Here is a 72,089-nt window from a genome sequence, read left to right as displayed (position 1 = left end):
GTGATAAAATGCATTTAAAAAGAGGTGCCATGGCTTTCAAGTGGACTTGGTTTCCTTTTAATGACTTGAGGAATGTGATAATGCTATAATGTCAATTGAATAATGACTGCAGAATTATGCATACCTCTTCTATGGACATTTGAAGCATGATTCATATTCCATCTTTGTCAAGCAAAGCTAGAATATGACCGATGAATAGGTTTTTGACTTTTGAGTAGACTAATGGCAAAAAATGTTGCCCCGATGTTCCTGCAGTGATTCAGTGTTGGTATCTATAAATGCTACCACCAATACCATGTTGATCAGCACTGCAACATTAGCACCATGGAGAAGTCAAAGCATTATACCGAAGACCGTAGGAAACGTGTTGTTGATTTACACAAGTCTGGTTCCTCTTTAGGAGTCATATCAAAGACTCTAATCATGCCTCGTGCTTCTGTGCAAACCATATTACGCAAGCATAACACTCTCGGCACAGTGCAGACTCTACCAAGATCAGGGAGAAAGCGAAAACTCAACCAGACAGCAGTACACAGGCTTGTCCGTACAGTTCAGCTTAACCCATGGATGACAAAAAAGAGATTTGCCAGGATCTTGAGGTTTCAGGAAGCCAGGTATTCCTCTCTACCATAAAGCGAGTCCTCCATGATCATGGACTGAGAGGCTGCAGGCCGGGGAAGAAGCCTTAAATCCAGGACCAACACCGTACAGCCAGACTGAAGTATGAGAATGAACACCTAGGCAGTGGCAGCATCATGTTGTGGGGATGCTTTGCAGCAAGTGGTACTGGCTCACTCCTGAAGATTGATGGCACCATGAAGAAAGAGGACTACCTGAAAATTCTTCAGCTAAACCTGAAAAGGTCTGCTAAAAACCTCAATCTTAGTCAAAATTGGGTTCCAACATGACAATTAACCCGAAACACTAGAGTCCAGACCTGAACCCTATTGAGAACCTATGGACAGAACTCAAAAAGCATGTTCGGTCAAGGAAACCAAGGAATGTGACTCAAGTCAATGTCATCTGCCAAGAGGAGTGGTAAAAAATCCCATTAGAGGTCTGCAAGAAGGTAGTGTCGAATTGTCCACGTAGACTGATAGATGTGAAGACGAATGGAGGCAGTGCTACCAAGTATTAGGGCTGGTGTATGTAAACTTTTGACCCTCCAATAAAGTGGAAATATATCTATTATGAACCATATATATGTCTCCAAGTGTTTTTATTTGAAGTATATGCCAGATATATTTAGAAAAGACCACACTTGTCTGCATCCATGAAATCATATGTTGGCAGGAATGAGTGAAAGTGTAAAAAATTGAGGATCACTGTTTGTCTACTAGGTGTATGTAAACTTTTGGCCCCAACTGTATGTTGGAAAAGTAAAATAAAAGATAATCAATAAATGAAAACTTCTCTTTTTCATCAGGCAAAAATTTTTTTTTTGCACACAGTGAAAAAAAACAGAATATTTAATATGATAAAAAAAAGAAAATAAATCATTCATGAAATTTCAATAATCTAAAGTACCTAAAATATTGCCATTACCAAAATGAATGATTATCTAATAATAATTCAAAAGTGTGGTGCTTTATGTGAAGAAAAGGAGCAATATACAATAAATTTTGAGCAAACTATAAAGAGAAAATAAATCACATAAAATCATTGGTAAATGTGCATATATTTCCATGTGCATTGATGACAAATGTTCAACAAAAATACAGTCAACATGGCAGGAAATAAATGAATAAAAAATATCCAACAAATATCAAGTTTGCTAATTTCAAACTCACCCCGGCAAGTCTAAACTTGATGTGGATCCCTGCAGCAGCATCCAGCAAACTGGCCTCCTTTGGATTGATGCAGCGCAGCATCATCGCTGGGTTACCACGGCAACGGAAGTTGATGAGGTCTCGGTAGTAGCGGTACACCTGCACGTCCTGTCAAGGGGACAGAATGGGTAGTGATGATGAATGGGTTGCTTTGGAAGGGTGAGATATTTATCACTTTTCTTTTATTTGGGTGACAAGATATGAATCTCTACGTGGTGTGAACAAGGATGACATTTTCCCATATAATTCATATCATATATTATCTGTGCAGTCATATACTCACAGATGATATCCCTTCAAACATTTACTCCAACCATGCAAAAACAATGTCACATAGCAATCAATTAATTGGTGTAATACTTAGCAAATTGCATCATTTTCTGCAGAACAGAGAGCAAAATCATTTCAACTGTTAAAAAAACATATAAAAATATATGTGCTGAACAAAAAACTATTTATTGCTGTAATCCCATTTTTTTTTTAATTCATAAAATGGTACAAATTATTAAAAGTATTCATTTTGTTTTTCCTTTAATTGTTCTCATTTTTGTTGGTTTGATTGAATCTGTAAATCAATTTAGATTGATGTTACATTTTGAACATCGCTTTCTTTAGAGATATGCTCTAACCAGTCAATACCTCAGTCATCTACTCATGTGACTCATGTACATAACCTGCTGTGCACAGTAAACTTACAATATGCCTCCTCCATGCTTGTTGAATGATAGCTGCTGCCTCATTGGGCACCAATGGCTCTGTCCTCTTCGTCTTCTTGACCGGCACCGACTTCCTCGACCTCCTCGACTGTGCTTTGACTGATGGGGGTGGTGCCCCCGGTGTGTGGGTCTCACCCCTGACCACTCCCGTCTCTGGTGACAGGACGATGGATACCGACTTGCCAACAGATGAGGCACTCTTCAGAGGTGTGACGGCAGCCATGATGTCTGGAACGCCTCGCAGCTGACGTCTGGTGTGGACCTTGTGCCACCAGCTCTGGATGAAGTGGGCACAGAAGTCTTCAAATCTGAAGCAAAAATAGAGAATATAGGGAAAAAGATATTGAATGGACACACTCTTTTCAATCTTAAGCCAACCAGTAGAATTACAGTACCTAAGAACTATGTGCCAATAAATCTACCAACTGACCAATAGCAAGTTCACAAAGAAGGTGTATTTGCCGTCGTTAAGGTTGGACATAGAAGTATAAATTTCACTAATTCAAAAATTTTGATTTGTTCTTGAGAAAGATGGGTAAAGTCCATTAAAATTGGGGGGGGGGTGTCACTAGATAGTTTAACAAACAAGGTTCTCACCACATACCACTTCCTAGTTCCCCAAAAATGAACCAATTTTGTTTGTAATTTCCTGTTTTCTAACCCTGTTTATTCTTTAGAATCATAATCAGAACTCCTACATGCTATTGAAAAAAATCTTAATCAGTCTTTGTAGTACAGACCTAGTTGATGTCACGATACAGCTGATATTTGTTGTAATAACAGCGTTCAGACTTAAAGGACTTGTGCTGTATCAAGAAGAAACTAAAGCAATGCTAGGAGTTTGTATCCTTTCCTCATATGACAATTAAAAAGTTAACTGATTGTTCAAAATGTATGATATGAATAAAGCTGCAACTACTCTTACCCATAAAGTAATTTTAATCTATTACTTATTAACCCTATATCTCCCGGGGTATTTTGATTCTTGCCATTCCTGCCCCCCCCCCCTCCTTAAGTTCTCAGCCGCAGATTACATGATCACAACGAAAATTTGCATGATGGTGCATATGAATTAATTATGCTAATTTATTCATGAAATCATACTTTTTGCTCTGATTCACTAAAATAAAGCTCCTAGAATGCTATTTTTTGTGAAAATATTATTTATAGCATTCCTAAAAATTGTGAATGAAATAAATTCTGGTACCAAGACCAATTTCTTATGTATTTCATTGTTTTTTTAAATTACTTATGTATTTCTTTCTTTTACTTTTTGTTTTTTATTGTTTTTTTGATGGAAATCGTTCATTCTGATCATAAGCAAGGCAAAATGAATGAAGTTTAATCAATAAAAGTAGCAATAATGATACATTTATGAATTTTGGCTAAATACACAATTTACATTGGATTTGTACATGAAATCACGTTTATGAGCAATTTTTGGTCTGACATGCACTTACATAATGTTGCGTAATGTCGTAACCGCATACCCAAATTTGGTCTCAAAATTTGTGCGAGACTTGAAAGCAAAAAGTCAGTGAGCGGTGAGGTCAAAAAATTTTGCGCAGCAGATACATGTATATCGTGAAAATTGTCGAAGGGGGCCATTATGCCCCCCCCCCCCCCGGAGAATTAGGGTTAACTTGCGTGGCAAATAATGCGTGATATACTTACGTGATACACTCCTCCCCTCTCTCCTCTGCTCTCCGACAACAGTTCTGATGATATTCCTGCAACCTTGACTCTCGTACCCTTGACTCCTGCTCTTTAGACTAAAAGGAATATCAATGTTCAAGAATTTTTTAATTAAAGATCTCACTCTTATATAAGGCTTTTCCAAATATCTTTTGGAATCTGTAACACAAAATTATCTTGTCAAGTTTCATGAATCATGTCCTTTACAGTCTTGTGTAATATATATCATTCTTTTTACTTATTCTGATAAAAACAAATTGATTTCATATCATTTATGAGTGAAATAGTGTCAATGATTTCCATCAGAGGAAACAATAAAATATATTAAGTAAAAAATAAATACATAAGTAATTTAAAAAATACAAATACAAAACATAAGGAAAAAAATCAAGGCCATATTTTTTATATACATTTGATTAGAATCTTAATAAAAAAAGAGTGTCCATACCAAAAATTGGCAATTTTGGAGCTACATTTTCAGATTAGCAGCAAAATTATGATTTATACATGAATTAGAATAATTGATTAGTATAATTTTTAATAAGTTTGGTAGAATGAACTATCCGATTTTTTAGATTACATCATGGTTGAGGTGCATGCCAATTTTTGTCACAATTGCTTGATCAACACAAATAACCAACGTTAGATAGGGTTAAAGCCTTAATAAAGGTCTAGACCAAGCAGAAGTTTTTACATTTTTGAGAGTTCTATAGTGCTGTAGCTTTTTGGATGCTCAGAAAAGCCTTTATAATAAATTAACTATATAAAATTTTATGAATCAGCTACAAGTCATGCATAAGCTTATAGTATGACTATGTAAATAACTTATGAAATGGCCCCAATGTCTAAGTACAAAGCATAACATTGAAATTAGACCATCTGGTAGTTAACAAGGAAAGTTGATAATGATCATTACCTGGTTGACAGCAGCAACTGAATGTTGATAGGAGGAAGCCCTTGAGGCAACAAACCTGCTGTAAACACTTGATACAGGTCTGTTTTGCTCAACGCTGGCCTGAGCATTTAGGACATCAAATAAACGACACCTACAAGATTTAGACAGAATGGTAAGAATGATACAGTAGCTGAAATGAAGATCTACTTTAGTGGCAAAATTAGTATTTTAAACATTGGCGTTATTGAGATATTGTTAATGTGAAGGTGATTTGTATTGTGTGACAACTAGCAATACATGTTTGCAATGAAGTAGTACAAAATTAGTTTCACAAAACATGATTTAATATGTACACAAATGGGAAAGTTGCAAATGATTGGAGTGTATAGAAAGTATGTCATGACATGGATGGTTACAGAACAAGAAATAAGAATAATTAATGAATTCAGGAAAGAGCTTTTCACCAGTGATCATAAAAAGTTATAGTGCAAATAAAGTAATAAAGCAGTATGAAAGGTTTGAAAAGCTGTGCATGCAGTACACAAATTTGTTCATCTTGCTTCTATTAAAGGGAGACAAGCATCGACTAAATTTATTCAGGCATCTAAAGTTTAGAAACCAATTTGGATTATATTCAAACCATCTGGAAAGGGGTGCTAAAATCTATTAGGTGATTTCCAGAATAGCGCTAGTGTTGGTTTCATATATGTTCAGAGCAAGAATAAGGCTGCAGGGCTGGGCTACAATACCGAGGAATAAAAATAAAAGTGTGAATCATGTTGCAGACAGTTTAGTATCAATGACAACATGTGACTCATTTCAATTTGGATACTGTGGCTGCCGAACTGTTTTTTTTTTATCTTTCTTCCTTTTCTTTATAAAATCCCAATACTCCCAACATTTGTAACAAGGCATTAAATTTAGTTCACCAGTCATATTATTTTGTGCATTTTTTTAGGAATAGAGAGTGTCACATGTCTGCCAGCTTGTAGGGTAAATCGGCTTTCAACACTGTAGTTGAAATCACCCTTAATAAAGATGGCTCTGGAAAGAATGGGTGAATTCAAGTCCAGTGTTGGCCTTGGTGTTGGTGTTGAAATTTGGATTGCTTCCCTCAGCTCCAAAACTTATTCAAGTTTGTAAAACCAATCCAGATCACATCACTGACATCTCAACAACTAGTGAGTGACTTTTCAGGACCACTTTCATGTCATGTTTGGTGTCATAATCATGTAAAAATTGACATAACACCAACACCAAAAGGTCAACACTGAACATGAAATCACCTAATGAGTGCTACCTGATGCAAAACCCTCTCCACATCCTCTGAAGTTCAATGGTTGCTGCACTCCGCCTGTCCCCGTCCTCTGCATCACCCCTATCATTGAGGATGAGGGCCCTCCGGACAGACTTGGGGGCGGCGGCCAGGTGACGGTCGGCCGGTGGCGGCGGGTCATCTGGGCGCGACCCGGGTTTAGTCATGGAGTGGTGTGAAAGGGGCAGGGATTGCGGTGAGGTGCAGGAATGGATTAGGATAATGAGACAAAAGACAAGAAAAGAAAGATGACAAGACGATAGCTCAATGCAAGAACGTTAAGAAAGTAGTGAGAGCAAGAAAGTTTTGGAAAAAAAAGTTTTATTACAGAAACAAGATAACATTAATATTAATTGCATGAGTGGAAGTGGTGTTGTTTAGGAAGGGAACACAACTGATGCAAGCTATATTTTTATGCACAATAGAAGTGAATATTTTCACAGCACAAACAGACACACAAATGCTGCACAGCACGACATACATGTAAACAAGAAACCTATTTACTTTTTACCCAAGGCATTGATGATAATGAACAAAGTCAAAGATATATGGCAACTACATGTATCAAAGCATTCTCATCTCCCATTATCTTATCTTTCATCAGTAAAAAAAAACTTAACTGTGAGATTTAGATTCGAATCACTCTGAATATTGTTTTTTTTTTTTATTTGGTGTTTTATTGCAGATGAAATAAGAACATTTCCATTTTTTCTTAAATAACATCATCTAAATTCATAAGGATGCAAGTACATGTAAATGTAAAAATCATATGAAGACACAATAAAGCTTAATTAATGCACAAGCTTCAAGTGGAGAACCATTAAAGGCATATCAAAAGTGAAATTTATATTCTGTTCAAAGTCAAGAGGAAACCTTGTTTTATAATTCCTACCTTTAAACTTCACCAGTCTCAATAATTTTGTTGCTTCTTTGCAGGACAACATCATGGCATAAAATCATCAAACTGCAATAGGACAGAAATGACACAAAATTTGAGTTTGAACAGGCCATTGTTTTCCCTCTTCCTCTGGACCCTCAAAAAAGAGGAAAAAGTTAGACCTCTGTCCCATTCGTTCTTGGTATCGATCAGCCATTTTGTTTTCAATTTTGACAGGAGAACGAACGAGACAGAACTTTTCCTTTTTTTGAGGGTCCAGTTTTTGCCTCTGATGTCGGTCGACTCGGGATTCTGTGTCCTGATAGACCTTCATTCATATAATCGAGGTACATGTACCGGTAAGTGCATAATTCATATGCTCCCCTTTTATTTTGAGTGCTATTGCGACCCCTTTCTACCCCATTTTGGAGAGCATATGGCTGCCTCATATTACACGGACAAGTCCTAGGCTCCCTGGGTTACCACCATACCATACCGGTAATGACAATGTTCTTTCAAATTTATAAGCCCAATACTATAGTAATACTAAATTATTGGGCTATAATGCCATAGTATACTAGTCTTCTGAACATTCTCCATGTCACGAGTGGGGTGCATATGGAACTTTTTAGTCTTGCCGTAATAAAAGGAAAGACAAAAAAAGCTTGTAATTTTTGCCCCTACCCATGCCATGATACCATACCACTCTTCCGACTGCCCGTGCCCCATACTGCCCGTGCCCCATCACCAATTCAATTGTCCTTCAGAAATGAGCCTGATTTTGCCCCCCAACTCTCGGGGAGTTTTCCAGATTCCGTAAAGAACGCACTGAGCGAATCGGCGTCCGTTGTCAAGTCCGTAACCACGGCAGTAAACACTTGCAAAAGTACATATAACAACATCAATTCGAAGACAAAATAAACAATATAACTACAATATATCATACAGAATTATCCACACAGTAATTGCTATAAATACAATGATTCGTCAATAAATAAATATATTTACCAGGGTCCAGCTAGCTCCAGAGAGACACAAGAAATCTACCTTCTCTTCGGACCTTCAACTTCATTGTGAGTCGCCCTCTATCGATCGTCAACATATAGATTTGAGTTACTAGTATACAGCGCTATAATTTTTTTCTTTTTCTTTTGTTTTCCGCGTTGTTTTCCCTCTTCTAATTCTCCTCTTTTGTTTTGATTTGTACAAATCATCGGGGGGTTGTCAATCCTATTCCCGGCGCTTTCCCCATAATTCAAGGGGTCGATACCTATGCATATTTACCCGACACCCCCACGTTCTCTGGCCCCTTCCCCCTTACAAAAAAAAAAATCCACGCTGCATGGGCGGCGGGGCCGGGGGGTGTAGGCATAGGCGGCGGAAGCGGGGGGGACGTGTCCCCCCTAAATTTGAGGAGGGGGGGGGACGGTCCCCCCCCCCTAAATTTGTTGTTGATGACCTTTTTTTTTTTTTTTGCTTGTCAATTTATTTTCCTACGTCCCCCCTAAAATCTTTGGGTTGAGAACCCCTTTTTTTTGCTTGTCAAAAATTTTTTGGTTGTCCCCTCCTAAAATTTTTGGCTTCCGCCGCCAATGGGTGTAGGACAAGTATTTTATATTGAAATTGCAAAATTGTTGACTTTTCAGAGAAAAAAATATCCCATGCAGGGGATACACTGTATCCCCTGCATGGGATATTTTTTTCTCTGAAAAGTGTCAGGTACAATGTGTGGCCCACTCAGTTATTTTGTCTAAATAGGGGCCTAAACTCATCCTCTAGTTTGTGAATGCATGGGGATTCGAAAATCACAATTCTTATTCTTCATCAAGACTGATAAACTTGAGTAGTAGTGGGAATATATCCACATCCAAGGGGGAAAACCTGTTTGGCATCAATCAATAGATGCTAAATATTTTTCAGCGTACAAAAAAACACGAATGTCGACGAGGACCCCACTTAGCGATTGAGCTTTCTTTGGTTGTCCTAATCAACCCTACATGTATGGGCCTATAAATCCATTTTTGCAATAATGAGACTTGGCGAAAGGCTTAATCAATCAATCAAGCAAGCAAGCAATCATCAATCAATCATCAATCAATCAATCAATCAAAATAATAATCAAGCTAGCAAGCAAGCAAGCAATCAATCAATCATCAATCAATCAATCAAATCGATTAATCATTCAATCAGTAAACTTAAGCAATCTATCTATCTATCAGTCGATCAATCTATCAATCAATCTTGCATTCGGGGGAGGCCTACATTCTTTCATTTTCTTTAACCCTGCTTGTTGTTTTGCAGGTAGAGTTGGCCTTTTTGACAATTTGTTTTGATTATTTTCGCACCCTATGAAATATCATCATTATAGTATCAATTCATGCACTGGCACTGCAAATGTGATTGAAACATGCGACATCAATTATTAAACAGACATTAAAAAAACTGCAAAACTCTCTATTGACGAAAAGACTTAAGGAGTACAAATCCGAAACTGCAACCTACAGAAATAAGGAAACAAATTTTGAATTGCGTTTATGCACAAACTGTGTGTCGAATTGATTCTTAAGATCTTATAACTAATTTGATAAAAAATATTCTGCTAATGATGGCCCGAATTGTTAGGTTATAATTTATCAAGTAAGCACCTGTTCCCCCCCCCCCCTCGGCGGATGTGTTCCCCTCATTCATTAAACATCCCAGTCGGTTATCTGAGTCTTCTCCTATACATTTTTGATCCCTCGCAATCAATGAGCGCTCTCTTTTTATATTTTGAAATATAATTTAATAAGCCCTTTCCGTCCTTTTGATTGTTTCCTTAAGAAATGACGATCCTTTAACTTCTGGTCTATCAAGTTGTTTCAAGTACCAACTCATATAGAGTTGCATAATGATTATTAAAAAACTGATTTTTTTTTACTGTTTAAAATTAAACTCTTGTGATAGACTAATTTAACATAATGTTCAGATGACTGTTATGGATAAATATATTTCAGCAAATAAATGATATCATATCACACATTACCTTTCACTTTCTTGCATTTCCTCTTTATTTTGTTTCTCTTGGTCCTATTTTTTTTGGGGGGTTGGGGGCTGCAAGTGTCCCTTAAGTTTTACACACAAGTGGTCACTTATAGGCCTACTAACAATAGCAGGAAATGTCAATTCTCGTTATAGACATAAGTCAGCTAAAACCAGCTACCGGTACTCTAAATTTTGTTGGTGCTGATCGAGTTTCGGAGTGAGGAGCATATGTCAGGGAAATTGTCAGGCCTTTTTTTATTTATTTATTTTTATGTGTGTGAAATCAAGGATTGTCAAATAATTTTGAAACACCGCCCTCTTCCATTTCAGAAAAATACAGTTTTGCTGAAGTGTGTACGTGTTTACGTGTTCGCTCTGTATCTGCTGCTGGGGCATCCAGTGTATCGGCGTAGTAGGCCTAGTCATCCCCTGGAGTTCCGGCGAGAAACTGCCTACGTGTCTGCTGTGCGTGAAAACTCAGCCAAGCAGGAGCAGATCAATTTTCAATTTCCATTTGGTTTGCCACCGGAAGAATCATCATGGCGGCTCTTCACTGGCTGGATCTCCTTGAAAAGGAATTCGACAAGGCATTTGTAGACCTGGATTTGGTGTTAGGAGAAATAGATCCCGAGCAGTGTGATCTGACTTACGAAGGAAGGGCCAAAATGACGGCACTCAGCTCGGCATTTGCTCAGCTGTGCCACAAAGCACAGACAATATTTCAAAATAATGCTAAATTGGAGGTACGGTAGATCTATGTGCAAAAAATGTATTACTATGAGTGTAAATCTTACATTGTGTACTGAGTGAGATTGCATGTGTCTATTTCATGTTTCATGTAACAGAAACTTGAGAAAGAATTAGAATGATTGTTGACTGAGATGTACATGTAAACAGGTAATTGATATTATTTTTAATTTTAATCGGGATTATTTTTAATTTTAGTTGGATTATCATAATACTATTGATGATCCAACTAAAATTGAAAATAATCCTGGGCTCCGTAACACAAAGATTAGCGATCAATTGCTAAATGAACTGACCAATCAAGATCAATGTTGCACGCGCATTTGTCGCAAAATACTGACTAGGAACCAATCAGAAGTGTTCTTTCATATTTGCGTTTCATCACAAACCTTTGTGTTACGGAGCCCTGATTTATTTAAATCCTAAATTGTGTAAAAAGTGAATTTCTTTTGCTCAAGATAAAATAATTTAAGTGAATTGGGAGTGGGATCGAACTGTCAATTTTAGTTGGATTATCATAATACTTTATGATGATCCTACTAAAATTGAAAATAATCCTGATTAATTTGTTTTCAGGACGTTCCTTTATTTTGATGTCTAATTTTTCTAAAAAAAAACAAAAACTTGGTCACATCATTAACCCAAGAAAGTTCTATTTAGATTTGGTCTTTGGGTCTTAAATTGACAAGTACACTCTGTCTTAATGAGTTATTCTAGTCTTTGGCATTTTCTAAGTTATTTTAGCTTTCCAAGTTTCCAGGTTTCTGAAAGATGGCAGCAACATTGTCATTCCCTAAATTGTAACACTAACTAAAATAACTAGTGAATTTCTCTTGCTCAAGATAAAATAACAGTGAATTGGGAGTGGGATCGAACTGTTAATTGTATTCTTCTATTTTTTCTGAAATATTTCAGGCACATATTTTGAATATGAGAGCAGACCTGTGTGACTCCAAAGCAAGCAAAGTGATAATGGAGAAGGAATTACACAATCAACTTCTTCAACTCCATGCAGTGCAGCTCCAGCTTCATTCCAACCTTGGACAGAATGTTGACTCGGAGGCGATCAAGAAGAAATTGGTATGTACTTTGGGAAGCTCAGGAAATTTGAATGGGTGGTCAATGGCAACATTTAAAGGACAAGTCCACCCAAACAAAAAGATGATTTGAATAGAAAGAGGAAACTCAAACAAGAATAACACTGAAAATTTCATCAATATCAGATTATGAAAGTTATGACATTTTAAAGTTTTGCTAAATTTCACCAAACAGTTACATTATATGCACATCTTTGTCAGTATGCAAGTGAGAGGACTGATGACATCACCCACTCACTATTTCTTTTGTATTTTATTATATGAAATATGAAATATTTGAATTTTCTCCTCATTGTCATGTGAGCAAAGATTCATTCCTCCCTCTAAATGTATTTGGAATTTGATTGTTTTAACATTTTGTGGTTCAAACAAGATGGTAATAATTGTCAGATCCGTAAAAAATGAAATATTGTATAATTCAAACAATAAAAAAGAAAAGAAATAGTGAGTGAGTGACATCATCAACTCTCTCATTTGCATACCACTGAGTTGAGTATAGAACTTTTCTGGGAAAAATAAGCGATGCTTTAAAGTGTCATAACTTTCTTATTTTCCATCCAATTTTAATGAAGTTTTCAGCACTATTCTTGTTTGATTTTTCTCTATTTAGTATTCATGGATGGACTTGACCTTTCAATAACAATAGGAATTTTTGAGGAATTAAAAAAAAGTATGTTCCAGGAAAGTTTGTCACTTATTTTTTTTTGGGGGGGGAAAAAGGTTAAGAGTACCAAAAAAGGACATGTTGACGGGGATTGATAATTTGATTGAATATTGTAAACAAATTTGATATTCATTTCTTTTGTTCCTTCAATGATTAATTGGTTCATTCATTGGTCATTTGATGGTTCATTTATTCATTCAGTGCCCTCCTTTGTGGGTGGAGGTGGGGGGGGGGTGGTGGTTAGAGTCCCCCGACTCCCCTGCTTAATAGGGTGTTGTTTGTGGTTTGTGCTCAGACCTGACTTGCGTTTCTGTGACTCAACAATGGACTTTAAGTTGTGCATAGATGTAGTGCTACAAAATAATGGTACCTGCATGTGTGAATTATTTGTAATTCAATGGGTATGTGCAACCGAGTAAAAAAATAGGGTAATTACACAAACTTCCTACGGAGGTAATAAGGTGTAAATGTAGAATTTCCTGTCTCTGTAATGGATTAAACTCTGATCATTTCTTTAATAGTACAGTGTAAGAGCTTTATTTCACATAAACTTTGAAGGTGTTACTTTGAACAGTCAACTATTGTTTCGACTGTATTACATGTATATAGTACATAAATTAAATCCTGTATGCTGATTGTATCAAATAGCATCATGCGACCAAATATTTTGTACTTTGGGATGATGTTGAAAATGAATCATCAATTTCATATTTTTGGTGGCCCGTAAAGCAAATTTAGTGGTTCTAAAACAAAAGAAAACAACAGAATTTATCAAAAATTTGGTAGCCCAACCGGGCCACCAAGTGTTGCATTTTATAGAATTTTTGTGGCCGACTCTCAATTTTGGTTGCCTCGGGTCAAGGGACCACTGCTTATGTCAAGCCCTTCCTAAAAGTTTGGAGGAGCCTGTAACAAAGTGAATTGTCAGCGAATTTCACTTAACAAGAGCAGGGCATGAGTAATAAGTTACACAAGTGATGTGTTATAAAACAAATCACAGTTCTATCGAACAAAAATATATGTATCAATTGGTTCAACTTGATTGCCCATTATCTACATTATGCTTGTGCAGTGTACTAATCTTTAAAGAATTATATGTAGAATTATAGAATTATTTTTTTTTAGGATGCTTTGACCATCCACCCAATTTGTTTTCTAGTAAAAAAAATTCCCCTAAAGGGATACAAAACTTGAATAATAAAAAGAGTCTGCATTCAATAATTCAGACTTCGTCATTAGCTCTGTTGCAAGGGGTTCAGATGTATGATCTTTTAAACCCAAGACAAGTTAGTAATTACTGCTAGAAGTGACTCCCAAGTTCTCACTGTAGTGGCCTTTGTAAACAGGTTTTGATAATTTTGAGGCTGTTTTCACTACGTTCCTAAAACTACTTTACTGGAAACCGATTCAGGAAACCACTTTGGAAGATCACTTTGCTAGCGTTCTCACTTGATCACACGAAAGTGGTTTTCAAAATCACTTCACGTAAAGCGCTCTTGTTGCTATTGAAACGCTCTCAGTGGGGTGACATGTTTCGTGAGAAATTCGAAACTGCAGCATACGTGTTCTACATGTACATCTGTCGTGTGGAGTAGCGCGCTCAAAATGTGCGAAGATCGCTTCCCGGAGAATGGTTGTGTCCTCACTTACGCTAAAACCAGTTTAACGAGGCAAAGCGATCTTGAAAACTACATCGCGAGGTGGTTTTCCAAACTGGTTTGGAAGATTGTTTTCAAGACCGCTTTGACCATTCTCACTACGAGTTAAACTAGTTTCCAGTAAACTAGTTTTAGGAATGTAGTGAGAACAGTCTCTTTGTTTCCTTGTCTGTTCAGGAAGGTGAGATGGAGACCTTCAAGGCAGACTCCTTCAAGCAGGTCAGATTAGAAGCCGAGCTCGATGTCATGAGGAAGGAGAACGCCGAGCTCCGTCAGCATATCCTTGGTCTCCAGGGGGAGGTGTATGGAGCCAGGCTGGCAGCCAAGTACCTGGATAAGGAGCTAGCTGGCAGGTGAGTGCATGTACATCTTTCATTGCATATTTGTATTATTAAAAACCATTGACAACGAAATGCTTTAAGTCCCATCTTGGCATTGTCCAATGGATCTATACACAATCTGCCATTGTCATTACATGTAGTTTTCTTTATTTAAAAAGATTCTTTGTTTAACTTTGATTTTGTACTCTTTATCGTGCAATATTTACTTGTGATTTTTCAAGATTATTTTTCAGTAAAAACAAAAATTACAAAAAAGCTTTTTGTCTACTGTGTAATACTATTTAGTGAATTGTTGGTCTTTGAGTGTTTGGCGTTCATTAACGTTTTGTTTTCATTGTCTTAACACCCTATATTTGCCGTTGAATACTTAATATATTTTTTTAAATTTTATGTTCATTATTATTTTTTTGGGGGGGGGGTAGGGGTGGAGGAACCAATTATTCATTTGGTTTTCAAAGACAAGGCGTACCAAGATAAATTTTGTACTGAAAGAAAAATTGTAATTTTGTACATTTGTATTGTCATTATTGAAGTTTTAGTTGTGTCTTGTAATGTCAAAAGAGCTATTATGGTCCCCATCCCAGTTCATTCTTGTTGGGGTTTCTTTTGAATCTGGTGGTCTTGGTTTTTTGTGGAGCTACATTGTACATGTATTGTCTCTCCATAATTCAACATCACTATTGTATGTATTTTTCCAAGAAACATACATTTGTCTCTTTGAAATACATACATGTACATGTCTGTTTGAAATAGTGGCACCAAAGTTAACCTAACTGTAATGTATCAAGAGATTTCTACTTTATGTACCTACATGTACTGTAGATGTGCATGTATCTTGGGTACATATTTATGCTTCTTATGATTTGTTCACAATTTTTGCTCTATTTCTTAAAAGGTGAATGAAAAGTACCTATTTATTTGCGGTTCGAACAGAAAATATAATTTTGGGATGATTGCAAGCCTTTGTTTTGGAGTAAAGGCCAAATTAGTTTCAAATGGTAGATTGGCTAAAGGCCAGAAGAAGCAGGGATTTCAAATGGTAGCCAATTGAAAGAGGAGGCGCGATAGCTCATTCGGCAGAGCGGGGGATTCGTATTCCGGTGACCCGGGTTCGATTCCCACTTGGTGCGCTTGTGCCCTTTGGTAAGGCATTAATCCTCAGTACCAGGTCCTTCGGAGAGGACCTTTAATAAGCCGTCGGTCCTCTGGTTGCTTGCTTACATCATTCATGCTTTCCTAACAATCAGGTAAAAAAAAAAATCACCACCAAATCACCAAAGATTGCAATGACGACATTAGGACTACACTGTAGATTAAATTTACATGTACCTTTAATCTATTCTAGTCACGGATTTGAACATACTGTACATGTACGTATTCATACAATTAATTAGAACATTAGACAGTATATTCCTTGTCTCAATATCAGCTTTAAATTATTCTGTTCTGTTCCAAAATCTGGAGGCCGTTTCATAAAGCCTTATGCATGTTAAGAGTGACTTTAAGAACGACTGGTGAACCTTTCTTGTGCGCTCAACCATCGCCAATGAACAATTTGGTGTACATGTAAACCATATACCACAAGAGAGGATCACCAGTTGTTCTTAAAGTCGCTCTTAATAGCAAACAGCTTTTGAAACAACCACCAGGTCTCAGACCAATTGTAAGGTGTGCAGTGGCCTTTGCACATACATGTATGTGCCTCCTACAATTACTACCAAAATTAACCCTTTTTCTCATTTTATACAAACATGTGCATCATCATGCAGACTGTCAACATTTTTAATAATTAATTTTTGAAAAGGAAAACTGAAAGATAATATACTTCCTATCAATTAATATTTTCGGGCTTGCTTTGAATCAGTGGATTCATGGCAAGTTTGAAATGTCACCAGACAATGTCAATTGACATTGTGTTCTAGAGCTCTGCAAAATGAAGCAGACATTCCGATCTGCTACATGTAAATGAGATCCATGTTTTTATAGTTAAGAAGAAACAAGGGCGGAAATCTCTCGCCAAAGGTAGGGGGACGAGGGGCTGGAAAATTTGGCAAGCAAAAAAAAAAAAGGTTATCACTAAAAAAGTACATGTAAGTACTAAGTACTACATGTATTTTGGGTAGTGGTGACATGTCCCCCTGAGATTTCCACTCATGAGGAGAAGGGCAGGTCCAAGCTATTGTCCCCTCTTAAGCCAAAATTTAATCTTTGCATAAGGCCCTAAATCTTGTATGTCATTTTTATAAAGCTTATACTCTGAAGATTTTTTGCCCTATATTTTTTCTTCTGAAAACGTAAAGTTAATGAATGCCAAGGTCACGATTCCAAGTGTTACATATAAGAGTAATTTTAGAAGAATTGTAAAAGCAATTACATTCATCTACATGTATTAGTTATTTCCCTTTAAGGATAGCCAAGAATTGTAAAGAACATTCCAGGATGTCTTTTTATTATGCAGGCCTTGCCTATTTTTAAAGGCCAAGGAGTTTTATTGTTGAATAAGGAAAAGCCAAACAATAGAATTGTATTGGTAGTGGAAATGAATAGGCTTAGGTATTTTGTTTACACTGTTGATTTCAATGAGGTCATTCAAGAGTGTTCTGGATTTTGACTGCTCCTGAAAGGAGAAAGTTCTTTTGGAAGACAATTCTAGAAGCTTGTAGATTAGTCGAAATTTGAGAATGATCTAGAACACTTGTAATTAGTATAAAGCTGCAGATTTTTCAAGATGATCATCACATCATATTAGATCACACCATCACATCATATGAGAGCAGGAGATCACATCACATCATATGAGATCACTTCACCAGATCAGAGCAGTTTATGCATCAATGAACTGTTTGCAGTTATTTTGAGAGAGAAATTATCAGTTCTCATCGAGATCATCAACATCATCAACCTGTTCAATGAACACGCTTCAACCCATGGATTGCTGAAATTGACTGTTAATCATCATCAACATCGTCTTCACGGACATTTCAACTCGTTGCAGTGACTCTTATTATTCATCGGACTTCAACCTCAGTTTCATCATCGCCATCATTGTGAATTTTCGCCAGTCAACTGGGATTTTTATCATTTGGATTAATACTTGGATATAGCATCATCACTTCGGGATTTTACATCGGACACTTCAAGAGATTTATGTAAGATCATTATTTGTTTTATTTATGTATAATTATTTCCTGTAATAAAAAAAAGAGAAACTTTAAAAATCAATTTACTTGTTATTTGTTGCAGTATCGTAACACAAGAAATCATTAATTAGCGTGACGTACGGGACATCACATTTTTTGATCTGCAGAATATAATATATTTGAAAATGCTTCTGTGGGGACTTGTAGTGCTAAGTTAATACAAACATTTGAGAAAAAAAACATTTTGAAAATTAATTAATTTGTTAATTATCTGATGTCCAACAGGCAGTATCCCGTACGTCACAATTTAGCATATGTTTTTTAGATTCTAATTAAGGAAAAGATGAACAATTTTCTTCACACTTTGGAGAGTTCTAATTTATATTACTACACTGTATACATCCAAAAATTAAAGTGAATTAACCGAAGTAATTACTGTACATGTTTGATTATATCAGCTAATTAAGCTTTGTGACGTACCAGACAAATGTGTGACGTACGGGACACACCATACTTTATACGTAGGATTTCTATGTAATTCTAATTAGGGTTATTTTTCAATTAGGAGCAGAGATAAAGTAAATTGAGATGAATAATATCATTTCAGTGGTTGAATATTGGTAAGGCTGATAATAAAGTTACGATTTGTAATAAATAACAAGGGTGCATATATTAACATATTAATAACATGTGTTATTAATTGAATATATCATAATAATAAGGTCATAAAGTTTTTTTGTGTTTTGTTTAATCATAAACTACATGTACAATATCAATCATAATAATCCATGTAAAACTTACTTAATTTAGTTAACATCTACATGTAGTTAATTATAAGTTTTGATGAAATTTCACTTTCCCTGTTCATTTAACACATGAAATTATTTGCAAGACATGTTTCATAATATCTATAAGGTCATACATGTATAAAAGTGTTTACTATGATTTGTTTCAGTGTATGCTATTAAAGAAATATATATCAATCATGACAATCCATGTAAAACTTAACTTACTTTGGTTTATGTCAAGTTAATTATGAATTTTGATGAAATTGCACTTTCCCCATTCGTTTTACACATGGACAAATGTGCTGTACGTCACATGTCCTGGATGTTTATATTTTGAGCTATTACATGTACATAATAACAGCAATGAGTTCTTTCATTTCATTCATGGCTAATGAAACTTGATTAGATACAAGATGAAAACATGATAATGAGAGATTTCCAGCTTATTCCAATGCACAGAGTTTAAATGACAAACTTTTTTTTATAAAAAATCAGCTTTTTTCTGGTCCCGTACGTCACAGCGCATATTAGTAAAAAATGTTACATCGTTAATGGAATTGTAGATCACTAATTTTTTTACTGAATAAAGAGGGCACAACTGGCATTCCAAAACCTGTAAAAGATTCTCTGTTGTGCATTTATTTTCTATGTTGCACAACTTTAAAGTCTCTAAATGTTCCGTACGTCACAAGTCAAATAGCTTGGACCTGCCCAGAAACATCTACCGGTATGTCAGCACAAAAAAACCCAAAAGGGATATCAAACATTAGTTATTACCTGTACTAAAATGCCATGTGACACAGCGATTTGGGCTATTTTGAGCCATGAAATCCTAGATCAGATTTTTGGGTTGCACCTTTTCATTTTTGGACTGATTTCAATAAAAATTGTATCAAAATGCCCAGGAGATGACACTTCATCAAATAAAACCTGGTGCCCTATGGGAATTTGAAGCCTCACCCTTGTTTATTTTACCAAGATAGCCCGTAACTCTACAGTGTACATGTTTACATAAGGTGGTTTCAAACCGGCTCGATCACAAGAATCCCCGTTAAATTACAAGAACTTTTTTAGGCTGAAAAATACCCATTAATTATTCCTGCATTCACACCGCCCTGAAACATACATGTACATGTACCCTTCGGGATAAGTTCCTGAAGTTACGAGCATGCGCATAGTATGGTCTGATAAGCAGGCAAGGCGCAAGATTCAAAATCACTAGCCCAGCAGCCACCCACGGCGCTGCACCCAATGACACGCTGGGCTAAAAGTTCCCGTAATTTGCTTTCACATCGCCAAAATACCTGTGACCTTGGAAAAATCCCCGCGAAAGTTCTCGTAATTTTGCCAAGTACCTACTATTTAGCATGTATTTTCTTTCGGGGAGATTACGCGTAGTTTGCTTTCACATTACCAAAATACCTGGGGTGGTATTCTGAAAACGTTCTTATCTTTGTTCTTATCTTTTATCTTATCTCACTGAGATAAGAAGACGCTAAAATCATTGCAAATCGGTATTCTGAAAATCTTCTTAACGCGTTCTTATCTCTGTAAGGACTGCCCCCTTCTTATCTCCAAAACGCCCATTTTTAAGATTTTACCAATCAAAATGCGCTTTATATTGGCAGTTTAACCAATAGAAGCGTTCCTTATGTGAAGAGAATATGGGCGCTGCGCGTTCACCGTTTCTGGCGCATTGCGCGAAATAGGCATTTTATACGCAATGACTGATTTTATTATTTCGAGACGTCCACGTGCACAAAATAAAGAAAGAAAAAGTAAATAAAGCAGGTACGAATAAAGAATAAAATATGAAGAAAGAAAGTAAGAAGATAGAAAGGGGTCAGAATGAAGCAGAAAAAAAGATGAAAGGAACAAAGCAGAAAATAATGAAAAAATAAAGAGTAAACGAAAGAAAGAAATAAAAAAGGACTTAAAATAAAAAAAGAAAAATAGAATGAATAAAAGAAGGAAAAGGAAGAAAGAAATAAAACAATTATCAATGATAAAGTGAAGGAACAAAAATGGAAAAAAAAGAAAGAAACTAAAAGGAACACACACAAAAAAAGAAAAAGGTCAAACTAAAAAGATAAAAAAGTAACAAGGAACCGAAAAAGAAGAAAAGTCTAAAAAACGAATAAAAGAAAGTTAGAAAGAAAAAAAGGAGAAAAAGGTAATAAAAATGTACAAAGTGAAGGAAGAGAAAAAAAGGAAAATGAAACAAAGAAATAAAATTGAGAGAGAAAAAATGAAAGGAAAATTAACGCAAACATGAAGGACTACAAAAAGATAAAGGAAAGAAAGGTAAATTCAAAGAAAGAAAGAAAGAAAGAAAAAGAAAAAAAACAAAAAGGGAAAATAAAGAGTTAAGAGAAGAAAGACAGAGAGAAGAAACAAATTAAAGAAAAAATGTAAATAAAGAACGAACGAAAAAAGAATAAGCGACGAAATAAAGAAAAAAAAAGAAAGTAAAAAAAACACAAAAATTTCAGAAAGCAGAAATAAAATAAATTAAGAAAGAAAAATTTAGAATTATTAAAAGGAAGGAAGCATCAGGGGGGGGAAATAAAATGAATGAATAAAAAAGGAAAAGCATATATAAAAACTAAAGAATGGAAGAAAAATAAAAAGATAACAAAAAAGTGAAGGAAGAAAGAAACAAAAAGGAAAAGCATATATAAAAACGAAAGAATGGACGAAAAAATAAGGAAGAAAAATAAAAAGATGACAAAAAGGTGAAGGAATAAAGAAAGAAAAGGAAGAGAAAAAGGGGGAAAATCAGAAAAAGACTAAGTAGGTATAAAGAAATAAGAAAGGGATAAAACGAAAAGGGAAAATAAAAATGAAAGAAAGATGAAGTATAAATGAAACAAAGCAAAAGAAAAAAAAGAAACTAAAAGATTTAAACAGAACAAAAGAAAAGATATAAATGAAGAATGAAAGAAAAGAAGAAAGACATACAGATAGAAAGACAGATAGAAAAGAAGAAAGACAGACAGATAGAAAGGAAGAAAAAAAAAGAAATAAGGGATAGAAAAAAGAGACGGGCAAAATAAAGGGTGAATGAAAGAAATGGTGGGAGTAATACTTGTGGGTATACTTATTACTACTAGTGGCCATCGATTTTGAGCAAGAAAAAGCGTGGACATCGTGAGATGTGATAACCCTCTAGCTATCTTAAATATTATCTTAAATACCGTGAAAGATAAGAAAGAAAAAAGATAACAACGTTTTCAGAATACCACTTATCTTAATTTGTTCTTATCTTTTTCGCGCACTTTTGTATTATATGCGCGAGTGGTAAATTTACGCGCTCAACATAGGATGGAAAGCAAGATAAGAAAAAGATAAGAACAAAAGATAAGAAAAAAATAAGAACGTTTTCAGAATACCAATTTGAGATCATGACGTACATGTAGATAAGAACAAAATTAAGATAAGAACGTTTTCAGAATACTGCCCCAGGTATTTTCTGATCGGGGTAAATTTCCCGATCAGAGAATACCTGGAACTGACGAACTTCGAGGCGGTCTGAAACCACCTATTGTTTATTGATAATTATGTTTGAAAGCAATTAAACTGAAAGATACTGTACATGTACTTCCTATCAATTAATATTTTTGGGGTTGCTTCGAATAGTGGATTCATGACAAGTTTGAAATGTCACCAGACAATGTCAATTGACAGTGTGAATTAGGTGCAAAATGAAGCAGACACATACTAATTTGCTAAATGAGATCCATGTTTTTACAGTAAACAAACTGAGCAGGATTGAATTAGCAGGATCAGCGAAGCAACCAGAGTTTCTGACTCATCACCGCCAAGTATATTTTTGAAGCCAGAACATCTCACAAGTTTGTCTTGTGAATGTGATTACCCTAAGTTTTAAATCAGTAGGCCGACATACAGTATGCTACAATTAGACTTTCAGTCTGACATAAAGTTTATTGTAAAAATTAAAAAAAATAAGATATTGGGAAGGTTTGAGGAAAATCCATATGAGAATAAAAAAGTTTTTACATGTAGTTTGTAATCCAGTATTAAATTGATATAATTTGATGTGATGTGCGAGCAGCATTCCTACAAGTATATTGTTCATGTACATGTATGTACATTACATGTAGATGTAAAAAATCAATGAAATATCCTTTTCTCAGAAAATTGAAAATGTTTTTTTTATGCACCTGTACTATAGTACACAATTTTTTTCACACCCGCTCCTAAAAAGAAAATAAAAGATAACTGTTCACGAACTATTGAAAATTGATATTCATTTTTCTCTGCTTTTTTTACAACAAATTTTTTTCAGGGTGAACTTCTCCTTAAAGCTAGGAATTGATGAACCTGTGCTTGACTAGCATACCATACTACATGTACTGCACAGTATCTATCTAGATATACGCATTACAGTAATGCCTGTTTGAAAAAGCACTTCCCTGGTTGCCTGTGGCGAAGAAAAGAAAATTCAAGATTTTGTTGCTTACATGCATGGAAAATTGTTGTGCTCATTATTTTTAAGGATAATATCTCGGAATATGTATCCCCTAGAAATCTATAGAGTCATTCAAAGCCAACCCTAAGATATATATGGTCATGCGTCATGAGGTTGCCCCCTTTTGCGTTACATTGAGAATTTTGCTTTCGCGATGCACTTTCAACTTTAAAAACATTTATCTGCCTCATACCTTAATCCCTCTAGGCTTGAGGTCTTTCTTTGGCCTTAATTACAGTACACTAACTTCCCTTTGTGTCTGCATACTCCTTTTCTTTCATCCCCTTCATTAACCTGATTGGTCATCTCTTCTCACTAATGCCCCTTTTGTCTCCCTGTTTTCAGTGTTGCTGTTGAATGTCCGTGGTCTATATTATGGTTGTTCCACTTTATATGTTCGTCATTTTGCCTGCGAAGAAGATTCTGCTAGGATCGAAAGCTTAGGCCCCTTTTGACTCTCTAATTTACTCCATTGGCTCTTTTTTTAGATAAGCAGTTTTCAGCAGCTTCTTTTGCCAATGATATATAATTGTGTAGGGTTCATGTTCAATTAATGATCTGAAAATTGACCCCAACTTAAGCCCCCCAAATTCATGCGTTTCAGGAATCGTATACTAATGGTGTTATAATGCTTGCAATACCAACATTTGTTGGGTTTTCTTTGCCTTGTACATGTACATCAGAATTTGTAAGTTATTAACATTTTAAAAGGAATTGATAGTACATGTAGGTACATACATGTACATGTAAACAATTCAAAGGAAAAGTAGCAACTGAAATGTAAGTTACACAATTTGCTTACCAAGGCTCTTATTACAATGATCTGCTATTAAAGTGATGATGACATGCAAGAGACAATGTCTATAGGTTCAGGAGTAAAGACTGAAACAAGTTTGCAGATGCTGTATGTACATGTACAAACATACATAAATTTATATGACTACTGCAGCTTCATGAAAGAAGTTTCTAAAGTGCAATTGCACACATTATATCCACATAGTCTGTGTTTGATAGTTTAAAGCCATGGCGGGTTTTGATGAGTTCAAAGCCAAAATATAGTATGCAGTCCTTTGGTATGATGTGTATTTAGTATTCAGTATTTAGTATTTATTTGTGTACAGTATTTAGTGAAATATGTATACATGAATGTGTAATAAGACATCAGTGAAGATGTACAAACTTGGTGCTTTTAAGAAAATAATGCTAAACCTTCTAAAATTCGTAACACATTTTCTGGATGTTTGAAGGTCATTGACCTTTGTCAGTTAATAATTTGGATGATTTGCCTTAATACTGAGCAGTATTTTCATCCCCTCAGAATTGTAGGAAGTGTTTTTTTTTGTAATTGATGCAAGTTTAGTGCTAACAATAACTGTCATTCAAATATGTGTCAATCCGGATGAAATGTCAAAATTAAGACATTGCAAATTTATCAGATTTTTATGTTTCAACCTTATCACACAGGTCTATGACATGGCCAAACCTAATTTTCAATCATTAGACAGTAGAGTATGTTAGCTTTAATTTGATACCAAGTTTGTAGGTTTAGGCCAAGTTTTGACAAAAATATTGATGTTTTCCCAAAAATTGCACAAAAATTGCGTTTTCCCATTGACTTTGTACAGGCGGCGCCGCTTCCGGGGCAGCCGCTTCCGGCACCACCCCTCATCACCTCTGGTGTCCTGACTTTTGAGAGCTATAACTTAAGTTCTATAAAGACTATGGCAATGAAACTTTCCAGGCTATTGCCTTATTAATTCAAATTTAAAATGATACAAAATTTGTTGGAATAGCCTCTATGGTTTTGAAAATAATTAAGAATATATAGCACGAAGCAAAAGTATGTAACAGCACCACCCTTTTTGGGGGGCGAGCTCATGACGCATGACCTCATCTATTCTCATCATACATATGTATTTCTCCGTGTAATACGTGTAATTCTCTAGCTGTGCCTCTGAATAGGAAACTAGATCCAGATAAATGTAGTTTTCTAGTTCATTCGAGTCCTACATGTACATGTTTGTTTCGCAAAGGAAGAACCCCTTCATGTACAAAAAACTAGATGTGTGTAAAATGTACATGTAGGTGCATGTACATGATCTGAAAGTTCTATTAGATAGCATATACCAAAATAAGAAAGTGGAAACTACATGTACATGACAAGATTCAGTGAAAATCTATATTGTTTTGAAAATCTGCACAGTTAATACACTGAACTGCACACACATTTTCATTCTGTTTAAACCTTCATTATGACAATCATCCATGTACATGTACATGGCTATGAAATGAAGCACTTTGGTAGATAAGTAGCACTTAAATTATAAATTCTACCGAATTGGCAAATATATGAATGTCATGTAGCATCCTTGAAGCTCCATTACCTCTGATCCATCTCATACATTTCACACCCATAATACAGGTAGTAGGATGTTTTCTATTTGAAAGGTAAATGCCAGTTGTGGTAAGGATCCAAAAACGAGTTCAAGCTGAATCCAATAAATTAATGACCACCCAAGTCTTTGTATGTAAAATAAAAAAAAATGTCCCAATGGCACTGGGAAAAACTGTGTAATTGTGCTGAGAAATGGGCAAAGTAAACACAAAATTTCTTAAAATTTCTGATATTTTTCGAAGCAATAATAAACAGTGTCACATGTCTTTTTGTGTGTGATACTAGTAATCATCAGAATTATCATTTTCAGCTAAGATATCATGATTTCACAAAGATAAGCTAATTTCAATGTTCTAGATCTATGATAATATGGTGGCAGTAAACCTTGATTTTTAAAGACTCTCAATGAAATAATTGTATGCTGCAACTACACTCCCCTCCAAAAGTTTGGGAACACCTGCATTCAGTGTGTGTTTTTCTATATACTTGGTAGACTTTGTTGATATTCGGGCTCATAGCACAGTTGAATTTTTGTTTTAAAGTGATTATACAGCAGTGTAAATTTTGTTATTGATTCAAACAAATTTATACTCTTAAATGGCTGGCTACCAGTCAAGATGGCATTCTCTCAAAATGCTAACTTATTTTATAACATGCAGTTATTGCAGTTATTCAGAGCTTTTACAATAATACATGTGCAACTTCATTCATTTTTCCTTTTCCTAGTCAGAAGTCAGACACAAAAATAAAATTTAACAATACTCAGTGTTCCACTGATATGGAAAAAAATTAAATAAATTTTATTGTATAAACGTAAAAGACAATAAATCATATATTTCTTTTAAATATCCACAATAACAATCAAAAGGGCGTCAGGTTTTTTTTCTTGATCATGGAAACTCATTTATTTACTGGTTACTGGGGCGGCCAATCCATGATTTCCAGGACTTGTTTCTCTTCCTTTTTCTTCAAGTAGTCTTTGCATATACAGTCCGACCTCTCTTATCCGGACACGTTGGGACCAGCACCAATCCGGATAAGGGATTTATCCGGATCTGGGAGACCCAATATTAAATACACACAGCTGCGCTGCCGACTGCCTCCCCAGGCCACCGGCGGTAGCTACCGGTACACTATTGTAGTGGGCGTACGGTAAAGACAATATTCACTGCAGAGTCAGTGCAAGTTATAGGCATTGTTTTTATGGAAATTAAATCGATCGATGGCCAAAACTCTTGGATAATTTACCTGCTAAAATGACTGAGGTATACATCGAGCATACCTCGAAAGAAAGAGAATGACTCGATGAAACCAAGTTTTAAAATTAGATCATCGCGGCGGGTATCGCAGCTTCGCGATGTCAGCCATTGTTACACTGACTGTAGGCTCAAACATGCTAGATGGCGCTGTCCGTATTGAGGCCTAAAGTTAGCTAGCAAGAGATGTGTTATGTTTTTCCCGCGAAAGCAAAAAGACAAACGTGATGAAATGTTTGCGCTGCACCCTGATTTACTGGAAATTATTATTCCTAAAGTTCTTTTAGTGATTTGGGTGAGATATATTCATGAAAAATATGTTTGGTGTAGGGTGACTATGTTGGGAAATATATGGAATCAAAGTGAGTTTACGTATAGGATTGAGTTTAGATTGAGATCTCATTTCCTCACGTACCGATACTAGATTAAAAAAATAAATAAAAAAAAATCTCGGCAAGCGTGCGTCCGGATAATAGAGAGATCCGGATAAGGGGAGGCCGGATAAGAGAGGTCGGACTGTACTTGACGTGTGTTGTGGGTCATTGTCTAGCTGGAAAGCGAATCCTTCTCCGATCAGGCGTTTCCCAGAAGGGATGGCCTTCCGTTGTAGGATTGAATGATAGCAGTGCTGGTTGAGGATACCCTCTACTCTGTGCAAGCTACCTACCTTTCCTGCACCAAAGCGACCCCAAACCATGACGTTACCACCACCATGTTTCACAGTTGGCTTGATGCACTGGGGTAGCATCTTTTTTCCCTTTCTCCATCTCACATAGGTACTTCGCTTGCTGCCAAACACCTCAAACTTTGATTCGTCACACCAAAGAACCTTCTGCCACTGCTCCAAAGACCAGTCTTTATGCTTGCTAGCACAAGCAAGCCTTTTCTTCCGGTTCTTTTCTTTGAGGAGTGGTTTCCTTGAAGCCACACGGCCCATCAGTCCTGCTTCACAGAGACGCGTCTTCTAACATTTGAAGAACATACAGGCATCTCATGGGTGTTGTTGAGGTCAGCTGTAATCTGTGGGCAAGTCAGGCAACGGTTGCGTAGACTGCTCACCCGAATGTATTAATCTCAGCAGGACATGTTGTTTTGGCCTACCACTTCGTCTACTGTCCCTATTAGACCCAGTGGCCTCTTTGCATTTCAGGCTGTAGTGAACAGCATGGATACTGATCTTGAGTTTCCTGGCTATTTCTCGCATCGAGTAGCCTTCTTTCCTCAAAACTACAATTGACTGACGTGTTTCCAAAGAAAGCTGTCTTGTCTTAGCCTATTTTAATTTTGTGACTGACTTCTGACTAAGAAAAACTGAATAGGCAAAATGAATGAAGGTGCACTGGAATAAGTGTAAAAAACTCTCAATAACTTTTGAGTTCATGAATTTCGAATTGCACTGATGTCAACTCCACTTTCATGGATTTTCTTTATAAAAGGATTAGGAATTTGTCAAGTTCAGATGTCAGTTTTCCAGGATAAAGATGCAGATTTCCATAAATTAACTGTCTTATGAACAATACTGAGCAACAAATTCTGAGGACATCACAAAATAATGGGAAAAATTTCAGAGTAGAACCCCAAACAGAACAATGTTAAAAGAAGTTAGCATTTTTTAGAGAATGCCATCTTGATTGATAGCCTGCCCACCTTGGCAGTTGGCAGCTGCACGTCTCCTAAGAGCTTTTAATTTGTTTGAATCGATGATAAAATGTACACTGGTGTATAGCCTTCAATTTAAGACAAAAATACAGCTGTACTATGAGGCTTAGCTTCAGTAAAGTCTATCAAAGTTTGAAAAAAACATACACTGAAGGCAGGTGTTCCCAAACTTTTGGAGGGGAGTGTACATACAATGTACTTTCTTTAATGGCAATAATTCACAGTCTCGTTCAAATTGGAACATTGGCACCTGTCACCTTCTCTCATGGTGAAATGTAAATATTGAATTGATTGGTAAATGCCTGGTATTGACCCAGCCTTCCCAAGGTGTGTGACGTGTTGGATAGTCTAGGGCTTCCAAACATGGTTCTTATAGTCATAAAGACAAGTTTGTCAGGCACAGAGGAGGAAGGGTGGTGGGGGGGGGGGGGGGGGGGTTGAGGATGGGTTCGCATGCATGTACATGTACATGGTCTGTACACGGTACAAGAAGTGTACGTGTACATACAACAATGTACATGCATACATGTGTACTAAGTGTATTGGATGTTTCTGATCATAATTTTTACGTGTCTCTGGATCCACAGGCTCACTGATCTACATGTGTTTACCTTAAATGCACAAGGCCAACTGAACTCTGTAAAGATCTTGCTGGCAAGTGGCAACTGATGTTTTGTACAGAATACCCAAGCTCTGATAATCAGTAATTCATTCCTACTCCAGAAACAAAAGGTGCAATGGAATACATCATTGATGAAATGTACCATTTTGAAATTTTCTACATTTTATGTACACATCTCTGTTGGAATGTAGGCCTACATGTACATGTAGTGTCTTTCACTGTCAGTTCCTTTTATTTCAAATCTCAATCTTAATCACAATTTTGATGACCTTTCATAATTCCTCCCATCGAAGAAATGTCAATATGTGCTTTCAACAAGTACCCCCAACACCCTTCCCAGCTTCAAATTATTATGATTACCGGCAGGTGATAGAGAATTCCTTCCAATTAGCCCTCCTCAGCCACTGAACTTCCCCCATTTTACTGCTCTCTCTCTCTCCCATTTGCTATCCTATCCCATGGTAATAGTGGGTCGTGCTATCCAAATTTGATAAAAAATGAAATTTCACCGTGACTTGTTGTGGAAGTCTGGTATTGAAATATTGACTTTTCTTTCCATTAAATATTTATACCTTTCCATGATAAATGTCAGCACGTGCGACTTTGGTGTACTACAACCCTTGATGATTACTCATTTCAGAGCCGGGGAGTAGGGAACGGCTTCTACTTATTAAAGAATATAGGGTAATTAATTTGCTGTGGAGGGGATTAATTATTAAGGTGTCCACCATCTGTGTAGGTTTTCTTTTCAGGGTTCTGATCTTGATAGTACATGTATTTTATTGAATGGAGGTACATGTAGTATTGTGTACAAAAATACAGGGGGATGGGATTGGTTGAGATGTGTGTACACGTATGTACAGTGTACAAGACACCAATTTCATCACAAGTTTAAAGTGTTTTTGTACACTTCTGCTACCCCCCCCCCCTTACCACAAAATGGCATAGAGGTATTTGACAATGTCTAAAACTGCATGTGTAATTTTTCTGGAAACCAGTTTGGAAGATCACTTTGCCTGCTTTGCTACATGTAGCATTCTCATTTGATCACATGAAAGTGGTTTTCAAAATCACATAAAGCGATCTTGTTGCTATGGGAAAACTCTCAGTGAGATGACAGATTTCGCGTAAAATTCAAAACCACAGCGTAGGCATTCTACACACAGTGGAGTAGCATGCTCAAAATTCCTTCCTTCCTTTTTCCCAAAGAACAGTTGTGTCCTCACTTACGTACCAGATGAACGAGGCAAAGCATTCTCAAAAACCACATCGCAAGGTGGTTTATGAACCAGTTTGGAAGATCGCTTCCAAGACTGCTTTGACTGTTCTCATAACACATCAACTAGTTTCCACTATTCGCTTTTAGGAAGGTAGAGAGAACTGTGTCTAAGCAGCAAAATACATTTTCAGTCAGACTGTGCATTTTTAACATTTTCACATCTACTTTAGATCACAGCCTCAGGGTCCCGTCTCATAAACGCACTATTTCTATAAAAAGTTAACTATCAGCAAATCAGAATGAAGAATTTCATTTTCAGTACCAATAATAACCGTCAACTACTGAAAATCTGTTATTGTAACAAGTTTTATGAAACATCACTGTACAACAAAAACTGCAAACAAGTACATGCTAATGTCAGAGCTGCCAAGTAGTATGGATTTTGTATTTAGTACTGAAAAATGAGAAGAATACTGATGGTTTCATGCAAAATACTGATTTCTAAAGTTTCAGTTTTATGTGTTGTATGGTATTTCTTTGAAAATACTGATTTCCCTTACCAAAATACTGATTTTCAGCTTTATTAATACTGAAATGTTCCTGTTTAGGTTGGCAGCTCTGTAATGTTCCCATAACATGCATGTGCAGGTACATGTAATGAGAATTAATTGACAACTTTGAACTACTGTGGGTCTCTGGCTGGTATTTGCATTACATGTAGGTTCACCTTGCATAGGAATACACATTTTCATTTCCATTTACGTTTCTTAATTGAGCAGAAAGAAGCCGAAACATGTGTTCTTTTGCATAAATGTATTCTCAGGACTGATATTTACATGCGTATCATATGAATGCGCTACATTACGTGTACCATTGTCTTGGTTTACCCATTCAGTCTCCATCCCTCTTCCCAATCGTCTTTTGATTATTTTTTTTACCCATCGGAGATTAGCTTGTATCTGAGAATTCTTAAAAATGCATTTTTACATGTAGCTCATAATCACCCAGACTCAAAAGAATATGCACATGAAGTGCTCCATAACTTTGGACACTCCTTGGTCATAAAAAGGTGCTTGGTTCCAAAGAGGATGCAGTGAAAGGCAAATACATGAGAATTTGAAGATTTATTTTGATTTGACATTGTGTTATTGACATTTTCTCTCTGTGTTTTACTTTTTAGGCAATAGGTGGTTTCAAACTGCCTCGATCATAATAATTCCTGTTAAATTACGAGAACTTTTTTAGGCTAAAAAATACCCATTGATTATTCCTGCATTCACACCGCCCCGAAACATACTCTTTGGGATAAGTTCCTGAAGTTACGAGCATGCGCAGTATGGTCTGATAAGCAGGCAAGGCGCAAATTACCTGGTATTTTCTGATCGGGGTAAATTTCCCGATCAGAGAATACCTGGAACTGACGAACTTCGAGGCGGTCTGAAACCACCTCTTGATTATACATGTACATGGTTAATGAGTGGCTGGGATGTTATTTATGACCTTGCCGCATGCAAGCACTTCACCAAACAGAGATTGGATAAATATTTAGGATTTTTCCATAACAAAACATAAAAACTGAAAATACACTTGTAAATGGCTTTTTGATTTATGCTTTGATACCTTCTGGTGATAAAATAGTGTATGTTTTTATGGATAAATATACGTCATACTGGGAGACATCAATTGTGTACGGTACATGGATGGATAAAAACTTAGTGCTACCAGTTAGTAGTGATTTTATGCTTTATTGGATTTTCAAGGGGAATGTGACATTACATGTTTGAAGGATTTTCCCCTAGGAATATGATTAAGAAACTTGTAAGAAATATGATTCTATTTTGAAGTAAAATATGATTTTAGGCTTGGAAAAAGGATAAAAAGAAAGAATATTCTTTCACAAATGGTTGACAGCTCTGACAAATTCATTTGTTTCATTTATTTTGGACATGGTTTTCCAGTCTTCCGTTGTAAGCAATGCTTTACACACTTGAAAGGAACAAGGAACCCACAAAATACTGTGGGAAATATGAAAGAATTGATCTGAAAAATAAACTTAAATTCCAAAGTGAAAGATAAGCAGAGTTCCAATGACGGGTGCATCCACCATTGGTATTTAGTACTAAAAGTGTTCAAATAGAGGAATGAAATCTTCCTGAAGGCAACTTCTTGGTTTATTAACTTTCCATTCTCCAAATGCTACTGAAATAAACATTACCAGGGGGGTGTTCACTTTCATAAAGAATTATTCTTAAGTATGACTTAAGTCACACTTAAATGCAAATGCGTACATGATATGCAATGCGCACATGATATGCAATGCACAATCTTATTGATCAATACGCAGTAGTGCGCATCCTCTTGGCATGATATGACCCATGTGGTTATGCCTTTTATACTGCGTGCAACTGGACATTTATAAAGTGCAACTCTAAGTCATGCTTAAATCTTTGTGAAACACCCCCCAGTTTCACACTTTTCCTAATGAGGAAACCCAAGAAGAAACAGGAAGAAATCAAATTTGACCCAAGATGAAAGTCCCTTGAGAGCGAAACAATAGGTGTAACTGCAATATTCTACCCAAGCTGCTGGCTCTTGAACTGTAGTAGGAGTGGTAGGATCGAAGAGATGTATTAGACCTCATTCTCATTACACTTTATAAAACTAGTTTTACTGGAAACCGGTTCAGGAAACCTGTTTGGAAGATCGCTTTGCAAGCATTCCCATTTGATCATCCGAAAGTGGTTTTCAAAATCGCCTCAAGTATATTTGTTGCTACAGGAACGCTGTCAGTGGGGTGACACTTTTTCGCGCGAAATTTGAAACCGCAGCATAGGCATTCACACACAGTGTGTGGAGTAGCGTGCTCAAAATGTGTGAAGATCACTTCCTGAAGAATGATTGTATCCTCACCTGCGCGAAGACCAGTTAAACAAGGCAAAGTGATCTTGAAAACTACATCGCGAGGTGGTTTTATGAACTGGTATGGAAGATCGATTCGACCATTCTCATTACAAGTTAGACTAGTTTCCACTAATCTAGTTTAAGGAAGGTAGGTAGTGAGAACAGTGTCTTAAAGTTGTCATCGAGGAGAGGGTGTTCAACTATAGTCTGGAATCCAGACCTGATTTACAAGTACAAGTACCATTACCTGTTTAAATATTTTCTGGCTTTGTTGGTCAGTGCCAAGTAAAAATAGAAACTTTACAAGATTTTCATGTCATCTTGAAACTTTACAACCATGCATTACACACATTATGCGTACATTGTCTGCTCAGTCTACAAATATGGAACCTAATTACAAGGAAAAGGCCTTTAAAACATTGCCTGATATAGCAGCACACAATTAACTCCAGTATTTTGTATTATATCCTACATAGATTGAATCCTGTATAGTGATTGGTTCAAATAGCATCATGTGACCAATTATATTTCAACTATGATGTTGCGTGACGTCAGACCTCGATATATTTTTCGCTATACCAATATTCTGATGTCATTATTTTAGAAAACTGGATATTTAGCTAAACTCTCGTGCGCACCGGCCAGCGAGCTCTCTCTCCAGGGCAAGTCCTGTTGCGTCGGCGCAGGCACTTATCTGTGTTCCGCTGAGCGTGGTAGCTTGAAAAAAGTAGGTAATTTCAATGTAAGTTACGGGACTTAACATGCTCAGCGCTTAGATTTTGGTTATAAATTATTAAAAGTAGGATATAAAACAAATATATCAGGTGTTCATTCGAAAGCATAGTGGAAATTATCAATCCTCGGTTGGACTGGCAAAACTACTATATTTCCCTCGGGGCTTCGCCCCTTGGGAAAAATAGTAATTGCTAGACCAACCTCGAATGAATAATTCCACACTATACTTTCTCAAAGCCTGATATATTTGTTTACTGTATAACGTTCTGTTATCCTTATGAAAGATTTTACTCATGCTTAAGCTCACCCATATTTTATTTCCTTTATCTTTTCTCTTTTTATACCAAGCACTGTTTTTACTGCACTTTTTCATAATGAATACTTTAATAGTAGCAAGTTCTTTCCTTGCATTTCTCTGTGTTGCCTTTTGTTGCACTTTTCATAGTACAGGCATACAGTTGATGCCATTACAGAAATATAGTTGTCCAGAGCATAGAGGCTAGTAAAAGGTTTATAAAGTATTCCATTCCTTGAAAAATGTACTCAATCTCATATGGAACATCAAGATTTCATGTAATTTAATGGCATTGATGAGAAATTGAGCTGGCACACTCCAGTTTATTATAAAGGCACTGTAGTCTAATGTTACATTCTCGCCTTCTCTCATCCGGGATGCCTCAAATTTGCCTTTCTGAGGCGAGCCAAGAAAGATGGATAAAGAGTTGATTGTATGTGTGATAAGTTTCACCCCAGAATCGTGTTTCCGGAGATGTTTAGTTTGTGATTAAGATATTTTATTTTGTTGCTCTTATATAATTGTATGACTCTTTGAAACATAATGAAATACTTGATAAAATGTTTTATTTTGCAATGTGATTCTGCAAATCAAGCTTAAAGGTCAAGTCCACCTCAGAAAAATGTTGATTGAATCAATAGAGAAAATCAGACAAGTACAATGCTGAAGATTTCATCAAAATCGGATGTAAAATAAGAAAGTTATGACATTTCAAAGTTTCGCTTATTTTTAACAAAATAGTTATATGAACGAGCCAGTTACATCCAAATGAGAGAGTTGATGATGTCACTCACTCACTATTTCTTTTGTTTTTTAATATTGTTTGAATTATACAATATTTCAATTTTTACGAATTTGATGATTGGGACCTCCTTGCCTGAAGCACAAAATGTTAAAATAATGGAATTCCACGTGTTCAGGGAGGAATGAAACTTCATTTCACATGACAATGACGAGAAAATCAAAATATTTCATATTTCAAACAATAAAAAACAAAAGAAATAGTGAGTGAATGACATCATCGACTCTCTCATTTTGATGTAGCTGGCTCGTTCATATAACTGTTTTTGTGAAATGAAGCAAAACTTTGAAATGTCATAACTTTCTTATTTTACATCCGATTTTGATGAAATTTTCAGTGTTATGCTTGTTGAATTTTTCTCTTTTTATTCAAATCAAGTTTTTGTTGGGGTGGACTTGTCCTTTAATACCTGACCATAATCGTTATTCTATGATGCCCTTTCTCATTGCTCATTGCTAACTTTCAGTTCATACCTTGTACATTGTGTTCACTCCATGATATATTGGTTAAACAGTACATTATACAATTATGCTACATAGTGGCAGGTCTTTTAAACAAGGGGGAAAGACAACTTTAATAATAAAAATAAAACTCATTTTAAATGAACCCTCCTGTAGAAATCATTTGATAGTTAATTCGTCTTGTGATTCTAAGCTTCCGCAACTCGCCTGATTTGAACAGTCCCAAAGAATGCGAAGCTTTCAGCCCTCTTCCACTGATTAGCCATGTGATAGATGCCCTACATACACCCTTTAGGAGAAAGAGAAGGGATAAATTATCTTTAATCTGGAAGGGTTGCAAGCTGGCCAGATCTGGGACATGATGACAGGACAATAACATATATATCAAGAGAATTGGGGTTGGTTCGTGTGCTGCAGATATTGGCATCTGAGAAGCAATCTTCTTGTCAGGTTGTGGAGGGAGGGGGGGGGGGTAGGAAATGTGAACAAGTGAACAGGAGTGTGGGGATGTGATGGTTGTCTGTACTATAAAGTGAGTGGTAAGGAGATGAGAGGACATTGCCAGGGGGGGGGGATGAGTGGGTTGGAGAGATTGTTCTTCATGAAGGTAGAAGGGGAACAAATTACATGATTATGCATGTAATGTGCAAACGGTGACATGTTATCTGTTTTTATTGTATAAGGTCTTCTTGTAACCAATAAAACTAGTCTGAGACAGGCTTCGGATGCATCTACATAAAATGTTTATGTATATGTACCAATGTTTTCTCTTCCAACAAATACCCTTCAGAACATACAGTGTACATTTGAATTTGTTTAATTTAATATATTTCAGGTTGTATAAACATTGATATAGACATTGACAAGGCGGTGACTAGTAAAAGGGATCATTGACTCTACATAGGGAGTATTAAACAGGAATAACTAATAGAACAACAGAAATTCTGGATTTTCTATGAATATGAATAGCGAACAGTTCTCGGGTATGAAGGGGTAAATTATGAGACTTTCCCCCAGTAACCAAGTAGGACAAGCCTTATAATTTTAATGATATCCTTACATGAAGATTTTGGCCTGAAATTTTTCTGCAAGAAAAAAAAACCTTCATTGCTCAGCTAGTAAAAGAAAACCCCATTAGGCATTACAACTTACTTCACAACTTTGATAATAATGGCTGCAAAAACATTTAATTTGCCTTCCTTTGATTCATATCAAAGTTTGTCTACTTTATAACAAAAAGTAGGCCTATTTGAAACACCCTGCATGCTCTTAACACAGCACAGCAAGTGGCTTGCATTGTGTCTGAATGTAAAATTATGCATGCATCGGAGTGTGATCAAAGAGGCGAATTCTTGCACCTACATGTACTCCTGAAGCAACCCAGACATGGCTGGAAAGCTTACAAAGTAGTTCAGTCGTCTCCACTTGTGAAAACAATATTAGACTTTCCTTTGACAGAAAGGCTTTACGGAATGCAAATTGAGTTTCACGGAAGACATACAGATGTATATTGGATCTGTGGACTCAACTTCTTTAAGCTAGGATTAGTTGGAGCTTCAGAACCACTAGGTGTTTGCAAACCTTGTTCTGTTTTCAAAGGTCACAATGTTCTTGTTTACCAAGCCAGGGTCTTCTTTCTTGGTCATCTACATGTTCTGTGTACAAATTCCATTGCTATTGTTTTCATTCCTCTCTTTCGTCCCTACCATCTTCTTGTTTACTGGTAGCACGTCCAATAAACATTTATGTACATTATACAAAAACAAAAACGAGTCATGTGTGTTGATGATTATTCCTTGCTCCCCTTTGGCTTTAAGGAGAATGAAACCTTTGGAATAAGTGGGCTTGTATCGAAACAGAAAAATCAAAGAAACAGATCAACGAAAGTTTGAGAAAAATCGGACAAACAATGAGAAAGTTATAAGCATTTGAATATTGCTATTTAATGCTATGGAGATCCTCCCATTGGCAATGCGACAAGGATGCTTGACGTCACATGTGAACAATTTTCCCTTTGATGGACTATAAAATACCTCCAAAATGTCTCTTTTAGCTTTTTCTTATGGTGATGCAAACTTTTATCCATGATGTATTCTTTAATAATCTGTATTACATGCCCTCCTATAGAAAGAACACATGATCTACAGATAGATGTAATAAAAGAGGCAATATATACTAAAATAATGGGTAAAGTTGTTCACAAGTGACATCACACATCTTTGTTGCATTGCCAATTTGAGGATCTCCATAGCATTAGGGATCGCAGTAAATGCTCATAACCTCATTATTTGTTCGATTTCTCTCAAACTTTTATTGATCTGTTTCTATGATTTTTGTGTTTTCACATCATCTATCTGTGTTTCGGAGAGGACATTAAGCCGTCGGTCCTCTGGTTGCTTGCTTACAAGCATTCATGCCTTCTAATACCCTTTTCATAAACCTATCCTCCAATTAGCCGCCTAAGAGTAATGCGGATAATTCAATAAAAATTGCGTTCATAAACTCTGAAAATAAGCCGCATTATTTTTACGAGCGCCCGTCCTGAAAAAGGGGGATAATCGCCATGACAACTGGACACGCCCCCTCCGATGCGGTTGTGTTGGAAAAGGGTGACCTTGTGACCGCACCATGGCAATTATCCGCATAATTTGGAAATGCGTTCATAAACTCAAAATCTTGTCCCGATGCTGCTATTATGCGGATAATAGCAGCATCAGAGTAATGCGGATAACTCTTGTCCTCCTCCAATTTTACGACCAACTTATGCTGCTATTAGCCGCCTAATTCATTTTAATGGGGTTTATGAAAGGGGTATTAGCAATCAGGTGAAAAAAAAATCACCACCACCACCATCTTGTTCTGAAGGTTTCATTCTCCTTTAAGCTGAAAACGATATGAAGCGGGACCTTGACGATTGAATATTTCAGAGGCATGTACTTCAATAATTGCTCATTCCCAAACTGTACATTTGGAACAAGTATAAACTCCAAATGAAATTGGTGCCATGAATGTTTAGTTTGAAATTGTTCCCCCTGTTACAGCCCCCTTGCTTGGATGCCATTGTACTTTGAATTTAACTCAATTCAAATTAATATTATCACTACTGGAAATTTTCCTCTGATAATCATGGAAATGTATTCCCTGTTATAATTATCCCTAGGAAGGTTGATCCAGCATTTTTGAAATGACATGAATCGTTAATCCAATCCGTAACAAACTCAACCGTCCGGTTCCAGCACTTGCTGCTCCATCTCTTGCACGAAGCAAAGAAAAGCAATGATGCAAAACGCAAATGACATGAATAATAGATGATTAGAATGCTGTTAGAACGTCATTGTGGCCCAAGGCTGTGTTTGTGTTGAAGGCCAATCAATAATGTTATAATGCTGTGATAGTACCTTGATAATGGCTTGTTGTGACAGCCTCTTGTCTCCTCCGCTTTCAGCCCCTGCATGAACTTGATCATGCATCGATCAGATAAACAGTCTATAGAAACTGGAAAGGTGTTTGAAACGGTTGCCAACGACCTCAGCAGCTCATCATGGAAGATTGGATATGTTTACATTTCCAGATAATCTTCCCCATATTTTGTGAGATTGAATACCAAATGAGCACATCTCCAGACCTCTGATCGCATGTTATAAAAAAATGATATTCTACACAGTACACACAGTTTTCCATGGATTTCAAACTGCCCAAAACTAGAAGACACAATTTGAAATGTATTTAAAAATCACCTTGAATAATGTGCATACATTTGTACTGAATTACAGGTAGTTGTAGAATATCAACAGCAATCTTAACCATTTTCCTGATATTGGGGAATTTGTTTTCGGGGACCAGTAAAGGGGGGGGGGGCTGTCAGGAGTTTTTGGTTTTTAAAGCCAAGAGCAGCATTAACATAAAATATTATTTATTGATATTGGCATGTTATTCTTTTGCGCTTAGACTATAGTGCTGCAATACAGTTTACAGCATGTACAGGGTTGGTTCTGTGAAATGTTTAACATAGTGTTTGATCCAGTGTTGACTCTAATACCCTTTTCATAAACCTATCCTCCAATTAGCCGCATTACACTAAGGCGGATAATTCAATAAAAATTGCGTTCATAAACTCCGAAAATAAGCCGCATTATTTTTACGAGCGCCCGTCCTGAAAAAGGCGGATAATCGCCATGACAACTGGACACGCCCCCTCCGATGCGGTTGTGTTGGAAAAGGGTGACCTTGTGACCGCACCATGGCAATTATCCGCATTATTTGGAAATGCGTTCATAAACTCAAAATCTTATCCCGATGCCGCTATTATGCGGATAATAGCAGCATCAGAGTAATGCGGATAACTCTTGTCCTCCTCCAATTTTACGACCAAATTATGCTGCTATTAGCCGCCTAATTCAATTTGATTGGGTTTATGAAAGGGGTATAACAGTGTGTTCACTCTAATAATGTCAATTGGTAAATATGTTTACTATACCCTTTTCATAAACCTATCCTCCAATTAGCCGCCTAAGAGTAATGCGGATAATTCAATAAAAATTGCGTTCACAAACTCCGAAAATAATCCGCTCTATTTTTACGAGCCCCCGTCCTGAAAAAGGCGGATAATCGTCATGACTGGACACGCCCCCTCCGATGCGGTGGTGTTGGAAAAGGGTGACCTTATGACCGCACCATGGCATTTATCCACATTTGGAAATGCGTTCATAAAGTCAAAATCTGGTCCCGATGCTGCTATTATGCGGATAATAGCAGCATCAAAATAATGCGGATAATTCTGGTCCTCCTCCGAATTTACCACCAAATTATGCTGCTATTAGCCGCATAATTGGGTTTATGAAAGGGGTATAAGATACAGTTAATGGCCACATTACTCATTTTCACCATATTATTGGTTTAATTTAAATGTACCAGAATTTTGAATAATATGGACTATTATGTCGGTCAAAGTTTCATATACTGTACAATTTGTACATGTACCAACACAACTTCACAAATACATAGTGAATAATTATAAAAAGGTGTACAAATAGAACTTTATAGAGTGGTGCTCAAAAGTTAGTGAACCCCACCAGAAAATGAACTTTTAATTGTTCAAGTTCTCCCATGTTATTTAATTGTGAAGTCAGGTGACAAAATATTACATTCAAGTTTGCTTCTTTCGGCTCACTGAACATTGTAGCTTGTTGTTGTCTACAAGACTCCACTCGGCATAAAGGAGTGTATATTTCGTGGTGGGTTTCACTATCTTTTAAAGCACAAATGTACATGTATATGACTGTATCATTCCATCATGTTTGATCACATACATGTAGCTCTCAAGATAATGGAACCCGGTCATTTAAAGCACTCTACAAAAAAATTTGATGTTAGATTGGCTTGACGCCATGAATGTTGTACATAATGTATTGACTTTGAGGCACCATCTCTACACACGGATAGAGAGAAGGGGTAAAAACACTGGGTCACTTGCGTGCTTTAAAATGTATGTATATACATACATGTAAAAAATATAAAACGTATAATTTACACATACATGTACATGTAGGCATCTTTAGGAATGTCTATGATTCTATTTCAACTCTCAAGATACAAGGCTCATTTGGTCTCAGAAAACAATTTCGATAGAAAATTCTGTTCCACTGGCAGATTTCACAAAATATACAAAAGGACATTATCAAGAACATTATAAAATTCAACTGAAAGCACTAATAAAAAGAAGATCTAGCAACATTTAACAAAACATTGTATGAAGCAAAAGTGATAATCGGTATGTTTTTCTTTATCTTATTTGGGATATGTTTCTATTCTGGCAAAGTTATCTTTTCTTACCTGGTATTATCAATATAATATTCAACTATAATTGTTCAATATGTCCAGTTTATTATTCATTTGCTACTGTGAAAAACATGACTATCCAATAGTGCACTTTTCCTTTATATTATAAGTTGCCTTTATTTCCTCTAGGTAGAAAGCTGAAATTCCAGACAAAATACCGCATGGCCATTAAAACCGAAGAAAGTGATCTTCCCAAAATTTGAGATATCAGGCTCTTGTTAACCCATGGTTGATAAGCTACAGGTTCCGAAATCCTAGTGCATCTGACTGGCTGAGCCTGAATTTGTCATTGAAAAGCACTGATGATTTTCTTGAACCCCCCCCCCCCCCCCCGAAATTTCTGAAATCTATCATCTGATTGGCTATAAAGGTACCGGTAAACTTTGTGAAGTGGAAAACACTGATGATTTGCTGCTTGAAATGCTCCCCCTCTGTTCATATCTATGGTAGATAGTGGGTGAGATTACATGTAGGATCGGATGAGCCACAAATTAATTGAAAATTCATGAGAGGGGGTGGTGGGCAAATTTGAGGTTTGGTTTGTAGAACCTTTATTTGCAATGTTTTGTTTTCTCATAAGAGGCGTGTGAAAAAATGCATGTAGGGATTATGAGATAGTAAAGAATGGTACAGATGGAAACAATATTTTAGACTATAAAAATTCGAATGTGTTTTTTATGTACTCTTTCTTTTTTGGTAGTCATGCAGTCTCTGTTTCTTTGCAAAGATATTGGCAGACAGCATTTCAATTCCAGTCACGCAGATCTTTTTTTCTTATCATACATGTACCTGTCCAATATTTGTTCTTTAGTTCCTTTATTTTGAGCCATCTACAGACAGAGCTTGTATCGAGTGCCAAACACTCTTTTTGTATAAAATTATGCTTGTTTTCTGTGGAAACTTCCATCTCCCTGTATCTCGTATCACCGTCTAGATGCATTTCCTTGTTTTTACAGAGCCGCTTTCCCAGGCAGCCCATTCTTTCAATTTAGATTCATTAGGATGCGACATCTACAATGCCCGATGTGCTTGATGGTGGCTAGATTGGGTTGCTATGGCCGCAAGGGAAACTACATGTAATGCAAGATTTTACAAAAGGAGGAAAAGGATGTTGCAGTGAGCCATGTGTCTTGAGAATCAATCCCGAGGCTCATCATTTCTAGCCATTAGGGATAAATCTTTGATGTTTGGATAGCTGGTCGAACTACTTTCTCTTCTACATGTACATGTACAACAATTATGCTAGATTTTAATACACAGACAACCTACATAATTTCATGTTTTCCTCCGGTAGCATATTTGTGTATTAAAAATGTACATGCCTGTATACAAGGTTTCCTGTCAAATTCCTGGCCAGTCTAATAGCAGAATCAGGGATACCATGTAGCAAACTGATTTTTTTTAATTTTTGAAGTTTCAACATGTTTTTGTCAATAGAGACTACTTTTTTCTGTTTACAAGAAAGAGATGGGTCCATTCTGATATTGATGATTTGATACTGAGTTTGATTCTTTGATATGAGCACCCGTGCAAGATATGAGATCTGTGGATAAAGAGAATACATACTTCTTTTGTCCATTGTTTCCTACAATGTAGTTGAACATCTTAAACACATTTACATCTACAGTCAGTCCTGTTTTCTTTTAGATTTCAATTCAACACTTCTTTGCCAAGAATAAATTATTCATTTTCATTGCGAACGACATAATAGCATTCGCCTGAAATTTGTTTGCAGGTTTCTACTACATGTAGGTGCATGGGAACAATAGGGATTCATCATGCACGCACATGTATATTGAAATATGGTACTTGTTTCGCTTTCTTCTTCTATTTATCAGAAATGAAATAAAATAAATTTAATCTTTTTAGTTCCGCCCGTATGAATTCTTCAATAGGGTATGACCTGACAAAGTGAAGGTCATCAATCATTGTTGCTACCATCTCCAGTAAAAAAATGCAGACTGCTGCAAGAGATATGACATTGAACCAAATTGGAATGTGTCGCTTTCAATACGACTTTGCCATCCATCGAGTCTACTCAGTCTGGGGGTTTAATTAAATGCCATCAGGTAAACACCCCTCCGTGGGTACTGTTACTGAGGTGGTTGGAGAATTAATGTGCTGTATAATGGGATGATGATGGCGCATTAATGTTGTCTAGGAGCTTAAATCGGAGAAGGGAATTTTTTTTCCCCACACAGTTCTATGATGCCAATGGTGTGGGGGGGAGGTCTGCAATAGTATCTCTTTGAAAATTGTGACAGTCAAAAATTATCCAGCATACACCCACTTTCCATCTTGTTTAAATTTCATGTACATTAAAATGTGTAAAGCAAATTGCTGCTCTCAAAAACAAAAATACTTCAAGGGCTCACTGATTCCTTAACATTGAATGAATCAGTGGATGTCTGCCAAAAAACAACCTTATAATAGGTACATGTATGTTTTCAGGATGCCCCCCCAGGGTGTTTGATGATGGCTAGGGTTTCAAACTCTGTAGAAGATTATGGTATAATATTGAATGATTACTATTCTATTCATGGAAGATGCAACATGGCCCGGGCGATGATAAATATTTTGGAAATGAAAATAGAAATGAAATAGTGGAAAATGGTTGTGTGAATCGTCTTGATGCAAATATTCTATTCAACTCTCTTTAATAATTTTTGTCTCACCTGCAAAGTAGAGTGAGAATATAGGCGCCGCTTTTCTGACGACGGCGGCGTCAACACCAAGTCTTAACCGAAGGATAAGTTTTTGAAATGACAGCATAACTAATAGAAAGTATATGGACCTAGGTCGAAACATGGCTATAAGGTTAATCAAGTGTTACTGAACATCCTGCCTGAGGTTCATGTCTCATGACCAAGATCAAAGGTCATTTAGGGTCAATGAACTTACCATGCTGGGGGAATCAACATCAAAATCTTAAAGGTATTGTTTAACTTTGCGAGCAGCCGATTTAAAAAATTCTCAAACCAAGATGAAACATGTGTACAAGTGCATGTATTAGAACTAATAAACCCTGAAAACAACCATTATTGAGAATGAAAAGCTAAAACTACAAGGCAAACCCCGATTTTGTAAATAGATGTCTATAAGATGCCTACATATAAATAGTACACATAACTGTATGGGATAAAATTAAGATGGTGTTTCCGGTCACTTTATATTTCAATTTTTGAAGCACTAAATAATGATTTTCGAACGCAATTTTTTCAGGGCTTCATTTTTGTAACATATCACAGACACAGATGACAAGTGTGACCTTCTAGCTCAGATATTTTAAAAGTCAAACCAATGTTAACCAAGTTTAAGCTAAGGTTAATTTTTTGAAATGTCATAACTTATAATGTAATGTTATATAATAAAATATATGGACCTAGGCCTAGTTCATGAAACTTGGACATAAGGTTAATCAAGTATTACTGAACATCCTGCATGAGGTTCACGTCACATAACCAAGGTCAAAGGTCATTTAGGGTCAATGAACTTTGGCCGAATTTGGGGTATCTGTTGAATTACCATAATAACTTTGAAAGTTTATGGATCTGATTCATGAAACACTTATACATAATAGTAATCAAGTATCACTGAACATCATGGGCAAGTTTCAGGTCACATGATTAAGGTTAAAAGTCATTTAGGGTCAATGAACTTTGGCGAAAATGTTAAGAGTGAACTACAGCATTTTGGGGGCTATGAAAATATATTACTTCTTAATGATCAGTATTATACATTCTGACCAAATAGGACATACAGGTGTAACTTGTATTATGTGCATGTGTATGACCTACGGAAGTGATGTCCTGTCTTTTCTTATACTTTAATATTTCTTTTGCCAAGCTCTTCAGGTACATGCACATGTATACTGCATAAAGAGTGTATCAAGGACTAATAATAATAATAGTAATAACGCATTTCTGGTATAGCACATATCACATGTCATAACATCCCTATGCACTTCCAAAGAACTTGGATTTTATTACCCTGGCTTTAGCCCTGCAGCCTTTTACAGCGCGGTGGCATTTCATGGAATAAATTCCTGCCAGGTACATTGTACGTGTACCCATTCACTTCACCTGGGTTGAGTGCAGTTCATGTGGATGAATTACTTGCTGAAGGAAATTATGCCATGGATTGATTTGTTCTAAAGATTATTCGATCATGGTGCTTTTTGAATATCCCAATAATCATTTCATCTCACTCCATTTGACAGGATCCAACAGATTCAGCTCTTAGGCCGAGATCTCCGAGGACCAGAACATGATAAGCTGTGGAACCAACTCGAGGCTGAAATCCATCTTCACAGACACAAGACGGTGATACGAGCCTGTAGAGGGCGCCGTGCAACCAGGAGGCACGTGCCACAACCTGAGGGTCATGTGAGTAGTGGTTATCTGATATTAGTGTTCGTCTCATTTTTTTTAAGGGGGGTGGGGGCGAGTAATGTTATAAAAAAAATACATGTACATGTAGTCTCTCAGCATTTCGAACCATATTACATTCACAAGTTTATGGAATCCATATCCCTATCCTCATTGGTATTTATTTTTTATTTTTTAGTCATTAATGAAGGAATTTTAATAAAGACAACGTAATATGGTTGACTAGTTTATTGCATTGATAATTTCACATTCATCCCCCAAAACAGTTTTTTACAAATGCATGTACTGTATGCTGTCTTGTATGTGGAAATAAGCAATGATATCTGTGGCCTGTATCACTAAGCGCTAAGATGCGTCTTAAGCATCCATAAGTCCGGTTATAGGACTTAGTGTAAGATGCATCTTAGCGGGAGTTTCACAAAGACCACTAAGACGCGTACCGTACTTAGTACCCATTTAACTAAGTTGCATACAAAGCGTAGCCTACGTCTTGTCGAGACGAGACGTAGGAACTGTTCTTAGTGTAATGTCATGTTTCCTAGTGGCCAGAAACTGGGAGCGCTTCGATTTCGACCCTTTGCAAGTCCTTGCTTCTTTTTCTAGGCATTTCCTAATTTTTTTTGAGGCGAATGCATATTGTTATTAATTTATTTTTATGAATTGCCCAACATCATGTCATTGCCTGTCTGTACACTACCAAATATGTTTATAGTAGAGAGAGGGGGTAATGAACACTATTTTTTGTACTCAACCCCCCCCCCCTCCTCCCTTGAGAAAAAACAAAAAGGTAAAATTTTGGTTAATCTTTTGTTTTCGTCGAGGTATCAAATACAACTTCCACTGCATACATTTTACTTTCAATATTTTACTTCTATTTTGTCTTATGAAAAAGGTTAATACCATACCTTCCCCATTATCCTCCTACAGTATGGTACCGTAGTCAAAATTATGTTTAAGTGACATAATAATTCCTCCTCTCACTTTTTAGTGGCAGACGATGCAGACGAAAACTTGTGGGAAATTACTACTTTTTATCTTCACACAAGGTCGAAGGACACAAAATTATGCTTCGTAGACTCAAAATCCAGACGTTTTATTGTTGAAGACGCGTCGCACACAGGACTTAGTAAAGAACAGTTTAGTGGAACTGACGCACCAACAGGACGTCAGTAAGACCGGTCTTAGTGTATGACGCATCGCAGCGACACTAAGTCCCGTTACACTAAGTACTGTTTAGTGAAACAGGCCCCTGTTGTCACTTGCACTTGTTACATCTATTTGACATGCTTATAAATCACTTTGTTTTCATACAGGAAGCTGCTATCAACAATCGAGGTGTTGGTGATATAAGAACTGTCACATTGGTTAAAGAACCTGAGGAAGGCCTAGGGATGTCTATTACGGTATGTACAGTTATTACTAAGAACATCTACCTTATGACCCGACTGGTCTACGACTGGCTCGCGACTGAGTGAGGGAAGATGTGATGGCACAGCTCTTGTCAGCTTGAGGGTCGCAGACCCTCATAGACAAATCGCAAATTGTCATAGAAAAATCGCAAGGAAAATCGTAAGGATCTGACATGTTTAGTCTTGACAACTAGATCGCAGCTCAATCCATCTTCCAGCCAATCATACAACAGAATACCGCTGCGTACATGATATGCAATGCACGTTGCATATGCAGTAGTAAGCGTCATTTTCTCAGTTGCTTTGTCAAAAAGCAAAAGGCACATTCGTGAGTCTCAGACAGCATAGTAGTCGGACCGTAAGGTTTGCGGTGTCGAGGCTTATGACTACCTTGCGATTCATCACCCCTCACTCAGTCGCAGACCAGTCAGGTCATAACGTGTGTAGTGGCCTTAACATAATTTTTTTCATCATATTGAAATATTCAATGTACAAAGCTGTGTGTTTGTCTTTGTGACTACATTCATGGACAGGAATAACTAGAATAAGTAAGCGTAGTCATATGTTGCAAATGTTGCAGGTCAAATTACCCCTTAAGTTTTTCCCAATGCCCATTTTCTATTTTCATGAGACCTGGCACCCACATTTTTCCTTTAGTGAATACGTGTAAGACATACTTTTCAAATGTTTCAGAAACTACATAGCCATGGGAATGGTACGTTATGGAACTGCTGATGGCCATTGCTCATTTGATTTGGCACCCACATTGGTCCAACAGGAAAGACTGATTCAAAATGCAGTAATTTGATGTTTACAAAACAGCCTTGCCATGGTAATGGCATATTATTAGAACCATCGTCATATCATGGCTGGGGTGTAATCGCCTTCAGTGATACTAATAGTTTGAAACTTGAATTGTATGATGCAAGGTATCCCTCTAAGCATCATAAGTTGGAGAGATGAGTCCCAAGATGTCTAGACACTTTGAAAGCTGTTGCTGATCTTTTGCTCATACCCGGGCATCATACCTGAAAGAGGCTTCATGATGCAATAAAAAAATCATGTACTTATATTTCCCCTTCCATCTTCTTTCCCTACAGGGTGGTAAGGAACACGGTGTTCCCATCCTCATCTCTGAGATACATCCCAACCTCCCTGCCGACAGGTGCCAAGAGCTGTACGTAGGTGATGCCATCCTATCTGTCAACGGGATCAATCTCCTGGACATGAAGCATGCTGATGCTGTAGACATACTCTCACAACAGGTATATCCAAGACCGGGGCCCTGTTTCATAAAGATTTGTTACAGTATAACAAATTTAGCATCAGCCAATCAGATTGGAGGATTTCAGTAGCTTTTAACTTTTTATTGCAAATGTGTGTTTACAAGTTTTGTGGAACGGGCCCCTGGTCCCTGTCTCACACTTAATTTTTTAGTTGAATGATGGGAATCTTGTAGATTAATCAAATTTAAGTTTGATTTAATTCATTGCAACTATTTGGCAGATTGGGTTCTGAGGAGCTCTTTATGGAGCATGCTGTTAATGATTTTTACAGACACCTTTGATCTTTACTTGATATGATGCCCAATAAGTGCAAGGTTTTCTGTTGCTTGATCACAATATGCAAATTTTTCTGTTGCTTGATCACAATATGCAAATTTTCCCTATATATTATAACCATTATAAAACCCCTGCCATTATTTTCATTTGAAGTCTAGCACCACAAAACTACCGTAACATCATAAGAAACTAATAACACAACTTTAGTTAAGCACTGAGAGACAACATTTTCTGCTTGTTCATTACCATTTAATGGCCCTCACCCACTTTGCCTGGAGGAGAATGTTCAAGGATTAATGCACTATATCAATTATCAAGTGACTATTGGATTTGTTTTGATTTAGAGCTTACCAATGTATTCAAGCAAACTGATTTGTTTTCATTGTTCAAAGGTGATTCAGAGAAGATTCAACTTAATAGGCTTTACATAAAATGCGGTAAATTGTAAATTTCCTTCAAGTTTTCATAGTAATTTAACCCTAAAAAGGCGGTTATTTGGAGACATCTCACAAGGGGGGGGGGGCTGATTCATCCCCCCCTGAGATCTCGGCCTATATGAATAATTATTCTATAGCAATTTGCAAAGTGAGCTCTGCTGCTATATTGAATCGCAGGTGAGACTGCCAGAGGCGCTCCACTTGTTCATTCTTTCTACTCCATAATCTTTTTTGTTTTAATCATAGGATGGCGAGATCAAGCTCAAGGTCCAGTTTGTGGCTCCAGATTCAGACAGCGACGATGACGAAGATGATGATGACGATGACGAGGAGTATGAAGATGATGAGGAAGCTTTCATGGAGAATGGGTACAGGTATGATCTGTGATATACATACTGTGGCGTGAAATAATAACCCATTGGCTACGGGAACCGAGTGGCACCTCTATAAAGCTGTATCTAACAGGTTAATTACGTTGTGAGGGGAAAGTGAAGACAATTTGAGAGTTTCATATTATACCCCTTTCATACTGTGCCGAAGAGATGTCAGTGCGAAAGGGTGCATTTTTTCTTCACTGGGGAAGTATGGAATGCGTGCCAGAGAAGTTTACTGGCAAAGTTCACTTGGGAAAAATGAAGAGGCCAGTTTGAAAGGGGTGTTAGATGCACACAAGTATCCTTCTTGTTTTTAATGTCACTCCTTCACGTTAATCCTGAGAGATTGATCAACAAAGATGGACTCAATACCAACATTACTCGCTGTGTTTTTCTTTTTAAAGTGATTACTTTGGATCTCACTTGTAGTTGTACCGATTAAAAAGTGGCTGTAGACTCTGGGAAAAAGCAATTAGGCAATACAGCTTCCAAATTTTTGGCCGTTGATGTCACATGTTATGAAGTGTCAAGATATGATGTAAAAAGTGGATAGGCCTAGAAGGGTTGCAATAGGGTTTTATATATATATAAGGTTTAGGGTTGGGTTTGGGATAGGGTATAATGTTAACTCCAGGGTTGAAGGTACATGTAGTCATACGATAATAGTGTGTGGAATGTATAGTGAAGCAATAGTCGCTGGAGCAAGTGTCAGGGAACCAGAAATACACGGACTAGTATTTGGTCTGTCTAGTACTGAAACTGCATGTACATGTACATGTAATGAATCAATCCTGGAAAATGTAGTGTTTTTTGTTCTGGAATTGTACAACTATAAACTCCTGTGTCTCCAGGTTTCATGAGGCAACCATTCTTAATCTGCATTATTGATTTTCTACAAGGGATTTATACTCATCTCCCATTTCCTCAGCAGATACAGATCAGCTTCCGAGGAGACGATACCGAATGGACAAGATGAGAAGCTCCCTCAACAGCAAGGTGCAGTCAACAAGACACCGCAGAGGACACCTCACGCTGGGCCCAGGCAGGATGCTAGCACCAATACCTCCACCTCATCCACAGTAGCCACAAATGCACCAACATCTGATCAACACCAGGAGATTGTCCAACAGGATCAAGGTTCATCTCCAGGGAAGCCACCTCAAGTATCGAGTCCTCCCTCAGGAACTCCTGAAGAGAACGCTAAGGACGTTCCTTTAACGCCACTAAAGCAGCCGGAGGTTTCATCACCTTCAACTCCTACAACAGCCACCACGCAGGATGGAGAAAAGGAGATGTCGAGTGTGCCAGAAGCAGAACGGGTAAAGTCTTCGGAGGCATCTCCAGCGATGTCTGCACAGTCTGCAACAAGTGCAGCATCGGAAGGTCCAAATACACCAACCAGTCCTTCAAATGATGGCTCTGGCAAATCCACTGGGACCACCAATTCGCCCATGATGAACGTTGGCACCATGGCTGCGCATGCCATCCAGACATTTGGTGGGTATAGCGAAGAGGATGGCAGTGAACATGTCTTCTCTGGCTAGATTCTGCTGGCAATTGTTGGGTGGACATGGAAGACTGAGACATATCTTGTGTGTATTCCTTGAACTGTTATCAACCAGGATGTCATTCCAGTCATCTACAGTGCAAGGGGCTTATGGTCAAACTCATTGTAGAATTTAGTATGGAGATCATTGCAAAGCTTTATAATATATTTGAAATCATTCTAATAATGCTAGTTTTATGTGTTGAAAAATTGTTGACTGAGCCACAATTGATTGTGGATTTCCTAGTAAGTATTGGCAAGTGTTTTTTCAGGTCTGTGTATTAATAGGGGAAAAATAAGAAATCTGATTATGAAAGTAATTTAACTTTTTATCAATGTAGTCAGGTAGGGGACGGATTATTAGATTCTATCAAAAGGTCAAAGTACCATAGACATTTTAAGAAAACAGACTATTCTTTATCAAATTGTAATATCTCATTTAATGATGAAATATTATGTTTCTTATTTATTCATTTATTATAGTTACCTGCAACTCGATGTCTAGAGATTTTTTTTTTTTGCCAAACAGATCATTTTATTTATTACTTTGTTTGAAAAGGGATGATTTTAAATCACACAGCTCAGAGAGCTACATCAATTGCATTCAAAGTTTTTAAGAATTATTTTTAAAGTTTTACCTCATTTTATGATTATACTGTATGGAGCTAACTCAAAATACCACTTTAGATTTTCTTTCAACTCTTTTACACTTGTATCATTTTGTGCCTTGATTTGAAATATAATTTCTACGCAACAAAGGCCGCAATTTATATTAAATCATAATGGAAATAGGAATGCAAAAAATGGTCCAGTAAGTGTATTGGTATAAGAATATGTTTATGTGCTGCTTTAATAAATGTAGAAATAAGAATGGGCAATATGATGTTTTGGTATTGGTTTCAAAGTGATATTTTGGAGTTGATGTAAGAAAAAAAAACCTTCATTGTTAAACAATTCCTAGTAGACGGACTCTACCCTGCAAATTAAAAAGAAATATGTGTATGTACAGCAAATATACATGTTTTATTTGTTAGGAATAAGTGAAGCTCAAAAGTATGTAATTCTGGAATTGCTTCAGTTTCTTTCGCATACAGCACCTTTGAATTTTTTTTATATATATAGAAAATGGCACTGTACAAATTCTGTTTATCATCTTCATCACCATCATCATCATCAGCATCACCATCATCGTCATATCAATTTTAATACCGTCCATATATCCACATTTTTAGCATTGCTGTTCTGTCATGCCCATTAAAGCCTTGATAATTTTTTTTTCTTTTGGAATATCTTTGATTTGTGTATTCATATGCTTTTTGTGTAAGAAATCCTTTTCAAGAGGCTTCTTAGAAATGTACAGCATATTTGATCAAAACACTGCAGTGTTTCATTATTTTTGTAGTAAAAAAAGTGAATGCATTACAATTGTAAAGTACATTTCTACATGTATTGTAGTTGTATCAATCTTTCATTATGATAATCTTTGGTTATTTCATGTCAAAAATGATCGGTAATGGTGAGATTTCATGTTTAAAGTGGTGGCTAATGAATTTCATGTATACTTCTGTATGCTAGTTAATTACTAGCATTTTATATATTTTATCTTTTTTGTGTGATAGTCTTTTTGCTCCAACCTTAAACAAGACATTAAAGGGTGTTAGTAACTTTCTGTAAAGCTTACATATCTTCAAACTGGGTGATCCCATGCTAGAAAAATCAGCCATTTTCACCACATTTTCAACCTCCTGTTCAAACAAAAAAAGGAACTTCAATTTGTTTTGTGGTAATATTCAAGTACTAATGGGTAGTCATGTAAAAAAAAAAAAAAATGTTTTCCATTGATGAATTAGGGGTGAAAATGTTGAGTGTCGTATACACAACATTTTCACCTTTAATTCACCCGTACTCAAACATTTTTTGTTGGTTATCAGTTTTTCACATCACTACCTGCATTAACTTAACCCTAAATCTCCTGGGGTATTTTGATTCTTGTCTACAAGGCTGTATGGTAAAATTTTCCAAAATAATGAGATTTTATTTTATATGAATTAATTATGCTAATTTATGCATAAATCATACTTTTTGATCTAATTCACTAAATAAAGCTCCTAGAATGCTAATTTTGGGTAAAAATTTTCTTTGTAGCATTCTTAACAATCGTAATTCAAAAAAACTTTGGTTTGGAAATAAATTTCTTATGTATTTTATTGTTTTATGAATTTCTTATGTATTTCTTTGTTTTTTTACTTTTTGTTTTTTATTGTTTTTTCACTGGAAATTGTTCGACATAATTCTGATCATAAACAAGGCAAAATTAATTAAGTTTAATCAGTAAAAGTAGAAATAATGATACATTTATGAATTTTGGCTAAATACGCAATTTGCATTGGATTTGTACATGAAATCACGTTTATGAGCAATTTTGGGTCTGACATGCACTTGCATAATGTTGCGTAATGTCGTAACCGCGTACCCGGGCGTCACAACTTTGGTCTCAAAATTTGCGCGAGACTTGAATGTAAAAAGTCAGTGAGCTGCGAGGTGAAAAAATTTCGCGCAGCAGATATATCGCGAAAATTGTTGAGGGGGGGGCCATTATGCCCCCCCCCCCCGGAGAATTAGGGTTAATCATTGACAAAAAAAGAAAGGTTTGTTGCTCAGGCATTCAGCTTAGAGACCATAAATTGTCAGCGTCCTGTATGAACATGCATGGAATCACCCAAATTCTTATGCTTTGGGCATATTATCTTCAGATAGAACAACAAACCAGAACTATAAAGGCAACAAAATAGCTACAGGAAACAAAGATATGCAGTCAGTCCATGTTGTCCGATATTTGGTGATATCATGCATTTCCTGTTATACTCAATTTATTTCCATCAATGTGCTTGAAATAATACTGCTTGCATCAAGATCAACTTTTTTATTGGATGAACCATTTATGCTTTCACCAAAGTTTAAAAGATTTTTGCACCTGCATAAGCAAATAAAATGGTATGCATCATATGGCCAGTTATCAAAGGTTAAAGTTGAAAAAAACCTGTAAGTCCTTGGATGGCTCTTTTGATTGCCTGAATAGCAGTTGCATTTGTTATTCCCGATTTGCCCTTAAATGCAAATTTTCTGCAGCTGAAAGTTCTCCATTTCATTTATAAACATACGCTGTAGCACAAACAGTAATCAAGATAATGTAATTTTCTCAAACGAAAGGAATTGGAGCAAAAATACTTGAAAAGACAGTTCATAGACTCATTTTCCTACATAAATTAGTAAGTGGAGGGACACTCCAACTTCGACATTTCATTTTGTTCAAAACATATTCACAAGAGGTTTAACCCTAAATAGACTGGGCTATTTCGATGCCTAAGAAGACTGGGGGGGAGGGCTGATTCAGCCCCCCCCCTTATGATCTCGGCCGTCGATTGCGCGATCGCGACGAAAAATGGCACACGCGTTACCCATGGCATTATCTACAAAACTATAACATCAAATTCTGCAAAAATCTCATGTTTGATTAATTATGCTAATTTATGCGTAAAATCATGTTTGCTGTAATTAATAAAATAATGCCCCTGAAATGCTATCACATACTCTAGATAGGCATCTGATCGAATTCATTAAAAAAAAATTTCAACATCACATTTATTTTCTGATGTATTCTATTGTTTTCTAAATTTCTTATGTATTTCTTTGTTTTTCGACTTTTTGTTTAATTATTGTTTTTTCAATGGAAATTGTCGGGGACTTTATTTTGACCATAAAAAAGATAAAATTAATTGATTTTAAGCAGTAAAAGGAAAAATAATGATACATTTATGAATTTTGGTTAAAAACACTATTTGCATTGGATTTGTACACAAATTCACGTTTTTGAGTAATTTTGGGTGTGCATGCACTTACAAAATGTTGCATAATTTCCGAACCGCGTACCCGGGGGTCACAATTTTGGTCTCAAAAGTTGCGCGAGACTTGAAAGTAAAAAGTCAGTGAGCGACGCGGTCAAAAAATTTTGCGCGGCTGATTTATCGCGAAAAATGTCGAGGGGGGGCTGAATCAGCCCCCCCCCCAGTCTTTTTAGGGTTAAGCATTCTGATTTTATAGTGGAAGCTGACGTCTTTGGTAATGCTTTTATATAGATGTATTATGTGTAATAGACATGTACTTATGGGCTTTCCTATAAAAGAATTTGTATTTCTAAAAATATAAAGCAAAGCTTTGCTTCATTATGATTCTTTCAAAAAGTATAGAAAAATTGATTCATGTTTAAAAGATTTTCATGATGTCATGAAATCCTTCCGAATGTCATTCTTCCAGTTTCAGTGACAATGAATATAATTTTGAATTATTTTTTTCTAGAATTGGAATATACTATATTGGATAGACTAGGTAGTGTGACATTTTCCATTGTTTGTAAATACATTGTTGCATTGGGCTGTTGTGTTAATTGTATAATGTGCAGTGTAACATCCACCAAATTATTTTTGTGTGAAGGAGAATCCTATAGAAATTTTACAATCTACAAAATAAACCCGGACTAAGTAGTGAATTGAATCCGCTCACTGAAGTGGAATGATTAGGTGAATATCATTCTTACTCATTAAAAATAATTGGAATATAGATAGGTTTTCTTTTTATAACATAAATATATGAAGAGTATTCAAAATTGTAAAATATTTAAAGTTTATAAGGAGTGCCAAATTTTAAGGGGAAAAAAATCACTGCTATTAATGTAGCCTGAATCATTACTGTACATTATACAGTAATCCTGTTAATGTTGATCCTTTTGTAATCACAAGATTTTTAACTATACGAAACTGACGGGTTGAAGAAAACTGATGTACGGCGTGGGAAATAATTTTTGACCATTCCGTATGGGAACGTAGTAGAAAAGTGATTTAATAATTTCTGAAACTGTACATGTATAGCCCTACCCAGAATCCTGTGCACGTACATGAATGATATATCATGGTATATGGAGGTTGTGAAATGTGCGTGTTTGCCCACAGTGCAATACATTGGTAAAATACATATATTCCATAAATAGCTTGTTTATATTAGAATGCATTTTGTATGAATATTCAATGTAGTTGTCGGTATTTATGGTGGGTGTATGCATTAAACCTGTGTTTCTAACCGTTAGAAACATGAACAACAACGTAAATTATACTATGAATGTATTGTTTTACCTTGCATGTTTAAAGAAAAAAAAATTGTCAGAAATTACCTGATTTATATATTTCACAATATGGTAAGTTTGCTGGAAAATAGTGTGATGTCATTGAAGTCTGCCGACAAGACTGTCTGAAAAAGTTATGAGTTCCAAAAGCATAAACCATCAAGGTGATATATATACGGGTACCTTCCTGCCATTCAGTTTTTTATTTTACACTAAACCAGTGGCTTTGTGACATCACACCACTTGTTGAAGAGGTAAATTGCCAACTCGTCCACCTTCATTTAGTCTAATGCCATTCCATCCATCAACACTTTGTCTAACAAACATTTGGTCCAATTATCACTTTGTATAAGTGCCAGTTCATCTATGACCATCTCGTCTCATAAGTCTAATACCTATTTCATTTTGCTCAATTAACACTTCGTCCAATTAGACCATAAATGGCTATTAGACCAACTGAGTATTAGATGAAATAGTGAATGGACAAAATGATAATTAGACCATGTACATACTGGATGAACTGAGTAGTCAAAGTAATAGTAGACAAGTTGGTAATTGGATGAATCAGCATTGAAAATACACCGCTGGAGAATGGGTCTGTATAAACATGGTCTAGAATCTATGCATTATTAAATTAAGATAGAAACTCAACATGTACAAGAGAAAAACTTCATAGTGAGCGATGAATGAATATATTCAAGATTCCTTAAATTTCTTTTATTAGTCCATGCAAAAATATATTTTTACCATTATTAAATGAGAACCATATAAATATATGTATTAACAAGATTTTCAAAGGTTAGGTAAAGTCCAAATTCATTTTTTTTTAATGGAAGAAAATAACAAGCAGATCACATTTAAAGTGAATTATTAAACACTGACAATACACCCCCCCCCCTGAAAAAAGGGGGCATTATGCATGACCAAGATCTACCCCTAAATACCCATACAAACCACCCTCCCCTATACTAACCTCAACCATTGGATAGATTATGCTTTAAATGATAATGGTTTTAAATTAATAAACTACGCCCAACTTAATATTAATGAAAAATAAATAATCTGTGGCATCAGACTTGCAAACATATCACTTGAAAAATCCTGTGCAAATGCTAAAAATATTGAAAGACTGAATTACATGTAATAATAAGCACACAACTCCTATGACTTCAAAGTACAAAATTGCAAACAGATATTGCACAAGTTATACTTCAGTTGTTTGTTTTCGTATTTAGGTAAAAAAATAAACAGAAAGTACACCCTCAAATAATATGTGATATGGATAAAAAAGAAAAATCAAACAAACTGCAAACTGTGACTTCATCAAATGTCTCATTTGCATACATGTAGTTGTACATACAACTGTTACATGAAAATCTTTCAATTAATTGGAAGTCACTGAATGTGTTCGCTGTATCTTTAAAAAAATTTGACATTGAAATCGTACCAACTTCTGTGTTCTTCCAAAATCATGCTTTTTTCTGTTTTCAATATCACAGAGAGTGGGGACTTATCATTACCCCAAACACATTCATAAATTATAAACTTGTTTCCACATGGTCGCATTTCATAAGTTGGGTATGCAAAAAGGGTGGCGTATGAACAATTTTCCACACGGTGCCATGGATAAATTGTTGCTACATCGCAGCATCTTGACCAAATTTATTGAGTAATATCTCATTTTGAAGCTAGAACTATAGGCTAAATATATTACTATGAATTAGATCAATACAATATCAGGAACAAAAACTATAGCACATTAAGTTTGAAGTAACAGGGGTGGCGGAGCCGGTGGATGCGGTAAATGATAAAATATTTAATTAAACCTAATTAACAACTTACTATAATATGTAATATGACTGTTATCCTCACATTTCTGGGTGTTTTAAAGCAGGGAACAACTAAATGTCATAAAAATTTGACAATTTTGAAAATATGCAGCAATGGAATACATGTGTATGTCAGCTCTGATCTGCAACCTAATCAATTAGTAAATCGGAGAGATTTGGTTAATTATCTAATTTGTAATCTTAATTTTTAGTACAAATGTTGTGTATCATTGCAACAAACATTTCTACCCATGATGTTGTAATTTTGCCAAGTATATAAATACAGTAACAGGTATTTTGGGGGCAAAAATGTGAAATTAAATACTGTTAATTAATTAGTATAATTAATACGCATACAATAATAGATAATTATTCGATTTTTGGTACAGATTTAATTATTGATGTTTCAAGATTATAACTGCAAAATACTAGGGTGATCCATTATTGCATTAACTTTTGACACCATTTTATGTGCAGCAGGTCCAATTTGAGGAAAACACATTTCAAAATTCACATTTACATTGACGTCTATGTAATAATTAGCTGTTAATTAGTTATTTTAGGGAAAAATAAAGGTAATCCAGACTTAGAACTTTTTCATTATTTAGAGAATGGTAATAGCTATAACATATCAAAAAATAAAATTTTTGACCATTTTTACCCTGTTCGCTTTTTTTTTTACCCTGTTACAATTTTGTAACTTTGCAATATAATGATACCATGGTAAAAGTTTCTGTTTACCAAGCTTCTCTAAAATTGAACACCACTATTGCCAGAAACAAATATAGCCATTGTAAGCATTATTACATGTGTACAGAACCATTTAATATCTATTCATTACTGTATAACCTGGTGTTCACCTTTCACTTCAAAAGACAAGATATGTGCTGCAATGTTATATTAGAATACCATACACATTTATAAAAGTACCTTTTCATAAAAAGTATAAATATGAATCTATCAATATATTTGTGCATAGTAAATATGAATAATATTCTTTGTGCATAGTAAATATATAATATACACTTTGTGCCTAGTAAATAACCTATTGCCCACTCGATGAAAAATACTGTTGTTTTGTATTACTTTGGTTTAAGCTTCACAATCAATAAGCATAAAAATTCTTATATTCATTACACCCTTTCATTAATACATATTCCTGTATTCATTTCCTTCAGTAATTCAATAATTTGTAAGCTCATCTATACACCAATAAAATTTGAGAAATTCATTAAGTATTGGCTCATTAAAACATGAACATTTGACCAATGCTTGATAATCATTATTGATATTGCCCCTTTTCCCTAAATTGCTGTCCTCGGCAATTGGAATAAATGTACATGTACAGTATGTTTCATAATACAATTCCATATGAAAAGCAACACTGGTTCATATACTGTTAGTCTTTGGAATAATAACCAGCATTTAGTACACTCTCCATAGTAAATTTATATCTCTGCACTGACAAATATTATAAATCAATAAGAAAAGTGTTTCTCCTCATCTCAATTTCAAGGTGTGGGCCTTGATTTTTTGGCCTCATTACATTTATGGACACATCCTGTACATCATCGTCATCTTCAATGTGATCCTGCAATATCAGTTTCCCCACTGAGGAGTCTGGAGATATTTCTGGGGAAGCAGGAGTTGGGATCTTGGGAACAGATGGGCAAGAGCGGACTAAATAAATGCCCGGAATGAGAGGGGCCATGGAGTGGCAAATCAGCAGAGATTATCCCTGCTTAAAATCTTCTTTCTCTGTTGTAACTACCTGTAGCTGCATGAGCTTAACCCTATATAGCCGGGGGGGGGGGGCCTAAAAGGCCCCCCTCCGACATTTTTCGTGATAATTTCTAAATGCAAAAAAATAATACGCTGAAATTTCATGACTTTTTCTTTCACATCTCCAGCAGATTTTGAGACCCTGTTTGCGAAAATCGGGGGTACACTTGCGGAGATATAGCACATATTCGTGACCAATGTCACCGAAAATGGCAATTTCCATTGACTTTTGTGTGTACAATGTATGGGTTTTACAAGAAGTGTTGTCAGATGAATGTTTTTTTTTCTGTTTTTCCTCACATAACTTTCTTTTGGGCTATCACCAACTATTCTAGATTTAAAAAAACAATAAAAAATAGAGATTTCAAAACAAAGAAATACATAAGAATTTGGAAAGACAGAAGGAAACGAATATTATCGAGAAAAATTTAGCATATGCGCATAATTAATTACTATTATAATCTAATAATTATACAATTTCAATACAGTTGAGTGAGCTGTCTTTTAGATTACATGACTGGCTACTAACATGCTTGATTCCATTGCATTTTCTCAAAAAATGAGGGGAAAACTACAAAAAAATGAAAATTCCTTGAAAAATTTGAATATTTGCATAATTAATTAGATAAATAAAAAAAAGATAATATCACAAATTTGACAACGCATTCTTGTAAAATACATAATGACACACCCACACACCAAATTTGGTCGCAATCGGTCAATAAACGGCCAAGATCTGAGGGGGGGGGCCTAATAGGCCCTTCCCCCCCCCTGGCTATGCAATTTCAAAATTGCCCGGGCTATTTTAAGGGAGTTGAATCCAATCTCAACACCACGTGGGTATTTCATAAAGCTGTTCATAATAAGTCAGAGCAACTATACAAGTGCCTTTTTGTGGTAAACGATATCCACCACATTTTCACTGATTATAATTTAGCAACTCAGAATGGATCACCGGTCGTTTTGTGAAGATGCTCGTAATTTAGGGACAGCTTTATGGAAGACCTACCAGGTTTATTTTAGTGCAACACAGTGTCAGTGAATTACTTGCTAAAGCCTGAAGGAAATAAATACCTGCCTATCACGTCAAATAGTTTTTACATACGTACACTGCAAGTATAACCTTTCCAACCCCTGAAACACCTACAAGAGCAGGTATTCTCTCCATGATCTTGATCTACACCCGCTTTCATCAGGTCCCTTGGTCTACCAGCACTCCTACATGTTAGTATGTCCCCGACACATCTTCCGTTTCCACTGCATATCCTCTTGCTGCAAGACTCCGCCCCATTCCGTGACATCATCACCGTAGGACCCAAGGCATTGATGATGTAGCTCCGCAGCTGTGTACACTCCTGTGCAGTCGAGACATCCGAAGCGTTACCCCAGAGTATGACGCCATTAGTGCCAAACTCGGCCGACTGCAGGATGGTGTTGTTCAAATCTTCCTGAAAGTGAATTGTGGGTGATATTATGATTTGTCAATTCAACTCATGAAATTCATATATCAGCTACTTTGGGGGTTAACATTAAATCCCAAAACATATTACTTGATTTTATTGTACATACCAGTACTACAGGTATTGATAATTCTTTTCTTTTTCTCATTCTTCTTTTCCTTGTTTACAACTTAACTTAAAATTACCATTTTAAATTATATTCTCTATTATCATTATAACTGTCATTCATCATCATCATTATTGTGTCAATGACATTATTCTATAATTTTTTTTATTACCTGAATCCTACTGCATGAATAAAGTGATACATATGCATTTAAAATCATTGAAATGAGTTCATGAAAATATCACTAGTCTGCTTGCAAGTGACATTAATGATTCTTTAAATGTTAACACTATAATTGTGAAATTGGAATTTCATTTTTTTTTAAATAAATCAACTGTTCCTACCAGACTATAGAAGAGACCTGTGTGAGAGTAGTTGAATCTTGTGTAGCTCATGATAACTCCTTGAGGATCATCGGACCTCTGCCTGACCCTCAAAGCTTCCTGCAACTTACTTCTAACATACAACTTCTGATAGAAATGGAAAGGTCTGAGATAAATTGATGGATAAAGTGCGGTTCTCCCGTTGAAAAGCCACATGATGTCGTTGTTATTCGTCATTGATGCAGCTGTGCAACTCATATTGGCTGTATCTCCATGGATTAGACAGAGCGGGTATATATAGAAACCCCAGGTGGTGTTTGGTCGCAGTGTCTTTGCCAACTCCAGAGTGCTTTCCATGAAAAGCTTGGCACCTTCTTCCCACTCTAGCATAGCAACGGACTCAACCATGGCAGTGTCCCATTCAGGATGCAGCTCTTTCACATGCGCGATCGACTTTTCCTGATAGATGCGCATCATGTCAAAGTTCTCTTTCCATTGGGGATGCCAAGCTTCCCAGTCAATGACGGCGACACCATTATACTTTGGATCTGGAATGGTACTCATAATGTCCTCTGCAGCCTTCTCGAGATGTTGGGTTATGTTTGCTAGCTGGGAAGTTAGAAAGAATATTTAAAGAGACATACTCATATGGATTAGGATGTTCACAATTAAAAGATACATACATCAGTATTAAAAAGAAAACATTTAGATTTCAATAGGCCAACATTTCACCTGTCTTCTTGTATTGGTGGTTATCACTTATCCGGTATTTGAGGCTTACAGTGTAAAGAGAGATGCCAGTTGTGGTAATGATCTCAAAATGAGTTTGAATATATGTATGTAATATCCCCCAAAATAACCACAAGTGTACATGTATACATGATTGTGTACATGTACATGTATACCTGTAGGCCTTCAATAAAAAATATGTGCCAAATGGCTCTGAAAGAAAATATGTATGTGATTGTTGAAAAAATACAACACACAAAGTATTCCATCAAATGTTGGGTATTTTTTAAAGCAATTTCAATACACTATCTCACATACTGTATATGCTTTTTGTCTCGCCCACTGGAGGTGAAGGCGAGACCAGTGGTGTAGTCAAGGCATAAACCCCCAAGGCCAAGGCCAAGACTTTAATACCCAAAGCCAAGGCTTCAATACCCAAGACCGAAGCCAAGGCCAAGGCCTGAAAACCTCAAGGCCAAGGCATTTCAAGCTTTCGATACATGGAACAATGCGCCAACAATGCATAGGCAGCAGATAAGGCACACAGGGCAAAATGTATAAGGTGAGAACGAGCGAACTGAGCGAGCAAAAATTTTGACCTTTGTAATGCACATGTAAAACAAAAATAATTTCATTGAAGATTTAGACTTTATATTAAAATAATATAGGTTATCTTTGTACATATTAGTCAGGCAGCATATGCAATCTACTTCGACAAATTGGCGAAGTAGATTAGAATGGTCATCTTGACCATGTTAGTGGTCAGAATGGTGTCAATTTTTTAAATTACCCCGATTCTGTCGAGTGACACATCAAATTGTTTGGCTTGTTATACTGAACAAACAAGGCAAAAGCAATTTTGTGTTTCGCCCACTTATGAGAATAATCAGAAATATCATGATTTGCGAGGGCACACAAAATTGTATCAAAACTTCATTGTGAAATAACTGGGATGGAATAACGATTGTCATAATTGCCTTGCACGTTACACTTAATATGATGACCTTTGATCTTACCATGTGACCTCCGACTGCAGCACATGATGCACGTCCCCCAAGTTCGTCTACCATCCAAATTTTGTTGGAAAGTAACTTCCGGTTGCGGAGTCAGGTGTCATACGAAAGTTTTGCATGTAAAATTTAACACTGACTTGAAAATGACCTTTGATCTTACCATGTGACCTCCGACTGCAGCCCAAGATGCAGGTACCCCAAGTCATCTACCATCCAAGTTTGGTTGAAAAGTGACTTACGGTAGCGGAGTTAGGTGTCATGAGAGTCTTGCATGTAAACGTTAACGTTGACCTGAAAATGACCTTTGACCTTACCATGTGACCTTTCACTCCAGAAAAACAAGCAAGTTGCCTAAGTACATACCATCCAAGTTTGGTTGAAACGTGACTTAAGGTTGCGGAGTTAGGTGGCATACATATAAGAGGGTCTTGCATGTAAACTTTAACGTTGACCTAATAATGACAGACCTTATCATGTGACCTCCGACTGCAGCATAATATGCAGGTCCCCAAGTCAATCTACCATCCAAGTTTGGTTGAAAAGCAACTTACATGTACGGTTGCGGAGTTAGGTGTCATAAGAAAGTCTTGCATGTAAACTTTAACATTGACCTGAAATTGACCTTTGACCTTACAATTTTACCTCCGACTGCAGCATAACATGCAGTCAATCTACCATCCAAGTTTGGTTGAAAAGTGACTTACGGTAGCGGAGTTAAGTGTCATAAGAGTCTTGCATGTAAACGTTAACGTTGACCTGAAAATGACCTTTGACCTTACCGTGTGACCTGACCTTTCACTGCAGAAAAACATGCAAGTTGCCTTTAAGTACATACCATCTAAGTCCAGTTGAAAAGTGACTTACGGTTGAGGAGTTAGATTTCATAAGAGAGTCTTGCATGTAAACTATAACATTGACCTGAAAATGACCTTTGACCTTATCATGTGACCTCCGACTGCAGCATAATATGCAGGTCCCCAAGTCCATCTACCATCCAAGTTTGGTTGAAAAGTGACTTACATGTATGGTAGCAGAGTTAGGTGTCATAAGAGAGTCTTGCATGTAAACGTTAATGTTGACCTGAAAATGACCTTTGACCTTACCATGTGACCTTTCACTCCAGAAAAACAAGCTAGTTGCCTATAAGTACATACCATCCAAGTTTGGTTGAAAAGTGACTTAAGGTTGCGGAGTTAGGTGGCATACATATAAGAGGGTCTTGCATGTAAACTTTAACGTTGACGTAATAATGACAGACCTTATCATGTGACCTCCGACTGCAGCATAATATGCAGGTCCCCAAGTCCATCTACCATCCAAGTTTGGTTGAAAAGTGACTTACATGTATGGTAGCAGAGTTAGGTGTCATAAGAGAGTCTTGCATGTAAACGTTAACGTTGTCCTGAAAATGACCTTTGACCTTACCATGTGACCTTTCACTCCAGAAAAACAAGCAAGTTGCCTATAAGTACATACCATCCAAGTTTGGTTGAAAAGTGACTTAAGGTTGTGGAGTTAGGTGGCATATATAAGAGGGTCTTGCATGTAAACTTTAACGTTGACCTAATAATGACAGACCTTATCATGTGACCTCCGACTGCAGCATAATATGCAGGTCCCCAAGTCAATCTACCATCCAAGTTTGGTTGAAAAGCAACTTACATGTATGGTTGCGGAGTTAGGTGTCATAAGAGAGTCTTGCATGTAAACTTTAACATTGAGCTTTGACCTTACCATTTGACCTCCGACTGCAGCATAACATGCACGTCCCCCAAGTCCATCTACCATCCAAGTTTGGTTGAAAAGTGACGTACGGTTGTGGAGTTATGTGTCATTAGATTTGTAACGGATGACAGACGACGGACGGACATTTGGATCTCTAAGTCTCGCCTTCACCTCCGGTGGGCGAGACAAAAATCAAAGGAAAGGTGTATTATATTTTTATTAATATCACATCAAAATCTATCTTCATGTTTTTAAATTCTCATGAAAAGGTTGCATTTTTTATCTCGCTCGCTCAGGACTTATAGTAAGCAACTTCTTGCCACAAGCGCCATGCTGGGCCCCCTCAAGCATAGAGTGGGTATCAAAACAATGTTTACACTAAGAAAAAATCCTGTAAAATCATACATTTTTAATATCCTGAAGATTTTTCCAAATTTTAACATTGGTACAGATCCATTTAAGCAAATGACGGTATAACTGTCGAAATATACTTCTGTTTGAGTGAGCATCACTTACTTTTGAAGTTAGTGAAAAATGATTTGCGCAGAACTTTGAAATAGATATGCGAATTAAAGCACATACATGTAGACCTTAATCATGGACTGAACACATGGAATTTAGCTAGTAAAATTGATTTGAAGATATCTTTTACCTTTTTAAGCTTGTTTCCTTGCCCAAACCACTTTAAGGAGTGCATTGCGCCCCACCCCACTACCCCATACACCGAAGCTATTGTGACGATATTTACTTTACACTGGGATGTGATTTACATAAAATGGCTTAATAGGCTTGATTTTCATTTTGTTAATCATTGTCAAGCTTGGGAAAAGTGTGGAGAAACAAGTATTAAATGAAAACTGAAATGTAAACCCACAAGTTTAAATGATAAAAACTTAGTGAAAAAATGCTAGAGATGTCTGGTATAAACTATTGTTCAGATTCAGTTATGTCCTCAGATCCAGCTGGCACAAAAAGGGTAAAGTTTGTGTTTAATACCAAGTGTTGAAATTTCAATTTGGGTGGCAAATTGTTAGAAAATGCTTGAATGTATTCGTTTTATTTTAATTGACTAAAAGTGCAAGGGAAATGTATCAGAAATGTTTCGCAGGGTAAGTTTTATTTCGCCCTTTCCCCTTGACACAGCGTACATTTACAAACGAGCATTTCTGTGTAAACAGATTTCTGCGAGCTTTACAAAAATGGACAGTGCTCACTAAAGTGTATCAATCTGTCAAAACTTTTATTTTCATTGGATAGATGAGACCCAAACCAAAGATTATGTGAAATAATGTATGTAACTCACCCTGCATGTTGTATACATGTATTTGTTTAATTCCCAGGGCTTTTTCAAAGAGTAAACTGTAAACTTTTTTTGATACATACTGTAGAGCTTCGCCCTGATGGGCACAATAATCCTGTTCACCGTGGCACACAAAAAGAGAGAGAAAAGGAAAGAGAGAAGTCATGATCATGAAATATTATATCTCTTTAACATTATGCCAAAATTTATCACAAAATTGGATTTCTGCAATAAAAATGTCAAAATTTTTGCTCACTTCGCTCGCTCGCATTTATACATGTGTATATATAGGCAAGTCCAAGCCATGCATAATCTAGTGGACCATTATCATATATCTCCTCTCCTCCTTGAGACAGTGAGTACATGTTAAGTTCCCTGAGTCTCCATTTATATGGTAAGTTTCTCAAATCCTTCACTAGTTTTGTTGCTCGCCTCTGTACTCTCTAAACCTTCTTGGCATGTTCTGTAAATCTAGAGTTCCAGATGACGCTCCCATTCCAGATGTGGCCTAATTAATGTCTTGAAGAGAATTAGCAAGGTAGATTTGTTTACTTGAGTGAAAGTTCTCTTTATAATTCCGAGCAGATGATATGCCTTATTAACAGCTAGAGACACATGCTGATGAAATTTCAATTGTTGACTGTTACCCCAAGATCCTTTTCAGCTGCTACTGACTTCACTTCTTGTTCCAGCATATAAAACTTTGCTTCTGGATTATTCCTTCCGATGTGTAGAACTTTACATTTACTGCTATTGAACGGTAACTGCCATTTCTCTGACCATAATTGTAGTCTGTCCAGGTCCTCTTGCAGATCTTTGATCTCTGATAGGTCACTCACTATATTGTAAAGTTTGGTGTCGTCAGCAAATAAAGCAACATTACTCTTGTTGACAGCAGATGATAGGTCATTGATAAAGACTAGGAAGAGAACAGGTCCGAGAATGCTCCCTTGCGGTATTCCGCTTGATACTGGAGACCATGGAGATAGTTCCCTATTCACATGTACACGCTAAACTTTTCCTGTCAGAAATTCTCGCATCCAGATAAGAATAAGATAATTTACGTAGAAGCCTTTCTTGGGGAACACTGTCAAATGCTTAGCGAAAATCTAAGTACAAAACATCGATTGGCTTCCCTTCGATCATCAAGCATTTGTATCCATTCTTCAAGCACACAAAGGCTGTGTGGAACATGACCATCCTGGGATGAATCCATGTTGGTTATAATACAAAAATTGATTATTTTGCAAATGATCCACTACAGCATTCCTCACAATCTTTTCCATTAGATTTCCTGCTATCGATGTAAAATGTAAGACTCACTGGTCTATAGTTAGAAATCTGTGTTCTATTTCCTTTCTTGGGAAGAGGAATTACTGTACATTTCCCTTTTTCCAGTCGGCTGGAATTTTACCTTCATGCATTTGACTTGTTGAATATGATTGATAGTGGTTCTGCAATAGCTTCACCCAACTCCTTCAGCACTTTAGGATGGATCCCATCTGGGCCAGCTGATTTATTAACATTCAAGGTTTTGATAATTTTTGTCACATCTGATGATTCAAATCCTAACTTTTCCATACAAGGTTATCAGCATCTACTCCAGTCACATAATCTGGAAAGTTTTGTAAGTCTTCAACAGAAAATACATCACAAAAGTATTTGTTGAGGACATCTGCCTCTTCCTTAACAGTTTCTACTAGAGATCTTTCATCTCTTCTAAGACTTCCTATCTGACTTCTACCTTTAATATTGCTATTTGTGTACCTCCAAAAAGCTTTAGGATTAAAGTTGATACTTTCCACTAGGTCATCTTCAAAGTTACGGCTGTTCTTGCCTTTCTTAGCTCATTCCTTGCCTTTTTATAAGAATTTAAGTCTGCTTGTCTCTCGTCTTCATTTCTATTTATCACTTTTGGTATAGTGTTTCCAGGTTCATGCTTTTTTCTTAGAAAGTTTCTGGATTGGTTTAGTAATATAGATGTTCCGTCTTTTGTCTTTTCTACATTGTCTCATTGGAACATACTTTTTGACAAGAACTTCCATTTTTTCTCGCAGCAAATTCCATGCTCGATCACAATCAAGTAATTCAAGTTCATCCTCCCAATTGATAGATTCAAGAATAAGTTTCATAGATTCATAGTCTCCTTTCTGAAATATCATACAAGTTTCTTTTGTTTCCAACATTTTCAGGTCATTATCTACATTCAATTGGGCAAATAAGCATACATGATCACTAAGTCCTAATGGTGGAAGATACTGCAGTGCAGTAGTGCAGTAACTATGGTGTCAGTGTTAGCAAGCATTAAGTCCAAAGTATTGGACTTCTGTCCGCTTCTATACCCATCTCAGGAATAATCTTCTGAAACATTTTCCAGAGGATGCCATTAAAGTGCTCTCAAGCTTTTCATGTTGCAAGAACCAGACTTATCCTCCTCGGTGTCATTGGCAATGTTTCGTATCAGTTTCCTGACTTTCATCCTGTTACTCTTCAATTTATTTTTGATTTACATTTCTCAAGACAGCGCCTTGTTTTTTTTATAATCTGTTGTGCTTACATGCATTTATCTGTATTGGAATTGAAAATAAACGAATTGAATTGAAAAAAAAAAAATTGTTGATCAAGCTGCTGCAAACAGTGACTAATTTTAGCTAGTTATTTTACCATGCTGTACTGCAACTAATGACCTGCAGTTCTCCGGTGAACGGAGGAATTCAACACAGAAGATGCTCCAATCCGATAAGAAAATCACAAATTTAAAGTCAAATCTGAGAGGTATGATCAAAACAAGTCCTCATGGGCTCCACCCGCACACATGCATCTGTTTCTCCATACTCTCTAGCTCTAGAACTACATGTAGAAGCCGCCTGGCTACCCCCAGTAACAAGTTAGACAATTAATAAATTCTAACTACATGTAGTAGTTTTTGCTGTACATATTTATGAGAAAAAAATGTTGGTGAACAATATCAGAGCATTGAATATTAATTAATTCCCTAACTTTGAAAGTTAAAAAGAGAGTAGGTCCTACATACAGTACAACAGTTAACACTGACCTGTGGTATTCCTCCATTAACTGGAACTAGTACCGGTAGTTGTGTTTCATTGCTAGGCCCAGGATCATATTCGTAACGTGGAAACAGTCCTATCTGATTTCTATGGAACAAATTGATCACATTTCCAAACTCTCGGTGATTACTGTTAAATTCAATCCCGTAATCCGACAATGGCAATTCTATACCGAAATGGTCTCCGCAAGGGTTGTGCAGATTCCAAATCGCCCGGAAAATTGTGCCGCTATTTATGACTTTACCACCGGGATGTTTCGGCGCATGACGAGGGATGATCGCCGCTCGAGGTTGTTTTCCCGCATCCTGCGACGTGGAGTGAAGGTTTTTCAACCAATCGCGATCGAATTTCGAATGAGCAAGCGTCTGTAAAGACCAACAACACAATATAGTCAGGATAGAAATACAATGATTTTGAAAATGTATCAAATTCATGAAGAAACAAACAGTTACATGTAGCCAGAGATGATGGCTATACGTCAACAAACTCCATGTATACAGACCACGCCCAATAGTGGCGTACGTACGTCACGTGGCGTATTAACGGTACCCGGCGCCGGCGCGGCCAGTGCAGTGAAGTGTAGTGGAGCGCGAGCTTAATACTTAACTTCGCTAATGGTGGGGAAGGTTTGTACGAAAGACCATTAGTGCCACGAAAAAAAACACATATATTTTTACTATTAATATAATCTGTATACAGATTACGATATTTCTGCTAATCTGTATAAACAGATAACGGTGTCACTCGCACATTGATTCATTATCTAAAATTGAAGTTACTATAGTAAGGAGTAAGGAAGTAATGCAAGAAATTATTCGTCTAAAGAGTAGCAAGCCACCAGGGCCTGATGGGATATTGCCTAACTTTTTAAAATTTGGTGATGTTTCAATTGTATCAATTCTTACACGTATATTTAATATTAGCCTTAAATCAGGGAAAGTTCCCCAATGTTGGAATCAGGCTTTTGTTGTTCCGTTATATAAATCTTGCAAACGTGATGTAATATCAAATTATCGCCCGATTTAATGCTCTGTACCTTGTAAAATGTTAGAGCATATCATTGTAAATAGACTAATCAAACACTCCGTAAAATATGGTATCATACCTGACTCACAGCATGGGTTCTTACCCAAACGTTCTTGTAATACCCAGGCTGTTTTTGGATTGGGCAAAACTTTTAGATCGTCCTAATCCACCCAGATTTTCTTGGATTGGGCGAAAGCTTTTGACAAAGTTGATCATTATTTACTGCTGACCAAATTGCATAATTACGGTATTTGTGATGGAGTACTTTTTTGGATTAAATCTTTTCTTTTAAACCGTAAACAAAGTGTGTTGTTTGAGGGCGCTAGATCTGACTGGGTACCAGTCAGTTCGGGGGCCCGCGCGTTTCCGTTTTACACCCTGGCGAAGGCATTTTCCGGAAAAGTAGCCAAAAAGCGACTAGTGAAGAGTCTACGTTTACGTTTGTTTACATTATCAGCTGGGCGCGCGATCCAAAGTCCGCACCGAAGTTATCCGCAGAAATGCAGCTGAGCTTATACTTTCCAGGTTCAATACGAATGTTTGCCTTGATCATTTGCCTTGCCGATTTGCTGATGTCTGTCTTTCTCTCTATCTGTCTATATATCTATCTCTCAAATTCTATCTCTATCTATCTATGTAACTGCAGTATCTATCTATCTATCTAATAATCTTCTCTGTCTCTCTCATTCTTTATCTAACATCTATCTATCTCAAATTCTCTATCTCTCTCTATCTATCCATCCATCTGTCTGTCTTTCTCTATTTCTCTCTCTCTACCTACCTATGTAACTACAGTATCTATCTGTTAATTTGTCGCTCTTCTCTCTCATTCTTGATCTATCTGACATCTATCTATCTCTTAAATTCTCTATCTATCTCTGTATCCTTCTATCTATCCTTCTATTTATCCATCTGTCTGTCTTTCTCTATTTCTCTCTATCTATTTATCTATTTTTAAACTAGAGTATCTATCTATCTGTTAATTTGTTAATAATCTTCTCTGTTTCTCTCATTCTTTAATTATCTATTTAATCTCTCTCTCTCTCTCTCTCTCTATCTATCTATCCATCTGTCTGTCTTTCTCTTATTCTCTCTATCTATATATATATATCTATTTTTTAAACTTATCTATCTGTTAATTTGTTAATATTCTTTGTCTCTCTCCCTCTTTATCTATCTAACATCTATCTATCTCTCATCTATCTATCTCTCATCTATCTATCTCTATCTATCCATCTGTCTGTCTTTCTCTATTTCTCTCTATCTATCTATCTATCTATCTATCTGTTAATTTGTCTATCTTCTCTGTCTCTCTCATTCTTTATCTATCTAACCTCTATCTATCTGTCTCTCAAATTCTCTCTCTCTCTCCTTCTCT

The 72,089-nt window shown here is 36.4% G+C and overlaps 4 protein-coding genes and 1 long non-coding RNA gene across 5 annotated transcripts in view; 3 read left to right on the top strand and 2 right to left on the bottom strand.

The window, feature by feature from the left end:
• Window positions 1-8,395, bottom strand: part of LOC121413827 (protein MFI-like) — a 14,364-nt gene extending 5,969 nt beyond the window's left edge. Inside the window, exons 1-6 of the mRNA XM_041606790.1 lie at window positions 8,336-8,395; window positions 7,343-7,414; window positions 5,157-5,286; window positions 4,220-4,317; window positions 2,526-2,853; window positions 1,791-1,937 (exon numbers count right to left, since the gene is read on the bottom strand). Of these exons, the coding sequence (XP_041462724.1) occupies window positions 1,791-1,937; window positions 2,526-2,768 (390 nt within the window). The 5' untranslated portion in view covers window positions 2,769-2,853; window positions 4,220-4,317; window positions 5,157-5,286; window positions 7,343-7,414; window positions 8,336-8,395. The remainder of the gene's footprint in view (window positions 1-1,790; window positions 1,938-2,525; window positions 2,854-4,219; window positions 4,318-5,156; window positions 5,287-7,342; window positions 7,415-8,335) is intronic.
• Window positions 8,396-10,585: 2,190 nt separating this feature from the next.
• Window positions 10,586-14,974, top strand: LOC121413826 (Golgi-associated PDZ and coiled-coil motif-containing protein-like). Its single transcript, XM_041606789.1, has 3 exons — window positions 10,586-11,091; window positions 12,011-12,175; window positions 14,692-14,974. The coding sequence occupies exons 1-3, from the start codon at window positions 10,888-10,890 to the stop codon at window positions 14,869-14,871; spliced, it is 549 nt and encodes a 182-aa protein (XP_041462723.1). The 5' UTR covers window positions 10,586-10,887; the 3' UTR covers window positions 14,872-14,974.
• Window positions 14,975-45,651: 30,677 nt separating this feature from the next.
• On the top strand, window positions 45,652-51,835 carry LOC121412941 (Golgi-associated PDZ and coiled-coil motif-containing protein-like; the record flags this gene model as incomplete). Its single annotated transcript, XM_041605704.1, has 5 exons — window positions 45,652-45,843; window positions 47,160-47,249; window positions 48,356-48,520; window positions 49,501-49,628; window positions 50,557-51,835. Coding segments are annotated over 5 exons (1,191 nt in total), but the record flags the coding sequence as incomplete, so codon positions are not given.
• Window positions 51,836-53,759: 1,924 nt separating this feature from the next.
• On the top strand, window positions 53,760-56,324 carry LOC121413825. Its single transcript, XR_005969779.1, has 2 exons — window positions 53,760-54,503; window positions 55,253-56,324. It is a non-coding gene; the product is annotated as an uncharacterized LOC121413825 (long non-coding RNA).
• Window positions 56,325-60,573: 4,249 nt separating this feature from the next.
• Window positions 60,574-70,210, bottom strand: LOC121413824 (hyaluronidase-like). The gene is made up of 3 exons (XM_041606788.1): window positions 69,673-70,210; window positions 61,872-62,459; window positions 60,574-61,409 (listed from the first exon to the last, which is right to left on the bottom strand). The coding sequence occupies exons 1-3, from the start codon at window positions 70,117-70,119 to the stop codon at window positions 61,059-61,061; spliced, it is 1,386 nt and encodes a 461-aa protein (XP_041462722.1). The 5' UTR covers window positions 70,120-70,210; the 3' UTR covers window positions 60,574-61,058.
• Window positions 70,211-72,089: the final 1,879 nt, after the last annotated feature.

Source organism: Lytechinus variegatus, chromosome 4 (assembly GCF_018143015.1).
Source record: "Lytechinus variegatus isolate NC3 chromosome 4, Lvar_3.0, whole genome shotgun sequence".
In the NCBI taxonomy this organism is placed as follows: Eukaryota; Metazoa; Echinodermata; class Echinoidea; order Temnopleuroida; family Toxopneustidae; genus Lytechinus; species Lytechinus variegatus.
Note: the sequence above shows the minus strand (reverse complement) of the source record. Positions and strands in the feature narration are given on the sequence as shown.

Bases quoted from the DNA above. Each gene is read 5' to 3' on its own strand.
- LOC121413824 (XM_041606788.1), bottom strand. From the start codon at position 70,119: ATGAATTTGATACATTTTCAAAATCATTGTATTTCTATCCTGACTATA. The intron at 62,460-69,672 runs GTCAGTGTTAAC...CTAACTTCCCAG, and splicing joins TTAATGGAGGAATACCACAG to CTAGCAAACATAACCCAACA. The intron at 61,410-61,871 runs GTAGGAACAGTT...ATTCACTTTCAG, and splicing joins CAGGTCTCTTCTATAGTCTG to GAAGATTTGAACAACACCAT.
- LOC121413826 (XM_041606789.1), top strand. From the start codon at position 10,888: ATGGCGGCTCTTCACTGGCTGGATCTCCTTGAAAAGGAATTCGACAAG. The intron at 11,092-12,010 runs GTACGGTAGATC...GAAATATTTCAG, and splicing joins AAAATAATGCTAAATTGGAG to GCACATATTTTGAATATGAG. The intron at 12,176-14,691 runs GTATGTACTTTG...TTGTCTGTTCAG, and splicing joins AGGCGATCAAGAAGAAATTG to GAAGGTGAGATGGAGACCTT.